This window comes from Salmo salar, chromosome 06 (assembly GCF_965601325.2).
Source record: "Salmo salar chromosome 06, fSalSal1, whole genome shotgun sequence".
NCBI lineage: Eukaryota > Metazoa > Chordata > Actinopteri > Salmoniformes > Salmonidae > Salmo > Salmo salar.
In genome coordinates, this window is record NC_138296.1 from 93,850,589 (window position 1) to 93,912,500 (window position 61,912).

The window sequence follows — 61,912 nt, forward strand, 5'->3', positions numbered from 1 at the left end:
GCATTCCAGGTAATGCTGGTTGAGAGAATGCCAAGAGTGTGCAAAGCTGTCATCAAGGCAAAGGGTGGCTACTTTGAAGAATATAAAATATACTTTGATTTGTTTAACACTTTTTTGGTTACTACATGATTCCATATGTTTTATTTCATAGTTTTGATGTCTTCACTATTATTCTACAGTGTAGAAAATAGTAAAAATAAAGAAAAACACTTGAATGAGTAGGTGTGCCCAAACTTTTGACTGGTACTGTAGTTATTTGGTCTTCTGTTTCACCACATATAAAAGTTACCAGTATCTTTGGTTTACCCAAGGTAGCTAAGTTAACGAGGGGTTTATTAGAGAAGTAGGACTTGGAAGACCAGCATGACTGGGAGGGAGTGGCAGAGGAGGGAGAGGCAGGGTGAGAACAGACAGGGAAGGCCCTCACTGGGGAAGAGGCCCTTGATTGAGATCAGGTGAGGGAAAGCCGAGATAGATCCAAACTAAATAGCCAATATCGTAAATCGCTAACTGTATACTTTGAGATACAAGGCAGAGGACGCCAAGTTTGGACCTGTGAGTCACCTTTAACCTTGATGTAACTTTCTTCTGGAGTCATGAGTGTTTCTTAACTCGTCTTGTGCCTTACACAACTCATCACATATGTATCCCTCCACCTTCCTCAGTGGAATCCTGACCAGGGGTATCAAACAATGTCTATGTACCTTTTTTGTTGTTGATGACAGTGATGGATCACATTGTAATCTCAACAAAACAGCCACTGTGCCAACACCATGTCTGATGACGACAACCAGATGATATAAGGGTTGGGTAGGTTACTTTCTAAATGTAATCCATTGCAGTTACTAGTTACCTTTAAAAAAAAATGTGTAATCAGTAACGTAACTTTTGGATTACCCAAACTCAGTTACTTAATCTGATTTACTTTCAGTTAATTTTGGATTATTTTCCCCTTAAGAGGTATAAGAGGAAGACAACAAAAAAAACACATTTGGTGTGTCATCATAGTGGTCTCTGACTTTTGGCAAGACTCGCTCAGTTGGTACAAATTTAAACCTGCAAATGTTTCTCAATGCTGAATTGATGTATTATTTCGCAAACGTCCTTTCTGAATTTAAAAGTAATTCAAGAAGTAATCATCTATTTTTTTCAAAAGTATCTGTAATCTGATTATTCATATTTTAGCTGGTAATGTAACCGCGTACAGTTCGTTTTTGTTGTAATCAAATTACATGTAACTGGTTATATGTCATCATTTACTCAAATCAAATCAGGCTTTATTTGCAACATGTGATGAATACAACAAGTGTAGACTTTACCATGAAATTCTTACTTACAAGCCTTTAACCAAAAGTGCAGTTCAAGAAGAAGAAAATATTTACCAACTAGACTAAAATAAAAAGTAATAATTAAAAGTAACACAATAAGAATAACAATAACGAGCCTATATAGAGGAGGCACCGGTAACGAGTCAGTGTGCAGGGGTACAGGCTAGTTGAGGTAATCTGTACATGTAGGTGGGGGCAAAGTGACTACCCATAGGTTACAAACAAACAGCGAGTAGCAGCAGTGTACAGTGTAAAAAAGGGAGGGGGGGGGTGTGTCAATGTAAATTGTCCGGTGGGGATTTTATGAATTGTTCAGCAGTCTTATGGCTTGGGGGTAGAAGCTGGAGGAGCCTCTTGGTCCTAAACTTGGCGTTCCGGTACAGCTTGCCGTGCGGTAGCAGAGAAACAGTCTATAACTTTGGTGACTGGAGTCTCTGACAGTTTTATGGGCTTTCCTCTGACACAGCCTATTATATAGGTCCTGGATGGCAGGAAGCTTGGCCCCAGTGATGTACTGGGCCATTTGCACTACCCTCCCAGTTGCCATACCAGGTGGTGATGCAACCGGTCAGGATGCTCTCGATGGTGCAGCTGTAGAACCTTTTGAGGATCTGGGGACCCATGCCAAATCTTTTCAGTCTCCTGAGGGAGAAAAGATGTTGTCGTGCCCTCTTCTCTCACTTCTCGTCTTGGTATGTTTGGACCATGATAGTTCGTTGGTGATGTGGACACCAAGGAACTTGAAACTCTCGACCCGCTCCACTACAGCCCCGTCGATGTTAATGGGGGCCTGTTCGGCCTGCCTTTTCCTGTAGTCCACGATCAGCTCCTTTGTCTTGCTCACGTTGAGGGAGAGGTTGTTGTCCTGGCACCACACTGCCAGTTCTCTGACCTCCTCCCTATAGGCTGTCTCATCATTGTCGGTGATCAGGCCTACCACTGTTGTGTCGTCAGCAAACTTAATGATGGTGTTGGAGTCGTGTTTGGCCACGCAGTCGTGGGTAAACAGGGAATACAGGAGGGGACTAAGTACACACCCCTGAGGGGCCCCAGTGTTAAGGATCAGCGTGGCAGACGTGTTGTTGCCTACTCGTACCACCTGGGGGCGGCCCGTCAGGAAGTCTAGGATCCAGTTACAGAGGGAGATGTTTATGCCCAGAGTCCTTAGCTAGGTAATGAGCTTTGTGGGCAGTATGATGTTGATCGCTGACATCCCAAACCCTGGTTTATATTCCACCCTGGATCACTGTAATGGGTTGTATATGCAACTAACCCTAACCCTTAACCCTAGACACAAGAGACTTTTGCATAACATTTTGAGCTATTGAGATTCAGCCCTTCGACTCTAAAATTGTAATTCCATCTCCTGTATCTTTCTGTCCTCTCTATAGATTATGCTGATGCTCCACTGTAAGAACCTGGATATATTCACTGTTTCTGAGGGAGGTGACGTGGTCACCAACAGGGCCTGGGACACGTTCCAGCATTACTGCTGTCTGGAGCGCAACCAGAGCGTGGTGAAGACTCCTCTTTCCACAGACATCTGCCACAAGTTCCTCCCCTCAAAGGCTCTGGTTCGATGATAACATCTGATCTGATGAGACTCCTCTTTCCACAGATGGCTCTGGTTCGATGATAACATCTGATCTGATGAGACTCCTCTTTCCACAGATGGCTCTGGTTCGATGATAACATCTGATCTGATGAGACTCCTCTTTCCACAGATGGCTCTGGCTCGATGATAACATCTGATGTGATGAGACTCCTCTTTCCACAGATGGCTCCGGCTCAATGATAACATCTGATTTGATGAGACTCCTCTTTCCACAGATGGCTCTGGCTCAATGATAACATCTGATGTGATGAGACTCCTCTTTCCACAGATGGCTCCGGCTCAATGATAACATCTGATGTGATGAGACTCCTCTTTCCACAGATGGCTCCGGCTCAATGATAACATCTGATGTGATGAGACTCCTCTTTCCACAGATGGCTCTGGCTCAATGATAACATCTGATGTGATGAGACTCCTCTTTCCACAGATGGCTCCGGCTCAATGATAACATCTGATGTGATGAGACTCCTCTTTCCACAGATGGCTCCGGCTCAATGATAACATCTGATGTGATGAGACTCCTCTTTCCACAGATGGCTCTAGCTCAATGATAACATCTGATGTGATGAGACTCTCTATGTGATTTGGCTCCTGTATTACTGCCTGTACTCAATAAAACTTCCAAATTGAAATAATTTGACACTGTAATTTGATAGACAATGGTAGTTCCCAATCCGACAATTACAATAAAACAAATCTTTTTTTGTTCAATTAAATGTTTATTTTATGTATTTATAATTATACATTTTTTTATTTAACTAGGCAAGTCAGTTAAGAACAAATTCTTATTTCTTATTTACAACCCAGGGCCATACCAGGACGATGCTGGGCCAATTGTGCGCCGCCCTATGGGACTCTCCAGTCATGGCCAGGTGTGATGCTTACCTTTGAAACCCAAAGGTAAGAAGACTTGAGAGACTTGAGAGTGAAAACTTTACAAAGACATGCCTATAGTTGGTGGAAAATGTTTTCAAAATATATTTTTTACACATTTGAACCATGTTTCTTGGGTTAAGGTTCTATATTTTTTTATTTCGACATTTTTCTTTTTGATCTGCGCAATAATATTCTGCTTACCCCAAAGTCACACTTGCTCTCAAATATGGCCTGTTGCTCGCGGGACACATCCTTTGCGCGCTCTACCAAATTTTTGCACGCTCCTCTGGTCTGTGCTTTCGTGGCACTCAACCTCTTTGCTCTCGACTCAGTGTTTGTTTGCTCAATGATTTTTCATCTTGCTCCACAGCGCTATCTCGCACGCGAGGGACTTTAGAGGATGATTTGATGCCATAAGAATCAAACATGGACCAACTCTTGCCCTCCTCTGTCAGATCAGGGAAACCATGCTGCCGTGGTAATTTACACCACAAACAGAGAGACAGAGAGAGAGAGAAAAGGATCTAACCTTGTGATAGGAGGAAGCCATCCCAATCAACTTCTGACACAGTTGTGATTTAAGATTAAGCGATTTAACGTTTAGTTAGCCACATAGGCAAAGTCATTATTACAGTAAAGACCACGTAGATTAAAAGGTGAACAGCCGTTGAGGAAAGTGACTGAAAACTTAAAAAAAAAAAAAACACACAACACAGACACCTGTCCTCAAACTCTGTTTCAGCTGAGGCGTTCATACGGCTGACTGTTTGACCCCTTTGTGCCTTGACCTTGGCACAAGTGCACCGTGCCCCCCCCCCACCCCCGTGGACAAGCAGCGTACCACACATACCTGCTGCATACATGGGTTTACTCATGGGGGCAAGACATGGCAATATCCACAGGGCAAAAGCAGCAGCTGCAGAGAGAGCGAGAGAGTGTAAGTAGGGGGTGCTGCAAGCTTGTAATACTTTCACATACCTCACCACAGCGAGCGGCTGTGGGAGTTTACACAGCGGGGCCCCAGCACATTAAATAGATGTATATGTTTAGGTGTGTGTGTGTGTGTGTGTGTGTGCATGATACTTTAACACATACCTCTGCATCAGCAGAGCAGGGCAGTATGGGGGATACTGATAAAGATATGCATGGATTGTATACATACTATCACCAAGTGTGTGTGGCATGTGTTCATGATACTACTGCAACACATACCTCACCACTGTTGACAGACTGTAAGAGTAGATATTGTGTGTGTGTGTACTCCCTCTCATACACATATATCTTACCCAGAGAAGGTCTGTAGAGGATAGCTGTTGTAAGACTAGCTGCCCAGATTTTGTAGCCAATATCTTTCCTGGGATTTTTACGAGAAGAGGAATGGTCTATTGCGGAGAGGCTTGTGCAGCCTATAGCCTGTTGCGCACGGCAACAGCTGGTAGAGAGAGGCTTGAGATGTGTAGCGGAAGTAAGAAGCAAAATATTATCTAAATATTAGGAAATTCATTAGCTAAATATTAAAGCTATAAGAAAAATATTTACCTGTCAAAGTGCAAGAAAAAGGTTCACAGATTATGAAATTGCAAATCTCGTTCCTCCAGACTGTACTCTGTAGTCCCCTGGCAAAGTTTCACTACTGATTAAGCCTAAGTTTTTAGACAAGACGATTATAATACCTGGGCGACAACAACACAGTGCAACGAGGAATTTACTATTGTTATCAAGTGAGTACACAATTATTGGCCATGGGCTGTAAGCTGCGGTAATGTCGGCGAATTGGAATAAACCCTCAAACGTTCTGTTTTGTTTCATTGCCAAAATAACTGCGCAGGCCTACAGTCTAGGCCTGATTATGTAACCATTTGGATCAGGTTTTAATGCTGCCAAGTTTACAATCAGCAAGCAAGAGCAATGTGCATCTCTCATCCAATAGGCAGTTAGCAGGCTAGATAAAAAAGGTTGACTTAAGTGTCCCATAAGTTTGCGTTGTCTGTCTTTACCTGGGACTCCACAAGATTTAAGAGGCATAGCCATGGCAGTGGAGGTAGATATGTAGATGAAGGCAGGGTAAGTGACTAGGCATTCAGATAGATAATAATAAGGTATTTGAGGTAGATATGTACATGAAGGCAGGGTAAAGTGACTAGACATCAGGATAGATAATAATAAGATATTTGAGGTAGATATGTACATGAAGGCAGGGTAAAGTGACTAGGCATCAGGATAGATAATAATAAGGTATTGAGGTAGATATGTACATGAAGGCAGGGTAAAGTGACTAGGTGTCAGGATAGATAATAATAAGGTATTTGAGGTAGATATGTACATGAAGGCAGGGTAAAGTGACTAGACATCAGGATAGATAATAATGAGGTAGATATGTACATGAAGGCAGGGTAAAGTGACTAGACATCAGGATAGATAATAATAAGGTATTTGAGGTAGATATGTACATGAGGCAGGGTAAAGTGACTAGGCATCAGGATAGATAATAATAAGGTATTTGAGGTAGATATGTACATGAAGGCAGGGTAAAGTGACTAGGCATCAGGATAGATAATAATAAGGTATTTGAGGTAGATATGTACATGAAGGCAGGGTAAAGTGACTAATCATCAGGATAGATAATATAAGGTATTTGAGGTAGATATGTATATGAAGGCAGGGTAAAGTGACTAATCATCAGGATAGATAATATAAGGTATTTGAGGTAGATATGTACATGAAGGCAGGGTAAAGTGACTAGGCATCAGGATAGATAATAATAAGGTATTTGAGGTAGATATGTACATGAAGGCAGGGTAAAGTGACTAGGCATCAGGATAGATAATAATAAGGTATTTGAGGTAGATATGTACATGAAGGCAGGATAAAGTGACTAGGTATCAGGATAGGTAATAATAAGGTATTTGAGGTAGATATGTACATGAAGGCAGGGTAAAGTGACTAGACATCAGGATAGATAATAATAAGGTATTTGAGGTAGATATGTACATGAAGGCAGGGTAAAGTGACTAGGCATCAGGATAGATAATAATAAGGTATTTGAGGTAGATATGTACATGAAGGGAGGGTAAAGTGACTAGGCATCAGGATAGATAATAATAAGGTATTTGAGGTAGATATGTACATGAAGGCAGGGTAAAGTGACTAGACATCAGGATAGATAATAATAAGGTATTAGAGGTAGATATGTACATGAAGGCAGGGTAAAGTGACTAGGCATCAGGATAGATAATAATAAGGTATTTGAGGTAGATATGTACATGAAGGCAGGGTAAAGTGACTAGACATCAGGATAGATAATAATGAGGTATTTGAGGTAGATATGTACATGAAGGCAGGGTAAAGTGACTAGGCATCAGGATAGATAATAATAAGGTATTTGAGGTAGATATGTACATGAAGGCAGGGTAAAGTGACTAGGCATCAGGATAGATAATAATAAGGTATTTGAGGTAGATATGTACATGAAGGCAGGGTAAAGTGACTAGGCATCAGGATAGATAATAATAAGGTATTAGAGGTAGATATGTACATGAAGGCAGGGTAAAGTGACTAGGCATCAGGATAGATAATAATAAGGTATTTGAGGTAGATATGTACATGAAGGCAGGGTAAAGTGACTAGACATCAGGATAGATAATAATGAGGTATTTGAGGTAGATATGTACATGAAGGCAGGGTAAAGTGACTAGACATCAGGATAGATAATAATAAGGTATTTGAGGTAGATATGTACATGAAGGCAGGGTAAAGTGACTAGGCATCAGGATAGATAATAATAAGGTATTTGAGGTAGATATGTACATGAAGGCAGGGTAAAGTGACTAGGCATCAGGATAGATAATAATAAGGTATTTGAGGTAGATATGTACATGAAGGCAGGGTAAAGTGACTAATCATCAGGATAGATAATATAAGGTATTTGAGGTAGATATGTATATGAAGGCAGGGTAAAGTGACTAATCATCAGGATAGATAATATAAGGTATTTGAGGTAGATATGTACATGAAGGCAGGGTAAAGTGACTAGGCATCAGGATAGATAATAATAAGGTATTTGAGGTAGATATGTACATGAAGGCAGGGTAAAGTGACTAGGCATCAGGATAGATAATAATAAGGTATTTGAGGTAGATATGTATATGAAGGCAGGATAAAGTGACTAGGTATCAGGATAGGTAATAATAAGGTATTTGAGGTAGATATGTACATGAAGGCAGGGTAAAGTGACTAGACATCAGGATAGATAATAATAAGGTATTTGAGGTAGATATGTACATGAAGGCAGGGTAAAGTGACTAGGCATCAGGATAGATAATAATAAGGTATTTGAGGTAGATATGTACATGAAGGGAGGGTAAAGTGACTAGGCATCAGGATAGATAATAATAAGGTATTTGAGGTAGATATGTACATGAAGGCAGGGTAAAGTGACTAGACATCAGGATAGATAATAATAAGGTATTAGAGGTAGATATGTACATGAAGGCAGGGTAAAGTGACTAGGCATCAGGATAGATAATAATAAGGTATTTGAGGTAGATATGTACATGAAGGCAGGGTAAAGTGACTAGACATCAGGATAGATAATAATGAGGTATTTGAGGTAGATATGTACATGAAGGCAGGGTAAAGTGACTAGGCATCAGGATAGATAATAATAAGGTATTTGAGGTAGATATGTACATGAAGGCAGGGTAAAGTGACTAGGCATCAGGATAGATAATAATAAGGTATTTGAGGTAGATATGTACATGAAGGCAGGGTAAAGTGACTAGGCATCAGGATAGATAATAATAAGGTATTAGAGGTAGATATGTACATGAAGGCAGGGTAAAGTGACTAGGCATCAGGATAGATAATAATAAGGTATTTGAGGTAGATATGTACATGAAGGCAGGGTAAAGTGACTAGACATCAGGATAGATAATAATGAGGTATTTGAGGTAGATATGTACATGAAGGCAGGGTAAAGTGACTAGACATCAGGATAGATAATAATGAGGTATTTGAGGTAGATATGTACATGAAGGCAGGGTAAAGTGACTAGGCATCAGGATAGATAATAATAAGGTATTAGAGGTAGATATGTACATGAAGGCAGGGTAAAGTGACTAGGCATCAGGATAGATAATAATAAGGTATTTGAGGTAGATATGTACATGAAGGCAGGGTAAAGTGACTAGGCATCAGGATAGATAATAATAAGGTATTTGAGGTAGATATATACATGAAGGCAGGGTAAAGTGACTAGACATCAGGATAGATAATAATAAGGTATTTGAGGTAGATATGTACATGAAGGCAGGGTAAAGTGACTAGACATCAGGATAGATAATAATAAGGTATTTGAGGTAGATATGTACATGAAGGCAGGGTAAAGTGACTAGACATCAGGATAGATAATAATAAGGTATTTGAGGTAGATATGTACATGAAGGCAGGGTAAAGTGACTAGACATCAGGATAGATAATAATAAGAGTAAAATAAGGAAGGAAGTCCAGGATCCAGTTGTAGAGGGAGGGGTTCAGTCCCAGGGTCTCCGGTTTGGTGATGAGCTTGGAGGGGACTATGGTGTTGAACACTGAGCTGTAGTCTATGAACAGCATTCTCACATAGTTATTTCCCATCTTGTCCAGGTGGAAGAGGCCAGTGTGAAGCACAAATGAGATTGCGTCATCTGTGGATGTGTTGGGGCGGTATGCGAATTGGAGTGTGTCCAGCGTGTCTTGGATGATGGTGTTTATGTTTGCCATGACCAACCTTTCAAAGCACTTCATAATTACAGATGGGAGTGCTAAAGGGCGATAGTCATTTAGGCTGGTTACCTTGGAGCTCTTTGGAACAAGGACAATGGTAGTCAGCTTGAAACATGTTTGGATTTTAGACTGGGACAAGGAGAGATTGAAAATGTGAAGAGACTTGCCAGCTGGTTTGCGAATGCTTTGAGAATGTACCCTGGCATTCCGTCTGGCCTGGCTGCCTTGCGGAAGTTAACCTGTTCAAAAGTTTAACTCACATCAGCCAACAAGAGTTAAAAAACACATTCATCGGGAACAACAAGGGCTTTCACACAAGACTCAGTGTTGTATTCCTTGAAGCGAGCATCAAAAGGCATTTAGCTCATTTTGTAAGTTCTGCATCACCGGGCATCTCACATCTGTCTTTCCCTTTGTAATCCGTAACTGTACGACATATGACGAGCGTCAGAGCAAGTTTAATATGATTCCATCTTCCTTTTATATTGTCCTTTTGCATGTTTGATATCTCTTCGGAGGTCATAGCGGTATCACTAGCCTTTAGCCCAGCGCGGATATTGCCTGTAATAATGTTTTTTGGGGGGGTTGGGATATGTTCGCATAGTCACTGTGGAGACGACATCATCTATGCACTTATTGATACCCAAGACAACTCAAAGCTGATACAGATATACCCAAGACGACTCAAAGCTGATACTGACATACCCAAGACGACTCAAAGCTGATACAGACATACCCAAGACGACTCAAAGCTGATACTGACATACCCAAGACGACTCAAAGCTGATACTGACATACCCAAGACGACTCAAAGCTGATACAGACATACCCAAGACGACTCAAAGCTGATACAGACATACCCAAGACAACTCAAAGCTGATACAGATATACCCAAGACGACTCAAAGCTGATACTGACATACCCAAGACGACTCAAAGCTGATACAGACATACCCAAGACGACTCAAAGCTGATACAGATATACCCAAGACAACTCAAAGCTGATACAGATATACCCAAGACAACTCAAAGCTGTAATCATCGCCAAAGGTGCTTCTACAAAGTGTTGACTCAGGGGTGTGAATACTTATGTAAATTATACATTTCTGTATTTCATTTTCAATACATTTGCAAACATTTCTAAAAACATGTTTTCACTTTTATCCTTACGTGGTATTGTGTGTAGATGGGTGAAGATGTATTTATATTTAATCCATTTTGAATTCAGGCTGTAACACAACAAAATGTGGAATAAGTCAAGGGTTATGAATCCTTTCTGAAGCCACTGTACATGCACTCTATGCTCACATCAAATCAAATTCTCTCTGCACACATGCAGCTCCTTTACAGCATATACAGTGTTCCACACTGGCCTCCATGTTCTCTTCAACTGGCCTCCATGTTCTCTTCAACTGGCCTCCATGTTTTCTTCAACTGGCCTCCATGTTTTCTTCAACTGGCCTCCATGTTCTCTTCAACTGGCCTCCATGTTTTCTTCAACTGGCCTCCATGTTCTCTTCAACTGGCCTCCATGTTCTCTTCAACTGGCCTCCATGTTTTCTTCAACTGGCCTCCATGTTTTCTTCAACTGGCCTCCATGTTTTCTTCAACTGGCCTCCATGTTTTCTTCAACTGGCCTCCATGTTCTCTTCAACTGGCCTCCATGTTTTCTTCAACTGGCCTCCATGTTTTCTTCAACTGGCCTCCATGTTTTCTTCAACTGACCTCCATGTTTTCTTCAACTGACCTCCATGTTTTCTTCAACTGACCTCCATGTCCTCTTCAACTGGCCTCCATGTTTTCTTCAACTGGCCTCCATGTTTTCTTCAACTGGCCTCCATGTTTTCTTCAACTGGCCTCCATGTTCTCTTCAACTGGCCTCCATGTTCTCTTCAACTGGCCTCCATGTTCTCTTCAACTGGCCTCCATGTTTTCTTCAACTGGCCTGCATGTTCTCTTCAACTGGCCTCCATGTTCTCTTCAACTGGCCTCCATGTTCTCTTCAACTGGCCTCCATGTTCTCTTCAACTGGCCTCCATGTTCTCTTCAACTGGCCTCCATGTTCTCTTCAACTGGCCTCCATGTTCTCTTCAACTGGCCTCCATGTTCTCTTCAACTGGCCTCCATGTTTTCTTCAACTGGCCTCCATGTTCTCTTCAACTGGCCTCCATGTTCTCTTCAACTGGCCTCCATGTTCTCTTCAACTGACCTCCATGTTCTCTTCAACTGGCCTCCATGTTCTCTTCAACTGGCCTCCATGTTTTCTTCAACTGGCCTCCATGTTTTCTTCAACTGGTCTCCATGTTCTCTTCAACTGGCCTCCATGTTCTCTTCAACTGGCCTCCTGTTCGACGGTGCAGAGTCAGATGTAAGTCTTCAAACCCTTAGCATGTTGCTTCTCTTCTTTCCATGTGTTTTAACTGCAGAGATGAGCTGCAGAATAAACAAGCCCACATGGTCACAACACAGACATACTGTAACAACTCAGATCTGTTCTTTTTTTACAAACCTCATCCAGACCACAATATTATCTCTCTCCCAGTCAGACACTGGGGTGAGACTCGCACACTTCTCCTGTGTGTGTGTGTGTGTGTGTGTGTGTGTGTGTGTGTGTGTGTGTACTTGTGTGTGACAATCCAACTTCTATAATTCTCCTATGGCCAGCCATTCTTCACTGCAAGTGATATTCTCAGCTCCCGATCCGTGTGTGTGTGTGTGTGTGTGTGTGTGTGTGGTTATTTATATAGATTGGTGCCAGCAGCTGGTTGTCATTACTCAGGCTTGTGTGTGTGTACATATGGTTATTTATATAGATTGGCGTCAGCAGCTGGTTGTTGTTGCTCATGTTTGAAGTTTTTATGTTCTTAACTCTGAGCCTGAGCCAGAGGAACAATCATAATCATCACTTTTAACCAGCAGTGTTTGTAGTTTAGCAGTTTAGCAGTTTAGCAGTTTCTATTTTGTGCCCCTTCAGACTGGAGAGGAGGTCTGTTGTGTCAAGACACTGAAAATGTAAAGGACATGTTAACTTGCGTCATTGCAGTATTTTTTTTTGTGTTTATCTACTAAACCCTAGACCAGTACATTTAGTAAACACTAGACCAGTACATCTAGTAAACACTAGACCAGTACATTTAGTAAACACTAGACCAGTACATTTAGTAAACACTAGACCAGTACATTTAGTAAACACTAGACCAGTATATCTACTAAACAGACCAGTACATCTAGTAAACACTAGACCAGTACATCTAGTAAACACTAGACCAGTATATCTACTAAACAGACCAGTACATCTAGTAAACACTAGACCAGTACATCTAGTTCAACAGACCAGTACCTCTACTAAACAGACCAGTACATCTAGTAAACACTAGACCAGTACATCTAGTTCAACAGACCAGTACCTCTACTAAACAGACCAGTACATCTACTAAACACTAGACCAGTTCATCTAGTAAACACTAGACCAGTACATCTAGTTCAACAGACCAGTACCTCTACTAAACAGACCAGTACATCTACTAAACACTAGACCAGTTCATCTAGTAAACACTAGACCAGTACATCTACTAAACACTAGACCAGTACATCTAGTAAACACTAGACCAGTACATCTAGTAAACACTAGACCAGTTTATCTAGTAAACATTTGAGCAGTACATCTAGTGAACAGACCGGTACCTCTACTAAACAGACCAGTACATCTAGTAAACACTAGACCAGTACATCTAGTAAACACTAGACCAGTATATCTACTAAACAGACCAGTACATCTAGTAAACACTAGACCAGTACATCTAGTAAACACTAGACCAGTACATCTAGTAAACACTAGACCAGTATATTTAGTAAACACTAGACCAGTACATCTACTAAACAGACCAGTACATCTAGTACAGACTGGACCAGTAGATCTAGTAAACACTAGACCAGTACAGAGAGGGAGTGAGTGAGTGAGTGAGTGAGTGAGTGAGTGAGTGAGTGAGTGAGTGAGTGAGTGAGTGAGTGAGTGAGTGAGTGAGTGAGTGAGAGAGAGTGAGAGAGAGTGAGGAGAGAGTGAGAGAGAGTGAGAGAGAGTGAGAGAGAGTGAGAGAGAGTGAGAGAGAGTGAGAGAGAGTGAGAGAGAGTGAGAGAGTGAGAGAGATACTGAGGTCATAAACCAAAACCTGCAGAAGAAACACAGCGGAACCTGGAAATACCATCCAACACAAAACTGAGTGAGTAATGTTCAGTCTGAACCTACTTCTGAAGCTAGAAAGTAAAAGTAATTTTGTTATATAAAGCCTAATAAACAAGGCTACTAAGCTACCAAGCTGCAAGGACAAAACTGACCTGGCTGCAACTTCAATTAGCAAGGAAGTGTGAAGTGAGAGGTGTGAAAACTATTGAGCCTAACAATGGCAGGAGAGATCCACAGCCCCCCACCCCCCACCTCCACCCAAATGCAGAGGCCTTTGAAGCCCCCATTGGCTTATCCCTGTTCAGAGGTCATTACAATACAGTACCCCATGGATATAAAAAAAAAACACTGCACGGAATAAGTACAAAAAAAAGCTCCTCAAGGTTAATCCAGAGACACTACTTGCTGACTGCTACAAAAAGAGGAACGTAAGCAACTTAATTATCCACACAGACCCTCCCCTGGCATGACACAGTGCTATAAGAGTACACTACCCCTATGTCAAGAGAGAGAGTATTGGCCCAGGGTGGAAACTCACAATACTAGACATTGAGGAAATTGAAACGACCTCTGTTAACCTACAAGTCTGGGACAGTAATGGTGCAGGGCATCCTCAGTCTGGGGACAGTAATGGTGCAGGGCATCCTCAGTCTGGGGACAGTAATGGTGCAGGGCATCCTCAGTCTGGGACAGTAATGGTGCAGGGCATCCTCAGTCTGGGGACAGTAATGGTGCAGGGCATCCTCAGTCTGGGACAGTAATGGTGCAGGGCATCCTCAGTCTGGGACAGTAATGGTGCAGGGCATCCTCAGTCTGGGACAGTAATGGTGCAGGGCATCCTCAGTCTGGGGACAGTAATGGTGCAGGGCATCCTCAGTCTGGGACAGTAATGGTGCAGGGCATCCTCAGTCTGGGGACAGTAATGGTGCAGGGCATCCTCAGTCTGGGACAGTAATGGTGCAGGGCATCCTCAGTCTGGGGACAGTAATGGTGCAGGGCATCCTCAGTCTGGGACAGTAATGGTGCAGGGCATCCTCAGTCTGGGACAGTAATGGTGCAGGGCATCCTCAGTCTGGGACTGTAATGGTGCAGGGCATCCTCAGTCTGGGACAGTAATGGTGCAGGGCATCCTCAGTCTGGGACAGTAATGGTGCAGGGCATCCTCAGTCTGGGACAGTAATGGTGCAGGGCATCCTCAGTCTGGGACAGTAATGGTGCAGGGCATCCTCAGTATGGGACAGTAATGGTGCAGGGCATCCTCAGTCTGGGACAGTAATGGTGCAGGGTATCCTCAGTCTGGGACAGTAATGGTGCAGGGCATCCTCAGTCTGGGGACAGTAATGGTGCAGGGCATCCTCAGTCTGGGACAGTAATGGTGCAGGGCATCCTCAGTCTGGGACAGTAATGGTGCAGGGCATCCTCAGTCTGGGACAGTAATGGTGCAGGGCATCCTCAGTCTGGGACAGTAATGGTGCAGGGCATCCTCAGTCTGGGACAGTAATGGTGCAGGGCATCCTCAGTCTGGGGACAGTAATGGTGCAGGGCATCCTCAGTCTGGGGACAGTAATGGTGCAGGGCATCCTCAGTCTGGGGACAGTAATGGTGCAGGGCATCCTCAGTCTGGGGGACAGTAATGGTGCAGGGCATCCTCAGTCTGGGGACAGTAATGGTGCAGGGCATCCTCAGTCTGGGGACAGTAATGGTGCAGGGCATCCTCAGTCTGGGGACAGTAATGGTGCAGGGCATCCTCAGTCTGGGGACAGTAATGGTGCAGGGCATCCTCAGTCTGGGGACAGTAATGGTGCAGGGCATCCTCAGTCTGGGGACAGTAATGGTGCAGGGCATCCTCAGTCTGGGGACAGTAATGGTGCAGGGCATCCTCAGTCTGGGGACAGTAATGGTGCAGGGCATCCTCAGTCTGGGGACAGTAATGGTGCAGGGCATCCTCAGTCTGGGGACAGTAATGGTGCAGGGCATCCTCAGTCTGGGGACAGTAATGGTGCAGGGCATCCTCAGTCTGGGGACAGTAATGGTGCAGGGCATCCTCAGTCTGGGGACAGTAATGGTGCAGGGCATCCTCAGTCTGGGGACAGTAATGGTGCAGGGCATCCTCAGTCTGGGGACAGTAATGGTGCAGGGCATCCTCAGTCTGGGGACAGTAATGGTGCAGGGCATCCTCAGTCTGGGGACAGTAATGGTGCAGGGCATCCTCAGTCTGGGACAGTAATGGTGCAGGGCATCCTCAGTCTGGGGACAGTAATGGTGCAGGGCATCCTCAGTCTGGGGACAGTAATGGTGCAGGGCATCCTCAGTCTGGGACAGTAATGGTGCAGGGCATCCTCAGTCTGGGACAGTAATGGTGCAGGGCATCCTCAGTCTGGGACAGTAATGGTGCAGGGCATCCTCAGTCTGGGGACAGTAATGGTGCAGGGCATCCTCAGTCTGGGGACAGTAATGGTGCAGGGCGTCCTCATGCAGTTTCAGCAGGACTTTTATGGGATCAAAGAGAGAGAACAGCAGGAAAGAGTCTCTCTCTGTAACAACTCCCCCATCCTGAATGAGTCTGATCACACCTCTTCAAGCTGTCCTGCAGACGAGGATAGTCACCCCCCCCCCCCCCCCCCCCCCCCCCCAGCACTGAACACACCCAGGTCCCACAACTGTGCTGCTCCTCCATCATTGAGAGGTGTAAATTCACAGAGCTGGAGAGAGACATGGTGGAGCTCAGAGAGCTAGTCCACCCAATCCAGACAGAACAAACCCACAAAACAGACCAGCACAACAACCCCCCCCCCCCACCTGGAGGGCAGAAGGTGGAGACGGACGGCTGTCTGAGAGAGCTGGCTGCTCTACGGACTGAGGTGAGAGAACTTAAAGAGGCACACATGGCACTGAAGGAGAAGGTGAGAAAGCTGAGGTGTGACAGAGAGCAGGCCACTCCCCCCAGAGAAGCCAGCAGAACAGCCCACCTCAGAACCAGACCACAACCTCAACACCACAATGGGACAGAACAACACAGGACCCACCAACCCAACAGACCCCACTCCCACTGTCAGTTCCCCCGATAGCCCTCCTGACAACCCCCACACATCCACTGAGGACACACAATATCCAGAGATTGTGCTCCTCATTGACTCAAATGGCAAATACATTCAAGAGGATAAACTCTGGTGCCTAATCACTGCCCCGGAGCTGTTGTCAGAGGACAACCACATCATAATTCACATGGGCACAAATGACCTGAGAGCACAGCAGGAAAGGGTGTCCACAGCACTCAAGGGAGTGATTGAAAAAGCTTCTTCCACTTTCCCCAACGCACGAGTGGTTATCTCCACCCTGCTACCACGAAAATACTTTCACCATGCAGCGGGACAATGCAAACATTTCCTGTGACTGTGCCTCAAAGCCTAATGTCTACCTGGCCCACCACTCCACCCTGGACTTGAACAGCCTTTACAACCAGGTCCACCTCTACAAAGGCAGCAATCCCAACTTTTGCCAGGACCCTGAAGGCCGTCACCCTCAACCGTAGCCCCAGTACCTCACACAGGAGCAACGGACACCGCGCCCAGACCAGCGAGACACCCTCCCAGACTTGCAAGACCCCCTCCCGAAGGACCTGTACCTAGAGAACCCATGCAAAAAAGATCTACACCCAGACCACAGCATCACCAGCCACGCCCCAACCAGCTGAAACCACCCCAAACAAAGCCTGGCCACACCCTATATAGGCCCCGCCCCCCATATCAGACCTATGCCCCTTCTGCCTACCCCATGCCCCCCGCCCCTGCGACAAGGACCTCAACATGATAGCAGGACATAAAATCTTAGAATCAACTATTAAAGACTACCAGAACCCACTGGATTCTCCAATTAAATTGAATGAACTACAGGACAAAATACAAACCCTTCAACCCTAAAATTCCTATGGGGTTGATGGTATCCTAAATTAAATTATAAAATATACAGACTACAAATTCCAATTGGCTATACTTAAACTCTCTAACATCATCTGGCATCTTCCCCAATATTTGGAACCAAGGACTGATCACCTCAATCCACAAAAGTGGAAACAAATGTGACCCCAATGACTACCATTGGGCTATGCATTAACAGCAACCTTGGGAAAATCCTCTGCATTAACAGCAGACTCGTACATTTCCTCAGTAAAACAATATACTGAGCAAATGTCAAACTAGCTTCTTACCAAATTACTGTACGACAGACCACGTATTCACCCTGCACATCATAATTGACAAACAAACCAAAACAAAGGCTTATCAAGCTTATCAAGCCTAAACATCAGTGTCAGAGGTAACTTCCACAAAGCTGTGAACGATCTGAGAGACCTTCTCTGCCATCAAAAGGAACATAACATTTGACATACCAATTATGATCTGTCTAAAAACACTTGAATCAGTTATAGAAATCATTGCCCTTTATGGTTTTGAGGTCTGGGGTACGCTTACCAACCAAGAATTCACAAAATGGGACAAACACCAAATTGAGACTGTCCATGTACAACATAAAACACCAAATAATGCATGCAGAGCAGAGTTAGGCCGATACCGGCTATTTATCAAAATCCAGAAAAGAGACGTTCAATTCTACAACCACTTAAAAGGAAGCGATTCCCAAACCTTCTATAACAAAGCCATCACCTACAGAGAGATGAACCTGGAGACGAGCCCCCTAAGTAGGCTTGTTCTGGGGCTCTGTTCACAAACACAAACAGACCCCACAGAGCCCAGGACAGCAACACAATTAGACCCAACCAAATCATGGAAAAACAAAAAGATAATTAACTGACACATTGGAAAGAATTGACAAAAAAACTGAACAAACTAGAATGCTATTTGGCCCTAAACAGAGAGTACAAAATTGAGTAAGCATGGCCTTGCTATTGAGTAAGGCCACTGAAGGCAGACCTGGTTCTCAGGAGAAGACAGGTTATGTGCACACTGCCCACAAAATGAGGTGGAAACTGAGCTGCACTTCCTAACCTCCTGCCAAATGTATGCCCATATAAGAGACATATATTTCCCTCAGATTACACAGACTGTGAGTCTGTCTGGACACCACCATCTGCAACTAGATCATGGACTTCCTTACGGGCAGACCACAGGCTGTGAGGATTGGAAACAACATCTCCTCCAAACTGACTCTTAACACAGGGGACCCCCAGGGGTGTGTCCTCAGCCCTCTGCTGTACTCTCTGTTCACCCACGACTGCATGGCTTTGCACGACACCATCCCTATCATCAAGTTTTCTGACGACACCACGCTTGTAGGCCTGAGAACCAACAACGGTGAGTCAGCCTACAAGAATAGACTGACGAGTTTGACAAGAAAGTTCTTTGTTTCTGGACATTTTGAGCCTGTAATCAAACCCACAAATGCTGATGCTCCAGATACTCAACTAGTCTAAAGAAGACCCATTTTATTGCTTCTTTAATCAGTACAACAGTTTTCAGCTGTGCTAACATAATTGCGAAAGGGTTTCTAATGATCAATTAGCCTTTTACAATGATAAACTTGGATTAGCTAACACAGCGTGCCATTGTAACACAGGAGTGATGGTTGCTGATAATGGGCCTCTGTATGCCTATGTAGATATTCCATAAAAAATCTGCCGTTTCCAGCTACAATAGTCATTTACAACATTAACAAAGTCTACACTGTATTTCTGATCAATTTGATGTTATTTTAATGGACAACAAATTTGATTTTCTTTCAAAAACAATGACATTTCTAAGTGACCCCAAACTTTTGAACGGTAGTGTAAGTGAACTGGAATTGTGGTGCCAGGACAACAACCCCTCCCTCAACGTCAGCAAAACAAAGGAGTTGATTGTTGACTTCAGGAAGCAGAGGAGGGAACATGCCCCAATCTGCATCAATGGGGACTGCAGTAGAGAGACTCAGCAGTTTTAAGTTCCATATCACGAGGACTTCACATGGACCAACAACACTACCATTCTTGTCAAGCAGGCGTAACAGCGTCTCTACTTCCTAAGGCGCCTGAAGAAATTCGGCATGCCACCACGAGTCCTCTCCAAACACTACCGCTGCACCATCGAGAGAGTCCTGACCGGTTGCATCACAGCCCGGTACGGGAATTGTTCAATTCACGACCACAAGGTCCTCCAGAAGGTGATAAAGACGGCCCAGTACATTATTGGGACCGGGCTCCCACTCATCCAGGACATCTACTTGAAACGATACTTGAGGAAGGCCTGCAACATCTGTTTAGTGTTTCCATTGGGCTGAGCTGGACATAAATACCCTGTCTGTTTAGTGTTTCCATGAGGCTGAGCTGGACATAAATACCCTGTCTGTTTAGTGTTTCCATTGGGCTGAGCTGGACATAAATACCCTGTCCTGTTTAGTGTTTCCATTGGGCTGAGCTGGACATAAATACCCTGTCTGTTTAGTGTTTCCATTGGGCTGAGCTGGACATAAATACCCTGTCTGTTTAGTGTTTTCCATGAGCCTGAGCTGGACATAAATACCTGATCTGTTTAGTGTTTCCTTGAGGCTGAGCTAGACATAAATACCTGGTCTGTTTAGTGTTTCCATGGGACTGAGCTGGACAAAAATATCCTGTCTGTTTAATATTTCCGTGAGAATGAGCTGGACATACATTTCTTGTCTGTTTAGTGTTTCCGTGAGGCTGAGCTGGACATAAATTCCCTGTCTGTTTAGTGTTTCCTTGAGGCTGAGCTGGACATAAATATCCTGTCTGTTTAGTGTTTCCTTGAGGCTGAGCTGGACATAAATATCCTGTCTGTTTAGTGTTTCCATGGAGCTGAGCTAGACATAAATTCCCTGTCTGTTTAGTGTTTCCTTGAGACGAGCTGGACATAAATACCCTGTCTGTTTAGTGTTTCCTTGAGACGAGCTGGACATAAATACCCTGTCTGTTTAGTGTTTCCTTGAGACGAGCTGGACATAAATACCCTGTCTGTCTACAGGCCCATAGAGAGAGACCATACCATACACTGTTTTCACTACCACATGATACAGGTACGTGTGTGTGTGGTGTGTGTGTGTGTGTGTGTGTGTGTGTGTGTGTGTGTGTGTGTGTGTGTGTGTGTGTGTGTGTGTGTGTGTGTGTGTGTGTGTACGTTGTATTTGTGTGTTTGTAAAGTTTTGGTTCCCAGGTTATTTCAAGTTTTAATGTCACATGCACAGGTACAGTGAAATGCCTTTCTTGCCAGCTCCATATCCAACAATGCAGTAATCAATATCAATGTGTTACTAAGAAATATGAAATACACAATAAAGTAGGTAAGTAAGCATACTATATACAGGAAATGTTTAAAAAGTCAGTTCCAATACCATATTTACATGTGCAGGGATACTGGAGTGATGGAGGAAGATACAGTGGAAGTCGGAAGTTTACATACACTTAGGTTGGAGTCATGAAAACTTGTTTGAAAACCACTCCACATATTTCTTGTTAACAAACTATAGTTTTGACAACAACAAAGTCAATGTATTGGAGTAGCCATCACAACGCCGTGACCTCAATCCTATAGAATATTTGTGGGCAGAACTGAAAAAGCGTGTGCGAGCAAGGAGGCCTACAAACCTGACTCAGTTACATTTTCTCTGTCAGGAGGAATGGGCCAAAAATCACCCAACTTATTGTGGGAAGCTTGTGGAAGGCTACCTGAAATGTTTGACCCAAGATAAACAATTTAAAGGCAATGCTACCAAATACTAATTGAGTGTATGTAAACTTCTGACCCACTGGGAATGTGATGAAAGAAATAAAAGCTGAAAAAAATAATTCTCTCTACTATTATTCTGACATGTCACATTCTTAAAATAAAGTGGTGATCCTAACTGACCAAAGGCAGGGAATTTTTACTAGGATTAAATGTCAGGAATTGTGAAAAACTGAGTTTAAATGTATTTGTCTAAGGTGTATGTAAACTTCCAACTTCAACTGTAGATATATATAGGGGTAAGGTGACTAGGCAACAGGATGTAAGATAAACAGAGTAGCAGCAGCTTGGATAGGAGTGGGTGTGTGGGTGTGTAGAGTCAGTATAAATGCATATTATGTGTGAGTGATCAAATGATGGAGTGAGAGTGTGTGTGTGTGTGTGTGTGTGTGTGTGTGTGTGTGTGTGTGTGTGTGTTGGAGTGACCGTGTGTGTCACTGTGTAGAGCCTTGTGAGTGTGCATAGAAACTGTCCAAAGATTGAAATAAAAGGTCAATAAATATACAAGGTAAACTCAGATAGTCCGTGTAGCTATTTTGTTAGCTATTTATCAGTCGTATTGCTTGAAGCTCGAAGCTGTTCCAGAGCCTGTTGGTGTCAGACTTGCTGCACCGCTATCTCTTGCCGTGCGGCAGCAGAGAAAATAGTCTATGGCTTGGGTGGTTGGAGTCTTTGACGATTTTCCGGGCTTTCTTTTCACACCTTCCTGATATATTTTCTCGCATCGTTAACACATTGGGTCAGGTGAGGTCAACACATAAGTAAAATAATCCTTATTGTTGTACACAGCAAACTGTACTCTCAAATGTCAAAGGTCACAGTCAGTGCTGTACACTCTGTGACAGACTGAGCCTGTGATGTTTCAGTGTAATTATGTCATTACATCACTATGTAAACTGATACTAGACTACTACCACCAGCAGAAGTTCCCCTGGTCTATGTTCTAGGGACAGACTATTCAACCAGTAAACAGACTGGCCTCTCTGTCTGTGACCCATCTGTCCCTCAGACAGGCTGTTTAACCAGTAAACAGACATGCCTCTCTGTCCCAAATGGCAACTTAATCCCTAGATAGTGCACAATGTTTGACCATGGCCCCATAGGGAATATGGTGCCATTTGGAACACATGCTCAGTCTGTTGACTGTAAACCAACCGTTCATTGATGAAGGAAGAAACACAACACAGTAGAGAATGTACCAGCTCTGCCGGGAAACATCCACCCTGTGGGCCTTAGTGCACTATGTAGGGAATAGGGTCCTACTTTAGATAAACTATTGTCCTATTTTAAATACTGTCACGTTCGTTATAATAATAATGGTCGGACCAAAGCGCAGCGTGAGTAGCGTTCCACATAATTTATTCAAAAGTGAAACTTTAGATAAATAACAAATAAATAAAAAATAAACGAACCGTGACTAACAATGCAACTACACATAAACAATATCCCATAACCCACAAGTGAAAAACAAGCTACTTATGTATGATCCCCAATTAGAAACAACGATTACCAGCTGCCTCCAATTGGGAATCATACAAATCACCCAAACATAGAAAAACTAAACTAGAACCCCACATAGAAAATAATAACTAGAAAAACCCCCACGCCCTGACCTACTCTATCATAGAAAATAAGAGCTTTCTATGGTCAGGACATGACAGATACCCTGTTGTCCTATTTTAGATCCCCTGTTGTCCTATTTTAGATACCCTGTTGTCCTATTTTAAATACCCTGTTGTCCTATTTTAAATACCCTGTTGTCCTATTTTAGACACCCTGTTGTCCTATTTTAAATACCCTGTTGTCCTATTTTAGACACCCTGTTGTCCTATTTTAAATACCCTGTTGTCCTATTTTAAATACCCTGTTGTCCTATTTTAAATACCCTGTTGTCCTATTTTAGACACCCTGTTGTCCTATTTTAGACACCCTGTTGTCCTATTTTAGACACCCTGTTGTCCTATTTTAAATACCCTGTTGTCCTATTTTAGACACCCTGTTGTCCTATTTTAGACACCCTGTTGTTCTATTTTAGATACCCTGTTGTCCTATTTTAGAGGGCAGGAAATCCACTTCCATACAGGATACAACCTCTCTCTACGTTTTGTTTTGATTCAAACTGGAAAATATTTTTTCTTTAGTCTTCTACGATTTGTAACTCGATCTCGTTCGTTCGTTATTTTCCTCCTCGGTCCGACGAACAAGTGACAGTAAAAGGAAACAAAAGAGGTTAATAAAAATACGTTATTTTTAAAGTGATCATTGAAATGTCACCATTCTCACCAGCCTCGTAGCTGTAGCGTAATTCAGTGAATGGATCGGTGAACCAAGGTGATAACAGATTCCTGTCAACACATCTGAAGTATTTCAAGTACCTGTACCTTTATTGGTACAGCAGTTAACCTAGAAATGGGTGTTCCTTTCTAGATGAGATACAACTCTGCCATTAACAACCCCTTAGAGAGGTCATACTACTGCCGTTAACAACCCCTTAGAGAGGTGGTACTACTGCCATTAACAACCCCTTAGAGAGGTCATACTACTGCCATTAACAACCCCTTAGAGAGGTCATACTACTGCCATTAACAACCCCTTAGAGAGGTGGTACTACTGCCGTTAACAACCCCTTAGAGAGATCATACTACTGCCATTAACAACCCCTTAGAGAGGTGGTACTACTGCCGTTAACAACCCCTTAGAGAGGTCATACTACTGCCATTAACAACCCCTTAGAGAGGTCATACTACTGCCGTTAACAACCCCTTAGAGAGGTCATACTACTGCCGTTAACAACCCCTTAGAGAGGTCATACTACTGCCATTAACAACCCCTTAGAGAGGTGGTACTACTGCTGTTAACAACCCCTTAGAGAGGTGGTACTACTGCCATTAACAACCCCTTAGAGAGGTGGTACTACTGCCGTTAAGAACCCCTTAGAGAGATCATACTACTGCCATTAACAACCCCTTAGAGAGGTGGTACTACTGCCGTTAACAACCCCTTAGAGAGGTCATACTACTGCCGTTAACAACCCCTTAGAGGTCATACTACTGCCGTTAACAACCCCTTAGAGAGGTCATACTACTGCCATTAACAACCCCTTAGAGAGGTCATACTACTGCCATTAACAACCCCTTAGAGAGGTCATACTACTGCCATTAACAACCCCTTAGAGAGGTCATACTACTGCCATTAACAACCCCTTAGAGAGGTCATACTACTGCCATTAACAACCCCTTAGAGAGGTCATACTACTGCCATTAACAACCCCTTAGAGAGGTCATACTACTGCCATTAACAACCCCTTAGAGAGGTCATACTACTGCCATTAACAACCCCTTAGAGAGGTCATACTACTGCCATTAACAACCCCTTAGAGAGGTCATACTACTGCCATTAACAACCCCTTAGAGAGGTCATACTACTGCCATTAACAACCACTTAGAGAGGTGGTACTACTGCCATTAACAACCCCTTAGAGAGGTCATACTACTGCCATTAACAACCCCTTAGAGAGGTCATACTACTGCCGTTAACAACCCCTTAGAGAGGTCATACTACTGCCATTAACAACCCCTTAGAGAGGTCATACTACTGCCATTAACAACCCCTTAGAGAGGTGATACCCATTTAGCCTGCCTGTCTCTAGCTCCTAAATCCTCCTCACCCTCACCCTAACCCTAACCCCCACCAACTCCCTAACACCCACCCACATTATCACCCTCACCGTGAAGGTGTCCTCATGCTTCCAGTCCGAAACATTTAGATAGAGTTATTCTGATGACATTTTGCAATGTTTATTTTCATTCAGGACTTTTATTGTTGAGGCAAGCCGAAGTTGGTAGTCGAAGTCCCCGCCCTTTTGACTCTGGGCTCCCGAGTGGCGCAGCGATCTAAGGCACTGCATCTCAGTGCTAGAGGCATCACTACAGACCCTGGTTCGTATTCCAGGCTGTATCACAACCGGCTGTGATTCGGAGTCCAATAGGGTGAGTACACAATTGGCCCAGCGCCGTCCGGGTTAGGGTTTGGCCGGGGTAGGCTGTCATTGTAAATAAGAATTTGTTCTTAACTTACTTGTCTAGTTAAATAAAAGTTCAATAAAAAATACAATAATACAAATTATTGGTGATTGATCAACTGTAAGGATTCTTCAGTAAAGTCTTTGTTATCATTCAATGGAAGATGACCAATTACATGTCAAAAATGTCATTGAGAAATACTGCACCAAACATCTTAGTTAGATGTAAAACTGTGTAACAAATTAATGGCAGATTTCTTGTGTACTGGCTACGGCGTCTCAAAATGGACAAACAGTACTACTGCCGCTTTTTTCTCATTTCTCAAGCAAAGGTCTTCTATGGGAGAATGCGAGCACACTCGTTTGGTTTGGCTAGCCGCCAGCCGAACTCAAGCATGCTGACGCCATGGAAGAGGGTGACAATGCAGCTGCAGCTGTCAGTGAAGGGAGGGTGAAGGCTACTGGACAGGAGGGTGTAGACTACTGGACAGGAGAGTGTAGGCTACTGGACAGGAGGGTGTAGGCTACTGGACAAGAGAGTGTAGGCTACTGGACAGGAGGGTGTAGGCTACTGGACAGGAGAGTGTAGGCTACTGGACAGGAGAGTGTAGGCTACTGGACAGGAGTGTGTAGGCTACTGGACAGGAGAGTGTAGGCTACTGGACAAGAGAGTGTAGGCTATTGGACAGGAGAGTGTAGGCTACTGGACAGGAGTGTGTAGGCTACTGGACAGGACAGGAGAGTGTAGGCTACTGGACAGGACAGGAGAGTGTAGGCTACTGGACAGGAGAGTGTAGGCTACTGGACAGGAGAGTGTAGGCTACTGGACAGGAGAGTGTAGGCTACTGGATAGGAGAGTGTAGGCTACTGGATAGGAGAGTGTAGGCTACTGGACAGGACAGGAGAGTGTAGGCTACTGGACAGGAGGGTGTAGGCTACTGAACAGGAGAGTGTAGGCTACTGGACAGGAGAGTGTAGGCTACTGGACAGGAGAGTGTAGGCTACTGGACAGGACAGGAGAGTGTAGGCTACTGGACAGGACAGGAGAGTGTAGGCTACTGGACAGGACAGGAGAGTGTAGGCTACTGGACAGGAGTAGGTAGGCTACTGGACAGGAGAGTGTAGGCTACTGGACAGGAGAGTGTAGGCTACTGGACAGGAGTGTGTAGGCTACTGGACAGGAGTGTGTAGGCTACTGGACAGGAGTGTGTAGGCTACTGGACAGGAGAGTGTAGGCTACTGGACAGGACAGGAGAGTGTAGGCTACTGGACAGGAGAGTGTAGGCTACTGGACAGGACAGGAGAGTGTAGGCCACTGGACAGGAGAGTGTAGGCTACTGGACAGGAGAGTGTAGGCTACTGGACAGGAGTGTGTAGGCTACTGGACAGGAGAGTGTAGGCTACTGGACAGGACAGGAGAGTGTAGGCTACTGGACAGGACAGGAGAGTGTAGGCTACTGAACAGGAGAGTGTAGGCTACTGGACAGGAGAGTGTAGGCTACTGGACAGGACAGGAGAGTGTAGGCTACTGGACAGGACAGGAGAGTGTAGGCTACTGGACAGGAGAGTGTAGGCTACTGGACAGGAGTGTGTAGGCTACTGGACAGGAGTGTGTAGACTACTGGACAGGAGAGTGTAGGCTACTGGACAGGACAGGAGAGTGTAGGCTACTGGACAGGACAGGAGCGTGTAGGCTACTGGACAGGACAGGAGAGTGTAGGCTACTGGACAGGACAGGAGAGTGTAGGCTACTGGACAGGAGAGTGTAGGCTACTGGACAGGAGAGTGTAGGCTACTGGACAGGACAGGAGAGTGTAGGCTACTGGACAGGAGAGTGTAGGCTACTGGACAGGAGAGTGTAGGCTACTGGACAGGACAGGAGAGTGTAGGCTACTGGACAGGAGAGTGTAGGCTACTGGACAGGACAGGAGGGTGTAGGCTACTGGACAGGACAGGAGAGTGTAGGCTACTGGACAGGACAGGAGAGTGTAGGCTACTGGACAGGACAGGAGAGTGTAGGCTACTGGACAGGACAGGAGAGTGTAGGCTACTGGACAGGAGAGTGTAGGCTACTGGACAGGAGTGTGTAGGCTACTGGACAGGAGTGTGTAGACTACTGGACAGGAGAGTGTAGGCTACTGGACAGGACAGGAGAGTGTAGGCTACTGGACAGGACAGGAGCGTGTAGGCTACTGGACAGGACAGGAGAGTGTAGGCTACTGGACAGGACAGGAGAGTGTAGGCTACTGGACAGGAGAGTGTAGGCTACTGGACAGGAGAGTGTAGGCTACTGGACAGGACAGGAGAGTGTAGGCTACTGGACAGGAGAGTGTAGGCTACTGGACAGGAGAGTGTAGGCTACTGGACAGGAGAGTGTAGGCTACTGGACAGGAGAGTGTAGGCTACTGGACAGGACAGGAGGGTGTAGGCTACTGGACAGGACAGGAGAGTGTAGGCTACTGGACAGGACAGGAGAGTGTAGGCTACTGGACAGGACAGGAGAGTGTAGGCTACTGGACAGGACAGGAGAGTGTAGGCTACTGGACAGGAGAGTGTAGGCTACTGGACAGGAGTGTGTAGGCTACTGGACAGGAGGGTGAAGGCTACTGGACAGGAGGAAGGTGTAGGATACTGGACAGGAGTGTGTAGGCTACTGGACAGGAGGGTGTAGGATACTGGACAGGAGGGTGTAGGATACTGGACAGGAGAGTGTAGGCTACTGGACAGGAGAGTGTAGGCTACTGGACAGGAGAGTGTAGGCTACTGGACAGGAGAGTGTAGGCTACTGGACAGGAGAGTGTAGGCTACTGGACAGGAGGGTGTAGGCTATTGGACAGGAGGGTGTAGGCTACTGGACAGGAGAGTGTAGGCTACTGGACAGGACAGGAGAGTGTAGGCTACTGGACAGGAGAGTGTAGGCTACTGGACAGGAGAGTGTAGGCTACTGGACAGGAGAGGAGAGTGTAGGCTACTGGACAGGAGAGTGTAGGCTACTGGACAGGAGAATGTAGGATACTGGACAGGAGAGTGTAGGATACTGGACAGGAGAGTGTAGGCTACTGGACAGGAGTGTGTAGGCTACTGGACAGGAGAGGAGAGTGTAGGCTACTGGACAGGAGAGGAGAGTGTAGGCTACTGGACAGGAGAGGAGAGTGTAGGCTACTGGACAGGAGAGGAGAGTGTAGGCTACTGGACAGGAGAGTGTAGGCTACTGGACAGGACAGGAGAGGAGAGTTTAGGCTACTGGACAGGAGAGTGTAGGCTACTGGACAGGAGAGTGTAGGTTACTGGACAGCAGAGTGTAGGCTACTGGACAGGAGGGTGTAGGCTACAGGGCAGGAGAGGGTAGGCTACTGGACAGGACAGGAGAGTGTAGGCTACTGGACAGGAGAGTGTAGGCTACTGGACAGGACAGGAGGGTGAAGGCTACTGGACAGGAGGGTGAAGGCTACTGGACAGGACAGGAGAGTGTAGGCTACTGGACAGGAGAGTGTAGGCTACTGGACAGGACAGGAGGGGGTAGGCTACTGGACAGGAGAGTGTAGGCTACTGGACAGGAGAGTGTAGGCTACTGGACAGGACAGGAGGGGGTAGGCTACTGGACAGGAGAGTGTAGGCTACTGGACAGGACAGGAGGGGGTAGGCTACAGGACAGGAGAGTGTAGGCTACTGGACAGGGCAGGAGAGTGTAGGCTACTGGACAGGACAGGAGAGTGTATGCTACTGGACAGGAGAGTGTAGGCTACTGGACAGGACAGGAGAGTGTAGGCTACTGGACAGGACAGGAGGGGGTAGGCTACAGGACAGGAGAGTGTAGGCTACTGGACAGGAGAGGAGAGTGTAGGCTATTGGACAGGAGAGTGTAGACTACTGGACAGGAGAGTGTAGGCTACTGGACAGGAGAGTGTAGGCTACAGGGCAGCAGAGTGTAGGCTACTGGACAGGAGAGTGTAGACTACTGGACAGGAGAGTGTAGGCTACTGGACAGGAGAGTGTAGGCTACTGGACAGGAGAGTGTAGGCTACAGGGCAGCAGAGTGTAGACTACTGGACAGGACAGGAGGGTGTAGGATACTGGACAGGACAGGAGGGTGTAGGATACTGGACAGGGCAGGTCATTTTGTGGGAGGACATTATAAACATATGACCCAGTTCCACTCCCTCGAGGGGAACCCTTTTGAAGACAGAGAGATAATAGCAACATGATATTCTAATATGAGTATAATGAAGCCTGTTTCTTTGTGATGTTTTCTGTCCCTCAGGTATGGAAAGCTATGAAAGCCTGGTTTGCAGATGAAGAGAGAGGTCCCAATGAATGTCCCAATAGACTAAGGGTATATCCTGTATGCCATGGGTTAAATGTGTAGGCCTACCTATGTTAGCGAATGTTGCATACAAAAACCACACTTAATCATCACACACAATATATAAACCTATTCAAATTAGAGCAGGCCAACCCTGCTGTAGCTCTGCTGTGTGTGCAGGGTTATGTTTCAGCCCTGCAATAACACACCTGATTTAAACTTATCAAATCTAGTTGATAATCAAGTGTGCTATTGCTGAGCTGGAATAAAAGCCTGCTCGGCCAGTAGATCTATTGCTGGGCTGGAATAAAAGTCTGCTCGGCCAGTAGATCTATTCCTGGGCTGGAATAAAGGTCTGCTCAGCCAGTAGATATATTGCTGAGCTGGAATAAAAGTATCCTCAGCCAGTAGATCTATTGCTGAGCTGGAATAAAGGTCTGCTCAGCCAGTAGATCTATTGCTGAGCTGGAATAAAGGTCTGCTCAGCCAGTAGATCTATTGCTGAGCTGGAATAAAAGTCTGCTCAGCCAGTAGCTCTATTCCTGGGCTGGAACAAAGGTCTGCTCAGCCAGTAGATCTATTGCTGAGCTGGAATAAAAGTCTGCTCAGCCAGTAGATCTATTCCTGGGCTGGAACAAAGGTCTGCTCAGCCAGTAGATCTATTGCTGAGCTGTAATAAAAGTCTGCTCAGCCAGTAGATCTATTGCTGAGCTGGAATAAAAGTCTGCTCAGCCAGTAGCTCTATTCCTGGGCTGGAACAAAGGTCTGCTCAGCCAGTAGATCTATTGCTGAGCTGGAATAAAGGTCTGCTCAGCCAGTAGATCTATTCCTGGGCTGGAACAAAGGTCTGCTCAGCCAGTAGATCTATTCCATTGATCAGTAGAGCGAGGTAGGTGTTTTGGAGTTTTTTATTGTTTACCTGAAATGATGATGTAGTAATAACAGCCAACTTGTTCCTGCTCCACTATCTAGTGTTGTTTAGACTACGATGTCTAATCTTTACATACCAGTAGGCTTATTTATACATTTTGAAATTCTTTGAAGTGAAGTGTTTAAACTTGTTTTAATTGTTAAACTATTATTCAAAATGAACTAGTGTCAATGTTTATTAATCACATATCACAATCGTGTAATAAAGAGGGGAAGGGGTTCTGTCTGTAAAGTGTCTGTAAAGTGTCTGTAACATGTCTGTGTTTCTGTGTTTTATTCTCAAATGAGGGAGCCTGTTCCTCCTGCCTGCCGCTGCAGCTCTGCTCTCTGAGGGAGCCTGTTCCTCCTGTCTGCCGCTGCAGCTCTGCTCTCTGAGGGAGCCTGTTCCTCCTGCCTGCCGCTGCAGCTCTGCTCTCTGAGGGAGCCTGTTCCTCCTGCCTGCCGCTGCAGCTCTGCTCTCTGAGGGAGCCTGTTCCTCCTGCCTGCCGCTGCAGCTCTGCTCTCTGAGGGAGCCTGTTCCTCCTGTCTGCCGCTGCAGCTCTGCTCTCTGAGGGAGCCTGTTCCTCCTGCCTGCTGCTGCAGCTCTGCTCCCCCTGAGGGAGCCTGTTCCTCCTGCTTGCTGCTGCAGCTCTGCTCTCCGAAACAGCTTTGTCCCAAACATAGCACCCTTTTCACCTATGTAGTGCTATACTTTTGACCAGAGCTTTATGGGCCCTGGCCTACATAGGGAATGAGGTGCCATTTAGGACACGGCAATAGGTGATGTCCCCTCTCCTCTTTCTCTGGGATCCTCTACTTTGTATAACATCTCAAATCAAATCTAAATGTTATTGGTCACATACACATGGTTAGCAGATGTTAATGTGAGTGTAGCGAAATGCTTGTGTTTCTAGTTACGACAGTGCAGTAATATCTAACAAGTAATCTAACAATTCCACAACAACTACCTTGTACACACACACAAATGTAAGGGATGAATAAGAATATGTACATTTAAATATATGGATGAGTGATGACCGAGCGGCATAGGCAAGATGCAGTAGATGGTATAAAATACAGTATATACATATGAGTAGAGTAATGTAAGATATTTAAACATTATTAAAGTGGCATTATTAAAGTGACTAGTGATCCATTTGTTAGAGTGGCTAATGCTTTGAGTCTGTATGTAGGCAGCAGCCTCTCTGTGTTAGTGATGGCTGTTTAACAGTCTGATGGCCTTGAGATAGAAGCTGTTTTTCAGTCTCTCGGTCCCAGCTTTGAATCACCTGTACTGACCTCGCCTTCTGGATGATAGCAGGGTGAACAGGCAGTGGCCCGGGTGGTTGTTGTCCTTGATGATCTTTTTTTGGCCTTCCTGTGACATCGGTGTTGTAGGTGTCTCCCTGCCTGCCTGTTCTGTGTCTAATTCTCAACCTCAGTGGACACTTAGCGAGAAGTGTCAATAACAATAACACTGAAATTAACTTCACAATACAGTAACTCTTACAGTTTCAGTCGCTTACATTGTCCCTGGACAGTGATACCAGTAGACAATGTACACGAGGCAAACAGTACACCAGATGTTATACATTACCTTTTAAGTGTCTGACATAAAATTGTTTAGTGCAAATCCAAACCGTGTAATTTTACACCAAATATAGTCCTGGACTCTTTCGTCAGCCTACCAGTGATTTGTTTTGATGCTCATGCAGTCAATCACAACAAACTCTAACACAGTCTCCAAGACAACACAAAATCTGTTCCTGTTTCTGAGAGAGAATAACAGGTCTGTTGAGTTGAGGCCAGCTCGGGGGGGGGGGGTGTGTGTGTGTGTGTGTGTGTGTGTGTGTGTGTGTGTGTGTGTGTGTGTGTGTGTGTGTGTGTGTGTGTGTGTGTGTGTGTGTGTGTGTTTGTGTGTGTGTTTCAGTGTGTAAACGACCACTGTACTAAACAGTACTATACTGTACTTTCTTGAGTCTGTCTGTCTGTCTGTCTACACCACTTGTATGTATAACCCCCAACCTGCTTTACGCACCACAACACACCACCAATGTGTTCAGAACAGGAGAAGGAACCTCTGGGAGAGAATGTGTGTCTGTCCATCTGCCTGTCTGTCTGTCTGTGTATTTTATGTATAAGATAGGCCGTAGGCTGCAACTACGGAGTTTTCACCCCCGCTCCGCCTCCTCCTGTCCTTCTGGAAACCTTTTTTTTTAAAGCTAAGAAAAGAAATCTCTGTATCAATAGCCACAGCAAGTCAGGTTCCAGAAAATACAGAACTGGAGCCACTCCGCATAAGATACTAATGTAATCCACACAGGGAGACAAAATAGGAGCAGATATAACCTGGTCCCTGGCCTATTTGTGCTGTCTTGACAACTCTAGCCTGGTCCCTGGCCTATTTGTGCTGTCTTGACAACTCTAGCGTGGTCACTGGTCTATTTGTGCTGTCTTGACAACTCTAGCCTGGTCACTGGTCTATTTGTGCCGTCTTGACAACTCTAGCCTGGTCACTGGTCTATTTGTGCCGTCTTGACAACTCTAGCCTGGTCACTGGTCTATTTGTGCTTGTCTTGACAACTCTAGCCTGGTCACTGGTCTATTTGTGCCGTCTTGACAACTCCTATGGTCATTGCCATGCATTGGAGTTGGCAAAACAGCACAAACCAGTCTGGGACCAGGCTATAGCAGAGCCCCTCTTATGTTTTACCTCTCCCTTAAAGCCAAAAAGGGAGAGAAGAAAAGCGTTGAAATCACTCATTGTCCAATAAGCTTATGAATAAGATTACTCTTCAGGGATGTTGACTAGCACTAAACTTGTTACTGTGTGCTCTCTCTACCACAACACTATCTATCTCTACAGGGCTGTAATGGCCTATATCTCATCTTGTTCTGCACTATATTTCAACTTGTGTAGTTGGAAATCTGATTCTCAGTTGGTTGCATAACAAATAGCTTTAACGTGCGCGTGCGTGTGCGTGTGCGTGTGGGTGTGTGTGTGTGTGTGTGTGTGTGTGTGTGTGTGTGTGTGTGTGTGTGTGTGTGTGTGTGTGTGTGTGTGTGTGTGTGTGTGTGTGTGTGTGTGTGTGTGTGTGTGTGTGTACACGGTAGGGGAGAGTGGGGTAAGTTGAACCAAAGGGGTAAGTTAACCCAAAGGGGTTAGTTGAACATAAGCGTTAGTTTAACCAAGGGGTTAGTTGAACCAAAGGGGTAAGTTGAACCAAAGGGTTAGTTGAAGCAAAGGGTTAGTTGAGCCAAAGGGGTTAGTTGAACCAAAGGGGTTAGTTGAACCAAAGGGGTTAGTTGAACCAAAGGGTTAGTTGAACCAAATGGGTTAGTTGAACCAAAGGGGTTAGTTGAGCCAAAGGGGTTAGTTGAGCCAAAGGGGTTAGTTGAACCAAACGGGTTAGTTGAACCAAAGGGGTTCACAAATGATTATAACATTTAGTCCATTTTATGTATCATATTGTTGCAGTGTGTCGTTCGTATGAACTCAAGTCATTTGTATTGTTCCAGAGCAGACATCATCATGCCCCCTGTATATACAAACGTAAAACAAGCAGGGATCTAGCCCCCGTTGAGGTTCTTGAGAGAACAGCCAAGGAAGTGAGAGAAGGGATCAAATACTATTTTCCCTCACTGTATGTAGTACTGTGCGCCTACCATAGTCTGTTCTGGACTTAGGGACTGTGAAGAGACCTCTTGTGGCATGTCTTGTGGGGTATGCATGGGTGTCCGAGCTGTGTGCCAGTAGTTCAAACAGACAGCTCGGTGCATTCAACATGTCAATACCTCTCATAAATACAAGTAGTGATGAAGTCAATCTCTCGTCCACTTTGAGCCAGGAGAGATTGACATGCATATTATTAATATTAGCTCTCTGTGTACATTTAAGGGCCAGCCGTGCTGCCCTGTTCTGAGACAATTGCAATTTTGCTAAGGCCTTTTTTTTTGTGGCACCTGGACTGTAGTAATTTTCCTAGGGCCTGAAGGACCTGCCTTGTGTCGTGGACGAATCAGAATTAGTTGGGTAACATACATAATTAAGATGTTTTATTAGTATAATATGCTTATTTGAGGTACTTGTCATTAGAAAGTGTCCATTGGACTCTGGTGTCTTTTCAGTTGCATGTCTACCTTAGCTGGGGCTCAGACACTTGGGGCCCAGAGAGGGGAGAGGTCAGACTTGTCGTCATGGGAATGTGTCTTTACCTATTTCTTAAACCATGTGAAGGGATGGCGTGATTACTGGGGAACCAATGACTTGTCTCCACAATGTCTGTGAGCAAGTCACACCCTCCTTTTCCTTATTGTGGGGAGGTTTATGGCAGTGTCTGGGACCATGGTCTCTTAGATCTCACACTTATCCTGTGATAATATATGGCCTAGAGGCTCACTCCCTCCAGTGAGCCTGTCCAGGAGTGGGGTCAAGAGGGGGTTTGCTTGAGATGGGAGTATCTAGAGTTGACAATTGATATATGCCATTAGATGAAATAGTTATTTTCAATACCGTACCAGGGAGGGACGGTTCTAAGGAGACCAGATACTGGGCTATACCATTAATCCTGTTGACATAGCAGTTACTGTCTGATGTGTTTTATGGATATCTGTCATACAAAACGTAACCTTTGTGAACTGTTACTAAGTATCTGTGGTTTGTCAATGAACGTTGAAGGGGCTGTATCGTTGCTATAAAAGATCCCTGTAGCCATTCTGCAATCACCTCATTAAATGATTCATTCGAGAGAATGCATTATTGGGGGTCAAGAACTTTTGCAAAAGTATCTTAAGTATTAAAGATGTAGTTTTAACTCGGACTGGTGTGTTTGTAAATCCTCATTTGGTAATGCGGAAATTAGCCACCACACTTGTTGGTAGCTACCATCCAGGATGTTAAGAAGGTAGAGCAGCGCTTTATTGTGGACATACTTCTCCCCATCTTAGCTACTGTTGTATCAATATGTTATAACCATGACAGTTTACAATCCAGGGTTACTCCAAGCAGTTTAGTCACCTTAACTCTAGGCTAGGCGGGACGAATTCGTCCCACCTACGTAACAGCCACTGCTATCCTGTGGCGCGATTTTCAAAACCTTAAAAATCCTATTACTTCAATTTCTCAAACATATGACTATTTTACAGCCATTTAAAGACAAGACTCTCGTTAATCTAACCACACTGTCCAATTTCAAAAAGGCTTTACAATGAAAGCAAAACATTAGATTATGTCAGCAGAGTACCAAGCCAGAAATAATCAGACACCCATTTTTCAAGCCAGCATATAATGTCACCAAAACCCAGAAGACAGCTAAATGCAGCACTCACCTTTGATGATCTTCATCAGATGACAACCCTAGGACATTATGTTATACAATACATGCATGTTTTGTTCAATCAAGTTCATATTTATATCAAAAACCAGCTTTTTACATTAGCATGTGACGTTCAGAACTAGCATACCCCCCGCAAACTTCCGGGGAATTCGCTAACATTTTACTAAATTACTCACGATAAACGTTCACAAAAAGCATAACAATTATTTTAAGAATTATAGATACAGACCTCCTCTATGCACTCGATATGTCCGATTTTAAAATAGCTTTTTGGTGAAAGCACATTTTGCAATATTCTAAGTACATAGCCCAGGCATCACGGGCTCGCTATTTAGACACCCGGCAAGTTTAGCACTCACCATAATCATATTTACTATTATAAAAGTTTGATTACCTTTTGTTGTCTTCGTCAGAATGCACACCCAGGACTGCTACTTCAATAACAAATGTTGGTTTGGTCCAAAATAATCCATCGTTATATCCGAATAGCGGCGTTTTGTTCGTGCGTTCCAGACACTATCCGAAATAGTAAAGAAGTGTCACGCGCATGGCGCAATTCGTGACAATAAAATTCTAAGTATTCCATTACCGTACTTCGAAGCATGTCAACCGCTGTTTAAAATCAATTTTTACGACATTTTTCTCGTAGAAAAGCGATAATATTCCGACAGGGAATCTCCTTTTCGGCAAACAGAGGAAAAAATCCCAAAGGCGGGGGCGGTCGGGGTCACGCGCATAAGCCAGTGTCCCTTGATCGGCCACTTGAGAAAGGCGATAATGTGTTTCAGCCTGGGGCTGGAATGACGACATTCTGTTTTTTCCCGGGCTCTGAGCGCCTATGGACGACGTGGGAAGTGTCACGTTAGAGCAGAGATCCTTAGTAAATGATAGAGATGGAAAAGAAGTTCAAGAAATGGTCAGACAGGCCACTTCCTGTAAAGGAATCTCTCAGGTTTTGACCTGCCATTTGAGTTCTGTTATACTCACAGACACCATTCAAACAGTTTTAGAAAATTTAGGGTGTTTTCTATCCATATGTAATAAGTATATGCATATTCTAGTTACTGGGTAGGAGTGGTAACCAGATTAAATCGGGTATGTTTTTTATCCAGCCGTGTCAATGCTGCCCCCTAGCCCTAACAGGTTAACTTGCTCAATTTCCACATGATTTATTACAAGATTTAGTTGAGGTTTAGGGTTTAGTGAATGATTTGTCCCAAATACAAGGATTTAGTTTTGGAAAAATGTAGGACTAACTTATTCCTTGCCATCCACTCTGAAACTAACTGCAACTCTTTGTTAAGTGTTGCAGTCATTTCAGTTACTGTAGTAGCTGATGTGTATAGTGTTGAGTCATCCGCATACATAGACACTCTGGCTTTACTTAAAGCCAGTGGCATGCCATTAGTAAAGATTTAAAAAGTAATGGGCCTAGACAGCTGCCCTGGGGAATTCCTGATTCTACCTGGATTATGTTGGAGAGGCTTCCATTAAATAACACCCTCTGTGTTCTGCTAGACAGGTAACTCTTTATCCACAATAAAGCAGGGGGTGTAAAGCCATAACACATACGTTTTTCCAGCAGCAGACTATGATTAATCATGTCAAAAGCAGCACTGAAGTCTAACAAAACAGCCCCCACAATCTTTTTTTTGTCATCAATTTCTCTCAGCCAGTCATCAGTCATTTGTGTAAGTGCTGTGATTGTTGAATATACCACACCGCCATTCTATTAATTAAACATATAATGGATCTCGCAGACCAGTTTCATGGGCTTAATAGCCTCAAATGCAGAGAACTTGCCTACGAACTGGCACATCAAAACAACATCCCTGTCCCAGACAACAGGTCAAAAAATGGAAGGGTAAGTGATATTGAACATAGATCTATATCTGAAAGTAGGCATACAATATACCACATCCCCATTCCAGTAATTAAACTTTGATCTACCAGCACCATCACCCACAGTCACAGGACACCATCAACCAGTTACCTCAACACGGCTCAACCTACCCTGTCCCTATGCTCAACTTACCCCATACCCCGGGGTAAGTTGTGCCAAGAGACCACTTTGTTTTGGACAAGCTATGTTTTCAAAACGGTTAGGTTTACATTAATTCTGACTATTTACATGGATACACAACATTTTGAAATATACGCAGATTTCTTTGTTAGAAATAATACTATATTTTCCTTGACGGAGTGATGCAGAATGTAAAACATGGCTCAATTTACACCACTCTCCCCGATGAGTGTTTGAGTGCTGTAGTAGTGGAGTTTTAAGATACAACAGCCAAGAATAAATCATGTATGCTCCACTTGAGCAGAAATGGACTGTGTGTTGTGCATCCAAAATGGCAACCTATTCCCTCTTTAGTGCTTTACATTTGACCAGGGTCCGTTTGGGCACAGGCTGTGTGCGTACAGTGGTCTCTGCAGACATCCGGATTGCCTCCCACAATTTTCTAAACGTTCTGTCTTAACACGTCTGTACGCAACAGAACATCAGTTTGGCATGGAGGAACTACGTCACTGCCTTATCCGACTGAATAAAATACAAAATAGTAGCTAGCAAGATGGAGCCCACGGAGTTCATTTTTTATGGGTGCGTTTCGCAAGTGGCTAGTTTTCATCAACTATCTTCACTAAAACCACTGCAAAAGGTTGCGCTTGAAAACTTTGGTTTCGAATCGCGATATTCTGGTATGTCTGCCCCGTGATTTGTTGGGAGACCCCACCCCAGATAAACATTTTTTTTTGCCTTAACGAAGTTCTCAAAAGAGTCTGTCATTGAAACCAGACCCTGGTCACTGTTGTTGCCTAGGGAACAAGACCCTAGTCACTGCTGTTGCCTAGGGAACCAGACCCTAGTCACTGCTGTTGCCTAGGGAACCAGACCCTGGTCACTGCTGTTGCCTAGGGTCGCGTTTCAGTACGTATAGTGTGTAGAACATCTTCATTATCGTGTGTCTGCCTAGTGTACATGAACAAAGCTTTCCTAGTTAAATAAAGGTTAAATAAATAAATGCATACCACTTGTAATAAGAAGAGACAGAAACAAAAGGGAAAACAAGACATTTTGAAACTTTCAGAACATTTTAATGAAAAAGACAGCAATGTACCCATTGAACAAGAAAATTACATTTCATTAGAGAAAAATGTAAGATTTGTGGATTTTGTAGAGCCAAGCTCTTTATGTACAGCATATTGCACTAGACAAACAAATATGTCCCTCGTTCCCCCTCTCTTTCCCCTTGTGTTTCACGCTGTTCGAAAACTGTGCAGGGCTCTCAGAAGCGTCTCATAATGCCGCCTGCATCCCAAATGGCTCGATATCTTATATACTACTTTTGACCAGGGAACATAGAGCACTGGTCAAAAGTAGTGCACTACATAGGGTATAGGGTGCCATTTTGGACAGACAGGTCTGCTACATTTAGACTGAGCCTTCCTTCAAAAAACACACCGCCCCGACCGATGTGGAATCCTTGAGACAGTTCTGAGAGCTCTAATGACGTGTTCTAGAATGATGTGATATCTGAAGATGGTTCTGAGAGCTCTAATGATGTGTTCTAGAATGATGTGATGTGATATCTGAAGATGGTTCTGAGAGCTCTAATGATGTGTTCTAGAATGATGTGATGTGAAGGCAATGCTAAAGAGAGTCCCAATTCAACAGAGCAGGAGTTAGATGGAAGTTCACAATGTTTCAGTTTATATAGTATTTAAAAAAAGAGACATTGTGTTTTTTCCTCTCAATTCATTTACATTCAAACACAGATTTCAGGAATGCTGGGACATGCATTTTTACTCCATATACAGAATTATCAAATATCAAAAACAGCCCTTGAACTGAGAACGACACAGCGGACTTAAATTGGTAAAAACCAAAAAGCATGTCACAACATTTAAAAAGCGATCTTTAAAAAATAAAAATAAAAATCATGTTTTCGGACTTCATTGTTACATTTGTTTTGTTTTTTTACAAAAGTATACAAAAGTTTTTTTTTCGCTTAGAAAGTTAACAAGTTAAGAATTAGCTGCAGCGAATTGTTTTGTTTGTTGATATAAAACACAAATAATCACAGCACTTAACAGTTAAGATTCACTCTTTCTTGGGAAATTCAAAAAACCGAATGAATTTTTTAAAAAACTTAATATTCAAGATATTGAAGGTTGAACATATCATATAAGTTTTAACCTCGAAGGAGGGTTGAGACAATGGTTGGTTCTTATGGATTTGACGTCAACACCAACCCATAGGATGACCACACAACCCCTCCTACTTACAAATAATTCTGGACGCCGTGGTGGCTCACTCCTCCTTGTACCCTCATCCTACATCGCTACTAGGTCGTGTCACAAACGGCACCCTATTTTCTATATAGTACACTACTTTTGACCAGAGCCCTATGGGAGCCATTTGGGACCCCCTATGGGACCCGGTTAATAGTAGTGCACTATAATGTTGAGTAGGTGCCATTTGGGACACAAGAAAGCTAGTCTTGTTGAGCTAGGCTGAGTCAGCATACAACAGATCTTAAAGACAAATGGATCTAGAGAGGTTCAGTACAGGAGTCTGAAGAGTGGGTGCATATAAAAACAACATTACTTCCCAGTGCACGTTGATTGTCAACAGTCGTTTGGATATTTGAGTTTTGGGGTGATAAGCCGGGAGTGTGTGTGTTTAGAGGGGTCAGGGTTGAGAGGGGTCAGGGTTAAAGGTCATAGATTAGGCATGTGCCCTAGAGGGTGGATATGGTTGTGTCCAAAATGGCACCCTATTCCCTATGGGCCCTGGTCAAATGGCACCCTATTCCCTATAGGCCCTGGTCAAATGGCACCCTATTCCCTATGGGCTCTGGTCAAATGGCACCCTATTCCCTATGGGCCCTGGTCAAATGGCACCCTATTCCCTATGGGCCCTGGTCAAATGGCACCCTATTCCCTACGGGCCCTGGTCAAATGGCACCCTATTCCCTATGGGCCCTGCTCAAATGTAGTGCACTACATAGAGAATAGGGTGCCATTTGGGACAAAGCCCTTTACTACACAGTGAAGTTTTGGGATGCACTTATGGTCAACCAGGCAGCTACTGTGCTACAGGATGTGTCACAGCTGAGCCTTTAGACTGATGACCAGACTGAACTAGGAGAGCTGTGACCACCATTCTATAGATAACCATGACCAGACTGAACTAGGAGAGCTGTGACCACCATTCTATAGATAACCACGACCAGACTGAACTAGGAGAGCTGTGACCACCATTCTATAGATAACCACGACCAGACTGAACTAGGAGAGCTGTGACCACCATTCTATAGATAACCATGACCAGACTGAACTAGGAGAGCTGTGACCACCATTCTATAGATAACCATGACCAGACTGAACTAGGAGAGCTGTGACCACCATTCTATAGATGACCAGACTGAACTAGGAGAGCTGTGACCACCATTCTATAGATAACCACGACCAGACTGAACTAGGAGAGCTGTGACCACCATTCTATAGATAACCATGACCAGACTGAACTAGGAGAGCTGTGACCACCATTCTATAGATAACCATGACCAGACTGAACTAGGAGAGCTGTGACCACCATTCTATAGATAACCATGACCAGACTGAACTAGGAGAGCTGTGACCACCATTCTATAGATAACCATGACCAGACTGAACTAGGAGAGCTGTGACCACCATTCTATAGATAACCATGACCAGACTGAACTAGGAGAGCTGTGACCACCATTCTATAGACCTGACCAGACTGAACTAGGAGAGCTGTGACCACCATTCTATAGATAACCATGACCAGACTGAACTAGGAGAGCTGTGACCACCATTCTATAGATAACCATGACCAGACTGAACTAGGAGAGCTGTGACCACCATTCTATAGATAACCATGACCAGACTGAACTAGGAGAGCTGTGACCACCATTCTATAGATAACCATGACCAGACTGAACTAGGAGAGCTGTGACCACCATTCTATAGATAACCATGACCAGACTGAACTAGGAGAGCTGTGACCACCATTCTATAGATAACCACGACCAGACTGAACTAGGAGAGCTGTGACCACCATTCTATAGATAACCACGACCAGACTGAACTAGGAGAGCTGTGACCACCATTCTATAGATAACCATGACCAGACTGAACTAGGAGAGCTGTGACCACCATTCTATAGATAACCACGACCAGACTGAACTAGGAGAGCTGTGACCACCATTCTATAGATAACCACGACCAGACTGAACTAGGAGAGCTGTGACCACCATTCTATAGATAACCACGACCAGACTGAACTAGGAGAGCTGTGACCACCATTCTATAGATAACCACGACCAGACTGAACTAGGAGAGCTGTGACCACCATTCTATAGATAACCACGACCAGACTGAACTAGGAGAGCTGTGACCACCATTCTATAGATAACCACGACCAGACTGAACTAGGAGAGCTGTGACCACCATTCTATAGATAACCACGACCAGACTGAACTAGGAGAGCTGTGACCACCATTCTATAGATAACCACGACCAGACTGAACTAGGAGAGCTGTGACCACCATTATATAGATAACCACGACCAGACTGAACTAGGAGAGCTGTGACCACCATTCTATAGATAACCATGACCAGACTGAACTAGGAGAGCTGTGACCACCATTCTATAGATAACCATGACCAGACTGAACTAGGAGAGCTGTGACCACCATTCTATAGATAACCACGACCAGACTGAACTAGGAGAGCTGTGACCACCATTCTATAGATAACCACGACCAGACTGAACTAGGAGAGCTGTGACCACCATTATATAGATAACCACGACCAGACTGAACTAGGAGAGCTGTGACCACCATTCTATAGATAACCACGACCAGACTGAACTAGGAGAGCTGTGACCACCATTCTATAGATAACCACGACCAGACTGAACTAGGAGAGCTGTGACCACCATTCTATAGATAACCACGACCAGACTGAACTAGGAGAGCTGTGACCACCATTCTATAGATAACCACGACCAGACTGAACTAGGAGAGCTGTGACCACCATTCTATAGATAACCACGACCAGACTGAACTAGGAGAGCTGTGACCACCATTCTATAGATAACCACGACCAGACTGAACTAGGAGAGCTGTGACCACCATTCTATAGATAACCATGACCAGACTGAACTAGGAGAGCTGTGACCACCATTCTATAGATAACCATGACCAGACTGAACTAGGAGAGCTGTGACCACCATTCTATAGATAACCATGACCAGACTGAACTAGGAGAGCTGTGACCACCATTCTATAGATAACCATGACCAGACTGAACTAGGAGAGCTGTGACCACCATTCTATAGATAACCATGACCAGACTGAACTAGGAGAGCTGTGACCACCATTCTATAGATAACCACGACCAGACTGAACTAGGAGAGCTGTGACCACCATTCTATAGATAACCACGACCAGACTGAACTAGGAGAGCTGTGACCACCATTCTATAGATAACCACGACCAGACTGAACTAGGAGAGCTGTGACCACCATTCTATAGATAACCACGACCAGACTGAACTAGGAGAGCTGTGACCACCATTCTATAGATAACCATGACCAGACTGAACTAGGAGAGCTGTGACCACCATTCTATAGATAACCACGACCAGACTGAACTAGGAGAGCTGTGACCACCATTCTATAGATAACCACGACCAGACTGAACTAGGAGAGCTGTGACCACCATTCTATAGATAACCACGACCAGACTGAACTAGGAGAGCTGTGACCACCATTCTATAGATAACCACGACCAGACTGAACTAGGAGAGCTGTGACCACCATTCTATAGATAACCACGACCAGACTGAACTAGGAGAGCTGTGACCACCATTCTATAGATAACCATGACCAGACTGAACTAGGAGAGCTGTGACCACCATTCTATAGATAACCATGACCAGAAGGCTGTGATGGATGATGGTTGGTCTCATACTCACAAGGCACATTTAGTACATTTGATTGTCTGCTGGTTGGTGTGATTTCTAAAAAGACCCATACACAGCTTAGTATAAAAGACACATTAGTCCATCTTTCCTCCCAAAACCACAGGCCCAGCTAACACACATGCTGAGTCCCCAATGGTACACTATTTTCAGGTCAAAAGTAATACACTACATAGGGAATAGGGTTCCATTTAGGACACTGACACACAGTACTGTTTCTGACTGACTGTTCCATCAACTAGGAGAAGAAACTGTGTACATCCCGATAGCTATACAGTAGCACTGAGTGAATAAAATAAATTAGAATAAATTACTTCAAAAAAAAAAAAAAGAAATGTAAAGAAAAAAGATTTTTTTTTATAGAAAGTCCAGGGAGTAGTTGAACGAGAGAAAGAGAGAGAAAGAGAAAGAGAAAGAGAAAAAGAAAGAAAGAGAGAGAGAGAGAAGAGAGGAGAGAGAGAGCTACTTCAACTGGCTCAGCATTCAGTGGTTTGCAGGCAACTTTCTGTCAAAAACAGAACAGTGTCTGTGGTCAATGATGTCACTGATAACCATCAAAGAACATGGATGAAGCCCAGATGGCATCCTATTCCTTATATAGTGCACTACTTCTGATCAAAGCTGGTCAAAAGTAGTGCACCATATTAGGGAATAGGGTGACATTTGGGAAACAAGCCTGTCGATCAGATGTCGTCATGTGAAGTAGAGCAACACATGCAAAGCTTGTTGTTCGTATTAGGAATTTGCATATTTTCATCTTGTTTAAAGTAGAATAAAAACACTCAGTATTGTGGGCATGTGACTGAACAACTACTCCCTGAAGAATATATAAAAAAAAAATTTTAAAAAAGAGAAACCCCATCAGTGTCTTCATCAAATATATTCACATCACAATGATTTTTGGGAAAAAAAATTACATTAGTTTAAAAACAAAATCCTGTCTTCTGTTAATATCATCATCTTTAAAACCACTTTTAAAAAATGTACTCAAATAAGAACTTGTAGTAAGAACTCTGAAATAAAACTCAAGTTTGAAAAGCAGTGGTCGTTAGTTTATTTTAGAAATGCAGCATGATCTAAATGCGGTCACCATTACGTAAACATATTCTAGGCCATAGGTGCATACGGAGTAGGTAACAGTGTAGGTAAAGACTCACTAGAACTGTTGCTGCTGAGCCCTCAGTAAAATACCTATTGTGGATTTACTCATGTTTGTATACATGGCAATTGTATCTGTGTATGGGAGTTGAAGCCAAAGTGATTCACGCTAAGATTGTGATAAGAGAGAGAGTTAAAGGTGAAATCTATTTCATTGAACTGAGTGACGTTGTCAAGTGTGAAGATGAACTTCATTGAACTTTTGGTTTTTTTAAAAGAGCATTTCTTCCATGAATGACAATTTGATTGTAACTGCAATAGATCCCTAAGGTTTTAGTGCCTTCCACTGGTTAGTCTATACAGTATTGCTCCAAATCGTTGATTGTACAACAACTTTTATTTGCCCTTTTTCACAGCAGACTCATAATGCAACAACAGATAGAACTGTATCAAATCACCGGGTCTGTTGGTTTGTGATTGTCAATCCAGCCAGATAAATTCATCTTCATAAAGATTTAGGTTCATAAAATAAAAAAAATAAAAATGCTTTTCCACAGGAGTAAAGTCCTCAACTCCGACAAAACAAATTTTACGCTTGCGTTATTTTTTTTTTTTTTTGGGTTTCACGGACGACAAATGCCTACTCACACTAAAAACTTCAAATCAAAGTCAGGTTGCTTGATTGAATGAATACATTGCAGACCTAAGTCTTAGAATCTTTAAGTACACATACATTCATACTGTCAATCAAAAAAAAATGGACCTGGTCATTCATCTCATTCAGACTGAATGTTAATGTTGTTGGCAAAGACGCAGGATAAAGACTCTCTCTCTCTCTCAATCTACACCGGAGATCAACAAGACACGTCTTAAGACCACGCTTGTCTTGGCGAAACCACCACAGAATCTTTATGACAAACCATTTTTCATATATATATATATATATATATATATATATATATATATATATATATATATATATCAGTGTGGAACAGTGAAAAATATTTAGTTACAGGGAGTTTGTATTCTTCAGAAAATACATTGGAAAAAAATGTGCCTGTTGGTAAGATCGTGGTAGATGGGTGAGTAGAACTTCATAAGACCTTCTAAGAATCTTCACAAGAACTTCACGACCTTCCATGTCCACTAGAACTTCACGACCTTCCATGTCCACTAGAACTTCACGACCTTCCATGTCCACAAGAACTTCCATGTCCACAATGGTGTTTTCTTTAAGGGATTTCTCTTTAAATTTCATCCCGTGCTTCTTGTCCATTTCCTTTTGGCGTGTTTTCAAACCAAACCAAAAAGATGCTATCTACTGTACTAAATAGTTATATATATATATAATATATATATATATATATATATATAACTATTTAGTACAGTAAATATATATATATATATATATATATATATTTTAGAAAATATTTATATCTTCAAACAGCATGGCTTCTTCTTCTTCATTATCATCATCATCACCATGAAGAAAGAGGAGAAGAGAGAGAGAGAGAGAAGGAACGTGATTCTAATCTCCGTCCAGCAGTGACTATCGTTCTCTTCTTCGTCGTCTTTGATTTAAAAAAAACAAAAAAAGGAATCCAAACCCGTGTTCCATCATACAGTGCCATCTACAAGTCTGGTCCCTCGTTTTCGGGGACGGGAGGAGGCAAGAGGGGACACCCGAGGTGGGTGGAGGGTTTTGGGGGGGGGGGGGGGGGGGGGGTACCCCCCTCTCATCTCTCCTGTCCTCTCAGGTGGGGTACAGCAGGGGCTTCTCTGTTAAACAGGAAGCCGTAGAGGGCCATGGTCAGACGAATCCAGACTGGTAGGACATCCCTCTGATGCCGCAGGAACTGTGAGGAAGAGAAGAGAGAGGGATGGAGATTAGTATTAAAATCAATCAATCAGTAAAAATTGGCTTACAGTAACTGTCCACCACCATAACCATCATCACGGTCACTGTTACTGTGGTTACCATCAGCAAAAAGCTACTGGAAACAACAAGATACACTCTGGGTGTTTCTCAATATGCTATTCTATTGTGCTCCACACTCTCATGCACCGAGTGCATTCTCCCACCATGTGTGAGAATGCAATACATTTGAGCAGCACTCCCCCTACTGTACTACCTCACGCTGAGCAGTACTCCCCCTACTGTATTACCTCACGCTGAGCAGCACTCCCCCTACTGTATTACCTCACGCTGAGCAGCACTCCCCCTACTGTATTACCTCACGCTGAGCAGCACTCCCCTCTACTGTATTACCTCACGCTGAGCAGCACTCCCCTCTACTGTATTACCTCACGCTGAGCAGCACTCCCCTCTACTGTATTACCCCTCGCTGAGCAGCACTCCCCCTACTGTATTACCCCTCGCTGAGCAGCACTCCCCCTACTGTATTACCTCACGCTGAGCAGGACTCCCCCTACTGTATTACCTCACGCTGAGCAGCACTCCCCCTACTGTATTACCTCACGCTGAGCAGCACTCCCCCTACTGTATTACCTCACGCTGAGCAGCACTCCCCCTACTGTATTACCTCACGCTGAGCAGCACTCCCCCTACTGTATTACCTCACGCTGAGCAGCACTTCCCTACTGTATTACCTCACGCTGAGCAGCACTCCCCCTACTGTATTACCTCACGCTGAGCAGCACTCCCCCTACTGTATTACCTCACGCTGAGCAGCACTCCCCCTACTGTATTACCTCACGCTGAGCAGCACTTCCCTACTGTATTACCTCACGCTGAGCAGCACTCCCCCTACTGTATTACCTCACGCTGAGCAGCACTCCCCCTACTGTATTACCTCACGCTGAGCAGCACTCCCCCTACTGTATTACCTCACGTCTCGCAGCACTCCCCCTACTGTATTACCTCACGCTGAGCAGCACTCCCCCTACTGTATTACCTCACGCTGAGCAGGACTCCCCCTACTGTATTACCTCACACTGAGCAGCACTCCCCCTACTGTATTACCTCACGCCGAGCAGCACTCCCCTTACTGTATTACCTCACGCTGAGCAGCACTCCCCCTACTGTATTACCTCACGTCTCGCAGCACTCCCCCTACTGTATTACCTCACGCTGAGCAGCACTCCCCCTACTGTATTACCTCACGCTGAGCAGCACTCCCCCTACTGTATTACTTCACGCTGAGCAGCACCTCCCTACTGTATTACCTCACGCTGAGCAGTACTCCCCCTACTGTATTACCTCACGCTGAGCAGTACTCTCCCTACTGTATTACCTCACGCTGAGCAGTACTCTCCCTACTGTATTACCTCACGCTGAGCAGTACTCCCCCTACTGTATTACCTCACGCTGAGCAGTACTCCCCCTACTGTATTACCTCACGCTGAGCAGTACTCCCCCTACTGTATTACCTCACGCTGAGCAGTACTCCCCCTACTGTATTACCTCACGCTGAGCAGTACTCCCCCTACTGTATTACCTCATGCTGAGCAGTACTCCCCCTACTGTATTACCTCACGCTGAGCAGTACTCCCCCTACTGTATTACCTCATGCTGCACCTCCCCATTCACTGAACCTTCTTCCAGCCAGGACAATGGCAACAATAGAGACAAAACAAGATATACACAAAGCAAACGTTTTACTTCATAACTATCAGCTAGATATGTGAACCGTAATAATCTAGCTAGCCAGCTAGTTAAACAGGCAAAAATGACCTAAAACTAATATTAAGCAAGATAACAGCGAGTAATTGACATCTATCTGGCTAGCTAACAGTACTTGTAGCTAGCCAGTTAGCCCTATTGGCTTATTATAGGCTTGCTATATACGGTACGTAGGCAGGTAAACATGCCAAAATTAACACAGCATGTATTTATTAACGTATAAAAATTAAATATTGTAGTCAGGCAACATATGAGATGTGAAAAGGCAACATTTAATTCCATCATCGGAGTGTATTTTATCTCGCTTCAGCTCAAATAATGTCCACCATTGATTTCAATAAATTTAGCGTTGTTTTTTTTTTTTTTTTTTTACATGGTTGCGTCATAGTTCTTTGCATACTTTCCATTGAAGCTCGCGTCGATGCATGCTTCAAAATATGTACAAAACAGGAAGTACGTATTCGAGAAGATACGGTAGTATGCATTTCTTTTGAAAAACCCTCTGTGTCTGTGGTGCTTCCTGAGTTCATTATGACATCATGGTTCTGAAGTGAAACAACACCATCGCCGATGGTAACCAGCTGTCTAGACAAAACACGAACAGATCTGATATTTCCACAACAGCAGTTTGTGTGCGTTTCTGTCTCTAAGTGTTTGTGTTTGGTTTGCAACATAACTGGGCTCTGTCACTAAGGGCTGTCTGTCCCACATAGACACATTACACAGGGTTAGACCCAGACTGTGGGGTCAGAGAAGGCCCAGTAACAGGGTTAGACCCAGACTGTGGGGTCAGAGAAGGCCCAGTAACAGGGTTAGACCCAAACTATGGGGTCAGAGAAGGCCCAGTAACAGGGTTAGACCCAGACTGTGGGGTCAGAGAAGGCCCAGTAACAGGGTTAGACCCAGACTGTGGAGTCAGAGAAGGCCCAGTAACAGGGTTAGAACCAGATTGTCGGGTCTGGCTAAGAGGGGTGGGAGGGCGCTTGGGCTTCTGAGTGGCACAGCGGTCTAAGGCACAGCGTCTCAGTGGAAGAGGCATCACTACAGTCCTTGGTTCGAATCCAGGCTGTATCACATACGGATGTGATTTGGAGACCCATAGGGAGGCGCGCAATTGGCCCAGCGTCATCCAGGTTTGGTCCGGGGTAGGGCCGTCATTGTAAAATAAGAATTTGTTCTTAACTGAATAAAAATGTGTTACAAAACTGATCTGGCTAAGAGCAATAGGGCCACTGCTCCAGGTTAACAAACAGGACTCGCATCCAGTTTAGTTTATGCAGAGTCAAATCAAACCAAATGTATTTATATAGCCCTTCTTACATCAGCTGATATCTCAAAGTGCTGTACAGAAACCCAGCCTAAAACCCCAAACAACAAGCAATGCAGGTGTAGAAGCACGGTGGCTAGGAAAAACTCCCTAGAAAGGCCAAAAACCTAGGAAGAAACCTAGAGAGGAACCAGGCTATGAGGGGTGGCCAGTCGTAAACAACCTCTCTGAGGCTGAGACAGAGAAAGACTTTGGGAGAAATCTCCTTGTATTTCATCACTTCCCATATTGACGCCCTGCTTCCCCACCCAGACAGTGTAACCAGTAATATACACGTTAACTGACTAATGATCATAACAAGGCAAGGCTGCTCCAGATAGGAAACCATCTGATACCTTCCTACTAGATCTGTCACTTTATATTTGGGGTTTATAGAAGCTGCTCCCTGCCCCTCCTCTCCCCTCTCTGTTCAAGCGGGGCTTCAGTAGGTTTTCTGACTGAAGAGATGGTCTGGGTATTGCAATGGGTTGGGTAAGCATCTGCCTGTTTCAATCGCTCTTGTTCTCTTTATCCCAAACCCCCATCCTGAACCATATCTCTATATTCCCTATTCCTCCCCCTCTCTCTTTGCCTCCTCTCTCTCTCCCAGCCAGAACAAGGCAGTCTCTCCCTCTCCCAGACTATTTGTTGCAGCCCTTGGCAGAGCAGACTGAACCGAGTTGAACCAACGCCACTAAACCCACCCTCCTAATTGAGCTTTAATTGTCTTCATGATATGCTGCAGGGCATATTTAAAATAGTATTACTTCAAAACACAAGTCTTACCCTGGGATGATATGCTTGTGGCTTCTCTCTGTGCACTTCACTGTGGGTAGTGGAAAAGACTTTATGACTATTAAAATGTTTTTTTTTCTTCCTCCAGCTACCCTGGCAACTCCAGCTACCCTGGAAACTCCAGCTACCCTGGAAACTCCAGCTACCCTGGAAACTCCAGCTACAACATGTTTTGATCTCATTTTCTTTAGGCCCCTTCATTCCAATGACTTTTTGATATCATTGACATTTTAACTTAGCAACTAAATAAAACATGTAAAAAACGCAACAATTTCAAAGATTTTGCTGAGTTGCTGTTCATTGAAATAAATTCAACAACATTTGAAAGAAATAAACTTTGTGAGTATGGAACATTTCATTTCAGCTCATGAAACCAACACTTTACATGTTGCGTTTATATTTTTGTTCGATATATATATATATTTAGCTGAGTCTTTTGTTTTGAGTCTTTTAATATGGACTTAAAGTGTCCAGAATCCAAGAAAGGGGACGAATCCCAGAGCAGACATTGGACATGTTGGTGGGCCCTAAGCTGTATGTTGTATGACAGGGATTTTGGACAGAAATTTCCTGGCAGGAACAATACTAAAGTGCTTCATCGGTCACGTGTGTGTGTGTGTGTGTGTGTGTGTGTGTGTGTGTGTGTGTGTGTGTGTGTGTGTGTGTGTGTGTGTGTGTGTGTGTGGTCAAATTTAGTGACCAAATACAACAAGATCTGATAGAATATCTACCTACTGACAGACTGTTGAGAATACAATCAGATCATTCAGGATAAAAAGAACAAACTTTCTCTCGTCTCCGTCTCTTTTAGATAAAAACCACAATAGCTCTCTCTCTGACACACACACACACACACACACACACACACACACACACACACACACACACACACACACACACACACACACACACACACACACACACACACACACACACACACACACACACACACACACACACACACACGCCGAGCCAGTCAGTCAGTCAGTGGGGTGAGCGAGTGAGTGAAGTATTGTGGGTAGTTGTTGCGATACCGGTTGCGTCTGTGTTCAGTTAGTCACGGTTCTATTTTTAGACAGCCATATAAACAGCTGGCCAGCCTACCCACACACAGTATTATCTCTCACTCTGACCTTATATCTCTCTCTGTTACAGTCTGTCAGTCTCTGTTACAGTCTGCCAGTCTGTCTGTCAGTCTCTGTTACAGTCTGTCAGTCTCTGTTACAGTCTGTCTGTCTGTCTCTGTTACAGTCTGTCTGTCTGTCTGTCTCTGTTACTGTCTGTCTGTCTGTCTCTTTTACTGTCTGTCTGTCTGTCTCTGTTACTGTCTGTCTGTCTGTCTGTCTGTCTGTCTGTCTGTCTGTCTGTCTGTCTGTCTGTCTGTCTGTCTGTCTCTGTTACTGTCTGTCTGTCTGTCTCTGTTACTGTCTGTCTGTCTCTGTTACTGTCTGTCTGTCTGTCTGTCTCTTTTACTGTCTGTCTGTCTGTCTCTTTTACTGTCTGTCTGTCTGTCTGTCTGTCTGTCTGTCTCTGTTACTGTCTGTCTGTCTCTGTTACTGTCTGTCTGTCTCTGTTACTGTCTGTCTGTCTGTCTCTGTTACTGTCTGTCTGTCTGTCTGTCTCTGTTACTGTCTGTCTGTCTCTGTTACTGTCTGTCTGTCTCTGTTACCGTCTGTCAGTCTGTTACCGTCTGTCTGTCTCTGTTACCGTCTGTCAGTCTGTTACCGTCCGTCTGTCTCTGTTACCGTCCGTCTGTCTGTTACCGTCCGTCTGTCTGTTACCGTCCGTCTGTCTGTTACCGTCCGTCCGTCTGTTACCGTCCGTCTGTTACCGTCCGTCTGTCTGTTACCGTCCGTCTGTCTGTTACCGTCCGTCTGTCTGTTACCGTCCGTCTGTCTGTTACCGTCCGTCTGTCTGTTACTGTCCGTCTGTCTGTTACCGTCCGTCTGTCTGTTACCGTCCGTCTGTCTGTTACCGTCCGTCTGTCTGTTACCGTCCGTCTGTCTGTTACCGTCCGTCTGTCTGTTACCGTCCGTCTGTCTGTTACCGTCCGTCTGTCTGTTACCGTCCGTCTCTCTCTGTTCTAATAATCAGGCAGGCTTCAGTGTGTCTGAGGGTTTTGTGACAGTATTTGCATCCCAGTTCACACCTCTACAGACAGATTTACATTTGAGTCATTTAGCCGACAATATGGTAGGATAAATACATTAGAAGTGCAGTTTTAAATTAAGAGCCAACCTCTTCTTCACTGTAAATAATACTTTATGGACTCGGTGACCTGGCACCACCCTCTAACATATCTGCTTGGTAATTTGTGGTTGGGTCGGGGAATGGTTCTATTGAATGGTTCTAACCCAGAATGTGGATGAATCAGTGACAGAGCTCTATTTTTAGCAGGCATATTTGTGGCCACCCCCAGCTGGCAAAATGTTGGGTCTTTTTCTTTTCACAGTGAAGAGCCACAAAGACACAGAAATCTAGAAGTGGGTGGCCCACGCTCAGAGCCACACACACTACAGTTAGTTCATCTTTGACCCGTACCAGTTGAACATGTTCCTGGTGGAACTGGTCTCCGATCTCCCGGAGCTTACGTCCGATCCTTGCCTCCGCGCTATCCTCCACCCGCTCTTCCTCTGGTCTCTCCTCCATTCTCCTCCTCTCCTCGTCCTCCCTCCTTCCCTCCTCATTCTGCCTCTCTCCCCGGTCGTCCGTTGGCTCGAACCGAGCCGGGAAGTGCAAGCGGAATCCAGCGTTGCCTGTTGGAAGAAAATGGGTATTGTTCAGTGTCATGGATTTAGCCTCTGATTCACCGTGAGATTGACCCAAGCTTGACCCAATCCATACTCTTTCGCCGTTTAAAAAAATAAATAATGAATTTAAGAAAGAAGGGTGTTAAAAGAGACCTCATTCCCTTTACCTGTTCCTGTGAAGTGGACAGATTAGAATTGACAACAACAATAAAATATACTCTGGTCTAATGACACAAGCAGATAACCTTTCCAGTTACCGGTGGTTGTGTTTGTGTCTCAGTCACAGAGAGACTCCCTTTTTGTCTGTCACAAAGATCGGCTGGCCGGCTAGCTGACTCAGTGTTTACTCTAGCATGCCGCCGCTGTACCTACACCTGAATCGTTGGCAGTAACACTAAACTGGTTCTATCAGATATGGCTTTCAGAGAAATGGGTTTCTTACCGTCAAAATCTCCACTGTAAAATAAACGACATCCCTCTATATGCGTGTGCCGGTAGCCGGTTGAAAATAATATGTGCGGCCCAAATTTCACCCCAAGGGCCCTGGGAAACAGCATATCACTATAAAAAAAGGGGACCATTTGGGACTCACCCTAAGTGAACTCAACAACAACCTTGATGACTCTAGCTGTGTTTGGCTGTGGCACGGCAGAGTGTTTAGTTAGTCACTGCCCCTAGCACGCACTTACATGCCATGCCGTTAGGAAAACAAACATCTTTACATAACACTACAGAGATCTTGTCTGTCTGTCTGTCTGTCTGTCTGTCTGTCTGTCTGTCTGTCTGTCTGTCTGTCTGTCTGTCTGTTTCTCTGTTTCTCTGTTTGTCTGTCTGTCTGTCTGTCTGTTTCTCTGTCTACAGATAGGTGAGAGGGACAGACAGACAGACAGACAAAGATAAAAATCTGAGCAAGAAACAACTAGGAGCTCTACAAGCTACAGAGTATCAAGTAATGGAGAGAGGCGGGGTTTGGGGGTCAATTCCTTTTAATTCAGGAAGTAAACTGACATTCTAATTACAATTCTCTTCGGTGTGTTTCAACAGGGGACATTTTGAATTTGGGAGGCACTTTATAATAACTCTCTACATAAAGCATTTTATAATGGATTAGTAAATGATTTATTCATCATTACTCCATTCATAAGAGAAGACTGCTCTAAGGCATGACTGCAAACCACACTTTGCTTTTGGTAGAAGGGTCACTGCCAAGAAACGCTAATGTTCAAATCAACCTCGGTGTTGTGGGCTTATTGTTTTAACCGTTGATAAAGTTCGAGGGGACATTTTGAGACCCTTAAAGGAGCATCAGGTACTTCTAGAATGTCTACCAATGACATGTCCATCTTTTTGGTGAGAAATTACACTGGTCACGCAAAACATTTTATAAAATGTTTTATAAAGTATAAAATTGCCCACAACTTTAGATGAGGCCAAACAAAAAGACTTAACTAAATGGTTTATAATGACCTATATTAAACATCTTATGAATGGATTCATGATTAATAAATGAATAAACTATTTACTAATCCATTATAAATGATTTTATTACATGACGTTAGCTCCCAACCAATCGGCCCCCCCCACAGATAAGCACAGAAGAGAACTGGAACGAGAATGTGTGTTTCCCTGCCTTTGTCTGCGTTTTCTCCTGTACGACAGTGTTTAAATGAAATATGTAAAAAGTGGTAGGATGATTAGCGACAGTGAGGTAGAATACCTGAATGTCCTCACAATATCTCCACTTTGAATTGCAAAACAGTCCCTGTGCCTCGGTCTAGTGGAAAACCCCCGAGTCACACTACACTTTAACTGATCTGGTCAGACCTGAGGCAAATAGCTACACATGGCTAACCCGTTGACATAGTTCAGCTGTGTTGGATTTAGTTTGTCTAGTCAAATAGAACCAATGGAATAGTCCACAAAATTGCAAAAGCTGAATCAAAACACACATCCAATAGCATTTGAAATGGGTCCCTCTTCGTCGTTTTCCTTACCATGGAACAGTATTCTGCCCTGGTGATTGTCCTGCACCCCGCAGGGAAAGTTGTTGTTGTTGTGGCCTTGTGGTACCATGATGTTTTGTCCCTCTGACCGTGGGACAATGGCGTTGGGTCCAGTCGACGTCTGAGTAGACCTGTCCTGGGTGTCTTCTCTGTCCCTGCTCTCCCTGTCGTGGAACTTGATGTCCCTGAAGGGGGTGCCCCAGCACTGGGAGACAGGACGCTGAAGAGACATGTCCTCCTCTTCATCATCCATTGGGAGCCTCAGAGGTAGTCTCCCTACAGGAGAGAGACAGGAGAAACGGTGTGAGACAGAAGTGTGTGTGAGTCTGTTTGAGAGAGAGACAGAGAGACATGTCCTCATCAATCAGGAGCCTCAGAGGTAGTCTACCTACAGGAAACGACAGAGAGACAGCGAGGGACTTTCATTTCTGTGAGAGAGACAGGGAGGGAGTTACTGTAAATCAGGGAGTTACTGTAAATCAGGTGGGAGGGAGTTGCTGTAAATCAGGTGGGACATACATCTTTGGCGACCAGCAATTCTTGAGCAAACAAGGCTTACAACAGCTCTCAAAGCATTAGTTAGAAGAGAAGTGGGAGTAGTTTTATGTGTGAACTGCTGAACTGGAAGGAGTGGACTTGATGGAATGATTCATTATTAGACATATATATAACAGGTGCAAAAACAACATGGAAGGAGTGGTAATAGATTATCACACTCATTCAAAACACAATTATTTAAAAAAATCCAATTTAGATCATTCTGATTCCTGGTATTATTGCTGCCCCCAAATGCTCCTCATCATCAGTGTCAGGAGGCAGCATCCCAGCACATGGAGAGAGCCAGCATGGGGAGAGAGCCAGCACGGGGAGAGAGCCAGCACGGGGGGAGAGTCAGCATGGGGAGAGAGTCAGCATGGGGAGAGAGTCAGCACGGGGAGAGAGCCAGCATGGGGGGAGAGTCAGCATGGGGAGAGCCAGCACGGGGAGAGAGCCAGCATGGGGGGAGAGTCAGCATGGGGAGAGAGCCAGCATGGGGAGAGAGTCAGCATGGGGAGAGAGTCAGCATGGGGAGAGAGTCAGCACGGGGAGAGAGCCAGCATGGGGGGAGAGTCAGCATGGGGAGAGCCAGCACGGGGAGAGAGTCAGCATGGGGATAAAAGCCTCTTCTCACCAGAACCACCTTCATCTGTCTCACTGTGTCAACCAGAGCACAGCACGGACACACACTGAGTGCAAACACACACACACACACACACACACACACACACACATACACCGAGCGCAGCACAGAACACACACACACACACACACACACACTAGATTCCCCTGTCTGCACACATTAGCTAAAGCTTTGAAAGACTCTCTCTTCTCCCCCAACCTCTCTTCTCCCTCAACCTCTCTTCTCCCTCAACCTCTCTTCTCCCTCAACCTCTCTTCTCCCTCAACCTCTCTTCTCCCTCAACCTCTCTTCTCCCCCAACCTCTCTTCTCCCCCAACCTCTCTTCTCCCTCAACCTCTCTTCTCCCTCAACCTCTCTTCTCCCTCAACCTCTCTTCTCCCTCAACCTCTCTTCTCACGACAGGTATAAAGCAGCATGTTAACTAACACTACCTTCCCAGGGAGAAAACACAGTTCCTGCTGAAACTCCACGCGCCTGCTTCACGTAACCTACTAGCTGAATTCATGGAGCAGGAAGGAAAACAATCAAGTTTCACTGCACACTCACACAGTCTGTCCGTCTCTGTCTGGGCATCATGTCAGGTTATGAGCTGCCATGTTTATTTAAAGATACACTATGCAGAAATGGCTCTGGCATTTCCTGGTTGCAAAGAAATTGCCTAATTACAGTTTATGACAAAATAAGCAAGTCTAGTGTGCAGAGAATCACTGTACCATCTAAACCACTGTGAAATATATTTTCCATAACCAAAACGATTGTATGTTCAGCCGTTTGAAGCTGGTGCACAAAACCGAAAGTAAAAAACACTGACTAAATTTAAGAACGGGAAGAATAGAAATAGCACACATGGAACAGATCTACCGCTTCTTAGAATTGCTTTCAAAGACAACGAAAGATCTATAACTAAAATGTCTAGTTTAGTTCAGGGTCCCCCCCCCCCCCCAAAAAAAAAGTGACATATTGAGTGTCTCTTTTCCTGTTGTTGGGTGACAAAACGAGAGGGATTGACATGCAAATTTCAGAGCTGAAACTGTGGTTATTTTTGAGCACAGTGCGGTGACAGATAAAATCACGTTGAATAAGGTCATAATGTATTGTATCAGAAGAGGGACGACATTTGAATGAAACTTGTGGAAAAACATTGAATGATGATGATGATGATCGGTCACACTGTTGAAGTGCAGTGTTTCACCTGCATCATTTTCCAGGGTGGAGGCGCAAAGTTACCACAATGCTTACTGTTGTAGGACGACTAGCCACTTTCCTATGGTATGCTACAGGAAGTGTAGTTCAGATACCAAGACTATAGACTACATGAAAACAGTTATTAGTAAGTATAAAACACTATAGCCTACATGATAATATAGTTACTAGTAAGTATTAAACAGCATAGACTACATGATAATATAGTTACTAGTAAGTATAAAACACTATAGCCTACATGATAATATAGTTACTAGTAAGTATTAAACAGCATAGCCTACATGATAATATAGTTACTAGTAAGTATTAAACAGCATAGCCTACATGATAATATAGTTACTAGTAAGTATAAAACACTATAGACTACATGATAATATAGTTACTAGTAAGTATTAAACAGCATAGACTACGATAATATAGTTACTAGTAAGTATAAAACACTATAGACTACATGATAATATAGTTACTATTAAGTATTAAACAGCATAGACTACATGATAATATAGTTACTAGTAAGTATTAAACAGCATAGCCTACATAATACAACAAGTAAACAGTGCGTTGAAATCATGCTGGCAGTGAGCAGAAGGCTGGCAGGCTGCACACACACCCTGCCTGGAGCATGACGCAGGCCTGCCAAACTCTGCGGTCACAGGGGCCGAGGCTGCAGCGCAGAGAAGCTCCCTCTGGGGCTCCATCTGTGTACTGGGCTCTCTTCCACCTCTCTCTCTCTCTGTCCTTCTTCCACCCTCTCCCTCCTCTAGTTCTCTCTCATGCCAGAAGGTAAGGGCACAAGGTGAGCTCTATATCCAGGCACCTGCTAGTGTGACAGGCTACCGGAGAATTCAGTAGGACGCATCATTGGCATAGCCCAAGTCTAAAATGTGTATATTTATGTATAATTACCATAAACTGGCTTGTTATAATGTCTAATAATTGAATATGAAATACAATGGAAACAAAATGTGTTTCTTCATAATTCTAATGTAACCTAAAAATCGGGGTGACTTTGGGAGCAGGGTGGGTCTCGAGGAACGCGATTAACACAGGTTTATCTGGCGAGGTGCGTGTGGCAGGCAGCTGGAGAGCGGAGCGCCGTGGGGCACAACTCGCTACGTAAACAAGAAAAGTCGTTTATGGTAATGTGTGGAGCAAACACGCAAAATCTGTCATAACATGACACTGACTTACGATAAGCATATTAAAATTATCTACGGATTTATCTTTGAGCGTTGGAAGGAAAACAATAAATGTCAGTGGCAGATGACTCTTGAAATCGCAGAGAAATGATACAATTATGAGGAAAGTGTCCTTCATTGATTACCCTCTTTTTTTTTCCCCAGGTAGAAATGAAATGAAAAATTGAGATTCTTGAAGAAATCACATAGGGTAACGCAATCTGAACGTTGCAACTGTTGCAATAAAAACAGCAGCGCGTTCCAAGTGGACTCGTCCGGTGCTGCGAAATTATTCCACCTGCTACCTGTGTGTGGCGCTGGCTGGCTGGCTGGCTGGCTGCGCTCGATTCGACCCAATCTCACTGCAAAGTGGATGAAATTACACACACACAAAAAAAAATGCTAACAGTAGGCTTATTTCTAACTTTTATAAAGTAGGCTATATAAAAAATTAGGCCTGTGCCTAACAAGAACCATGCTTGATGAACATTATGAAAAAGGTGTCATATCAGTCGTGCTAGTGGAAGGCTCAATGTTCTTAACCACAGTGGTGTGAGGAAACAAAGCAAAGAATATACATGATATGTGTCCTGTTACACACATGTAGAAGTGTGTAATCGAAATGTTTTTTTCTTGCATATCCCAACTCCCCCCCTGAGACACCCGCAGGGAGTGGGGTCACGGCCAGGGTCACCATTGTCCAGTGCCCCTGTAGCGGTTCGGGTTAAGTGTTTTGCTCATGGGCACAGCGACAGATTGTTCACGTTTTTCGGCTCGGGGATTCGAACCAGCAGTTACTGGTCCAACGCTCTTAATTCGAGGCTAACTGCTTCCAAAACAACAGATCAACACTTACATTTCTCTTTAAAAAAAGTCACTCAGCGCAATTAATTCCCCACTAAATAGGCTAATGTTCATGGATTCAAAAAGACAATTCACTAAGTTTAAAGTCCGTCCTAGTTTGCGCGGACTTGGGGGGCGGTAGACCACTGTAGCCAGACTGCAAACGGAAAAAGTGGTTGACAGACAATCCATCACACACAATCCGATGCCCGGGCATGTTCACCATATTTGTTTACAAACTGGGTAACCCGGTGGCACACTGACAACTTCAACCAAAATCTACAAATGACATTCATTCTTCTATTTATTACCATACAAACTGAATCACAAGCATAGGACTCACCGCCAGTTAAGTAAGTTACTTCCGTTGTGATGGGTGGTATCTTGTCAACTTGCCGTTACTGATTCTCCAGAATTGAACAGAGCTGTGTATCCTTCAACCTTTTGCATTACAGACTCTCAGATGAATGTTTGCTGTTTCTGGACGAGTGTTTTTTTTTCCTCTCTCTGAAACGCCAGTGACAAATTGGTCCGCCCAGACAAGGCTCTGCCCCCACCCCTTTACCAGATATTCATGAAGTACATGTTAATACATTCTCTTAAAGTGACAGTATATCATTTGTTTGTTCTGCCTTGCCATCGTGCAAAACCCATGCCAATAAAAATGCTATTTCGTGATTTATTTCACTTGATATTACTGTTGTAAAAATTCTCTCTTGAAGGCATTGATGTAATTACACTAAGCCCTGTATGCCACCAGAATAACAATTTTATGTTACATCAAAACATGGTCAACTATAGCTATCATTGTTATTTATAAACTAATTAAAATGGGTGTTGGTACAATAATTAAAGTTGTATTATTTTACAAATGTTTATGTTCTTGATTCACTATGAGTCATTCACTAGTAACCCTGTTGTTGATTCACTGTGAGTCATTCACTAGTAACTCTGTTGTTGATCCACTATGAGTCATTCACTAGTAACCCTGTTGTTTATTCACTATGAGTCATTCACTAGTAACCCTGTTGTTTATTCACTATGAGTCATTCACTAGTAACCCTGTTGTTTATTCACTATGAGTCATTCACTAGTAACTCTGTTGTTTATTCACTATGAGTCATTCACTAGTAACCCTGTTGTTGATTCACTATGAGTCATTCACTAGTAACCCTGTTGTTTATTCACTATGAGTCATTCACTAGTAACCCTGTTGTTTATTCACTATGAGTCATTCACTAGTAACTCTGTTGTTTATTCACTATGAGTCATTCACTAGTAACCCTGTTGTTGATTCACTATGAGTCATTCACTACGAACCCTTTTGTTGATTCACTATGAGTCGTTCACTGGTAACCCAGTCAAAGATAATCATTTTCAATGTTAGTGTTGGTGAATCCATATTTTATACTGCATGTCCCCTTTAAGAGATCATTCACCTTCTTACAGAGTTGAACTGGTGACGCATAACCGGCCAATCAGATGCTATGTTATGGTCCCGCCTCCTGCTTCGCATATCTTTACATGTGGAGAAGGAAAAAAAATACATCCCCCATATTTTCTGTAATTGACATGTGACTGTTGTCTCAGCTGATAAAACCTCTACTTGGCAAAACCCAATGATGTGATGTGATGTTATGCAGACATTAGATACAGGAGGTGTAAAGAATTAATAATGTGTTAGCCTATATACCAACATGTGATCATGTAGCAGCCTATATACCAACATGTGATAATGTAGCAGTCTATATATCAACATGTGATAATGTAGCAGCCTATATACCAACATGTGATAATGTAGCAGCCTATATACCAACATGTGATCATGTAG

General features: G+C 44.1%; 1 protein-coding gene across 1 annotated transcript; it reads right to left on the reverse strand.

Annotated features, from left to right (window-relative positions):
- Window positions 1–39,143: 39,143 nt before the first annotated feature.
- Window positions 39,144–60,598, reverse strand: bmf2 (BCL2 modifying factor 2). The gene is made up of 4 exons (XM_045721172.2): window positions 60,425–60,598; window positions 55,669–55,953; window positions 53,466–53,680; window positions 39,144–47,036 (listed from the first exon to the last, which is right to left on the reverse strand). Exons 2-4 carry the CDS (start codon window positions 55,928–55,930, stop codon window positions 46,917–46,919), a joined length of 597 nt encoding a protein of 198 aa, XP_045577128.1. The 5' UTR covers window positions 55,931–55,953; window positions 60,425–60,598; the 3' UTR covers window positions 39,144–46,916.
- Between the last annotated feature and the right edge of the window lie 1,314 nt (window positions 60,599–61,912).

What these genes read in the sequence shown, in the direction of transcription:
- bmf2 (XM_045721172.2), bottom strand. Translation starts at nt 55,930, where the DNA reads ATGGATGATGAAGAGGAGGACATGTCTCTTCAGCGTCCTGTCTCCCAG. An exon ending in GGGCAGAATACTGTTCCATG is followed by an intron (nt 53,681 to 55,668) that starts GTAAGGAAAACG and finishes TTCTTCCAACAG; the next exon opens with GCAACGCTGGATTCCGCTTG. An exon ending in ACCAGGAACATGTTCAACTG is followed by an intron (nt 47,037 to 53,465) that starts GTACGGGTCAAA and finishes TCTTCCTCACAG; the next exon opens with TTCCTGCGGCATCAGAGGGA.